The 65996-nt window shown below is 47.0% G+C and overlaps 1 protein-coding gene across 1 annotated transcript; it reads right to left on the bottom strand.

Annotated features, from left to right (window-relative positions):
• Positions 1 to 6823: 6823 nt before the first annotated feature.
• Positions 6824 to 55907, bottom strand: LOC144120139 (monocarboxylate transporter 11-like). The gene is made up of 6 exons (XM_077652577.1): positions 55761 to 55907; positions 46128 to 46373; positions 21347 to 21490; positions 20751 to 20976; positions 11535 to 12112; positions 6824 to 6846 (listed from the first exon to the last, which is right to left on the bottom strand). The coding sequence occupies exons 2-6, from the start codon at positions 46369 to 46371 to the stop codon at positions 6824 to 6826; spliced, it is 1215 nt and encodes a 404-aa protein (XP_077508703.1). The 5' UTR covers positions 46372 to 46373; positions 55761 to 55907.
• Between the last annotated feature and the right edge of the window lie 10089 nt (positions 55908 to 65996).

Below are 65996 nucleotides of genomic sequence, written 5' to 3'. Positions count from 1 at the left end.
AGTACGCCAGCTCCGATTATGAGGTCGTGCTTAGGGAGTTTTTTTTTTAAGAAACTAAGCAAGTGTACGTGCCTGTAATTAAGATGCTGCGAAGAGGACAGACTTCGATAAATCGTAGTGTGCCACAAAATATGTAGTGCTGAAACACAGGAGAAAATGAAGTCTTATTCCTCCATCTCTTGTTTTCCTTCCTCCCTAATACGAAAACATTTCCGTTCTTTTTTGCCATTTTTGAACTGAGCTTTCAACACATTGGCACTGCTGTTTTTGATATCTAGTGCCCTTTAGATTGCTTTTGTAAAGGTAAGGAGCGTAAATTGCTGGGCTAGTTGGTTCATAATGTTGTCAGGGTGGAACCAGCGGAACACAGACGCAGGACAAGAAAAGGAGGTACACACACCACACCGCTGGACTTGCAACTGATCTATTTCGAAGAAAACCACCACATTTAAAGGATTCCCTGCGCAAGCGCACACTCTGGATGAAGGGAACAACTGTATTAAGATAAAAGAAAGTTATATTCTTTATCCGTGATAAAAACCGAGGGATCGCTGACACACTTTTCCTTGTTTTTCCTGATTAGAAACGCTTCAAGAATTTCACGCTCTTGTCTTGTTCTCCCCCGACCGATAATGCTCGTGCGGTGAAGCAAAGGAGAACATCCCTCGCATACCTTAACATGCAAGGCTAAATTGCTGCCAGTGCCTGAATTGAACGTTGTTCGGTGCTGCCTCAGACGTTCATTGATGCGCCCTCCGGTTTGCCCGATGTAGGTTTTCCCACAGGACAATGGGATGCAATATACCACCCCTACTTCACACGAAGTGAACCTCGTCTGGTGCTTGGTTTTACAGGTTCCCTTTTTCTGCGGACCACCAGACATACGGGCGCACAAACCAGATAGTTTCCGGGGGGCAGAAAAAACCGCAGTGACACCGAATTTTTGTGCCACTTTTTTTAGACCATGCGATGTCTTGTGGCAGTAAGGAAGCACTTCAATCTTCTTCCTGTTCTCTTGCGATGGACTAGCAGACTTAGCCGACAGTTTCTTCATCTTATTCCCCAGTGATTCAGCCACTGCAAGCAAAACCGACGAGGGAAACCCAGAATCTGACAACCGCGCGACCTGCTCGGCCAGACTTTGCTGCATGACATGTGGGCAACTTTTCTTGAGAGGAAAAACAAGGAAAAGTGTGTCAGCGATCTCTCGGTTTTTATCACGGATAAAGAATATAACTTTCTTTTATCTTAATACAGTTGTTCCCTTCATCCAGAGTGTGCGCTTGCGCAGGGAATCCTTTAAATGTGGTGGTTTTCTTCGAAATAAATCAGTTGCAAGTCCAGCGGTGTGGTGTGTGTACCTCCTTTTCTTGTCCTGCGTCTGTGTTCCGCTGGTTCCACCCTGACAACATTGTAAAGGTAACAACCAGTGAACTTGGACATCATCCCCCCCCCTCCCTCTTTTATGAGAATTGACATTTCTTCGTTTAGTTTTCTATATCCTGTAAAGCTGAACTCCGTTTTCATGAATACATTGTTAATTTCGAAGGCCTGGTTAATCATTCGCATTTACCTCTGTATCAGGATGGCAACGTTGGCACCAGCAACTGTAACAGGCTGCACTAAAGCCCTTATAATTATTGCCATGCATGAGAAGCGATTTTCCAACGTTATGTCAATATACGTCTTGCGTTTCATTAAGACCTTGTTACGTACCTAGAAGTAAAGGAGGAGGGCAATATATCGAATTGCCTTTCGATAAGTTGCAACCGAAAATCTTCTGCGTAGCCTCGGAGTAACTCCGGTAAGCTCAGGTTATTTCGCAGTAGCGTCGTGCAACCTGCAGCCAATGGGAGGAGGACCGTGAGGGTGACCTTGGCACCTTCAAGGTCCCTTTCGCTCGCATCTTTCAAGCAAGGAGTGCTTTCCATTCCTTGTTTTCGCACGTATACTCGGTCTAACTACGCTAAAAGGTAAGGTAAGTGGTTTTTTATTAAAATAATAATAAAAAGGAAGAAAAAGATTTTTGCTGGCCCCGGCATCTGCCATCGATACTGAAGCACCTGAGCTGGGGCAGCGGAAATAAAAAAATAGCAGGTAGAATGAAGAAGTGAAATAAAAGAGGTGAGGCGACAGGAAGAGAGGATAAGGGGAGAAGTAATATACACAAACTATTTACACAATAAGGAATGTTTCCAGGCTGTGCGCGTGGTTAGTTCATCACGGAACCACGCTAAAACTGAAGCACTTTTTTTCAGCAGCATTAATCTGTAATAAGTTCATCAGTTGCACATCATTACATTAACTTCACGCACACAAGAGTACCATATATGTTGGATAAATGTTTTACAGACAGAACTTCGTTTACAGCGTTCAGGTTACAGCTTTATCTTTATTGTCGTCGTTTTAGCACCCAAATGGGGGAGGCTAATTATAAATGGGACAGGAACAGAATGGCACCGTGGAATACCACCTCCTGTAGGCCAACCATAAGATGTCAGGCGTGGTTGGCGACCAAGCGCCTTCTATGATTGCAATACAGCCCTGTCGTAAAAATTCCAGTCTCCAAACCCTGCCTTGAATTTGAGAAGATGGTCACCCCATGCACAGCCAATCAGCGGGTTCCGCCGCAGTGCCTGAGTGGTTATGGCTCCCGATTGCTGTCCCGGAGACGCGGGTTCGGTCCCGTCCGCGGCAGTCGAATTTTTTGGAGGTGAAATTCTAGAGGCCAGTGTACTGCGCGATGTCAGTACAAATTAAAGAACCCCAGGTAGTCGAATTTACCGGAGCCCTCTATTACGGCGTCCTGCATAAACTGAGTCGCTTTAGGAGGTTAAACCCCATTAACCACAAAACCATCAATGGGACACCTTTACCAGATACACTGGCTACTTACGTAGCATGCAGTATTTTATTTTCTCAGTCGAGATTTCGAGCCGACAAGGTGGCTCAGTGTTTACGGTGCTCGGCTGCTGACCATTAATACACGGGCTCAATCCAGGCCGCGGCGGTCGCATCTATACAAAAGAGACGAGGAGACAACGGAGAGGTGTCATTTCTCGCCTCCTTTTTGTAAGTGAATTCTTTTGCGCCAAGGTGTTTTTCCAAATCTCAAGATGCTTAACCAACTAGCCCGGCAACATGCTTTGTGGTCCCATCTCGTTGGAGGCAACATGCTAGAGGCCCTTGTACTCTGTAATGTCAGTGCTTGTTAAAGAACCCCTGGTGTCCGCAATTATCCGGAACGATCTACTACAGCGTTCCTTTCAGCCTGAGTCGTATTGGCACGTTAAGGGGCTCTGAAAATAAGTTCGAATTTTCGGTATGCATGGGATGATAAAGGGCAGAAAATCTTCAAGCGCCGACCAATCGTTAAAAAGATGACGTTTCGGCCCCGGCTTACGGCGGCCTTGTTCGCAATCTTTTGTGAACAAGGCCCCCATAAGCCGGGGCCCAAACGTCATCTTTTTAACGATTGGTCGCCGCTTGAAGATTTTCCGCCATGAACATACCCGACCCGACGGGTTTCCGTCGAACCCTGGATTTCACGGGATGGTAAAAGACGCCGCTTCATGAACATCCTCCAGCAAGAATTTTTAAACGCGCTTTCTTAAAGCTGAGTTATCTGTAGTCGACATCTGAAGTTCAGCGTCTTCATGCCTGTTCGATCCCCTCTCGTCACTTTGTGCAAGCTGAAAGGTCGGCTCTCCTGCGTCGGCCCACCACCGGGGGCGGAGCTCCCTGACGCGCCGGAGCTACGCAGCTTACTGACCGCGGCCATAGTATACCTGACTGACGTCTGAAAGAACCTAACCAATAGTCATCTCTGAACCGGTATACGCAGTAGCGTGCGACGGAGGTGGGTGCGAGCATGAAAATTTCACCGAAAAGGGCTCGCCAACTTTCGCGCGTGATTGTTTTTCCTCTGTTCCGTGGAGAGGTGTATTATTTGGCTTACGTGTTCATGACAACACAATGTAGTGATTGAGCAAGTTGGTGTGCTCTCCTTGGAAGTTGTTTCAGAGCCCCTTAAAGCCCCATAAAACAACTAAACTATTCAGGCGAGATTTCCGTCAGTATATTTTTTGCGCCTCTGCTGACGATCAACAGAGCTTGGACTAGCATAAGTTAGTTACAATCTGCAGAATACAGCGCGATCTGAACATGCCGGCATTGCCCACTGCATGCCAGATCCAATTCGCCAAAGCCATGTGTTCAACGTATCACAGCTCAAACTAATCCCCACTGAGCAAGTGATGTGTACGTGTAACGCCATGACATGATGTGGTCCAGATATATTTAATCAGGTAAGGATCTGACCCGCCGGAGCTACGCGGCTTACTGACCGCGGCCATGGCATACCTGCCTGACGTCTGAAAGAACCGAACCAATAGCCATCTCTGAACTGGTATACACAGCTGTGCTCACTGGGGCTCTAACACTTTATGACTGCTGACTGTTTCTATCGCACATTCTGTCTGTCATCGTTTCCATCGCTTTCATCGCTCAGAAGAGTGGCGGATCGGGCTAGCCTGTGCACGTTTGACATTTTTCGAAAGCGCTAAACAACACGAACAAAGAAGCTCCTCCCTATCTGCTCCTTCTTTGAGTGTTATTTTAGCGCTTTCGAAAAACGTCAAAATTTCATCGCTGTTTTGTTTTTTCTGTCTTTGTTTTCATTGTTTCCCTCTTTCACTGCTCTGTGCCCGCAAATGTAAAAAGGCCAATAAATATATGAAATGCTCGAATAATAAGTATGATAAAATTTCCTTTCAGCAAATTCTGTTTGTACAGTATGAAACACAAAGAAATCGCCAAGCAGGCCAGAGGTCAGAGCGCTGGTATGAAACAAAGGTGCACGACAAGCATAGTGCACCAGAGCTGATGGCACTTCACACTTGTCGTTCTCGTTGCGTCCACTTGTCTTCGTCGTAACCACAAAGTCGCGTGCAAAAACGAAGACACTTCCCATGCAATGGCCAGTGGAGTGAGACTGGAAGGCAAGTTCACACCATTTGCCAAGTTTTGCCTTTTAAAGCGGAATTTCTATGTCATGAGTCGTTTATTACTTAACAAAGAACTGCCTGCACTATATAGGGCTTGCACTTAAAAAAATACCAGTTGAAATGCTTAGAAGCCCGGTGTTTTATATCTTACGCCATTAGTGACGTCAGGTCGACAGAGCGGTAAGTTACCAGCGACGGAGCATCCCTGTCTTCTACGAGTTTGTCGCTTGCCGTCCACGTTTTCCTTTTGATACGTGCGAGTGTCACAATCACCGCAAGCCACAAAAGTGCGTTGAACAGAATGACACCACTCGTCGCATAGTAAAGTGTGCTGTAGCTGTCGTGCGCATCTTTGAAATAACCTGAAAAACAGAATAGTAGCAGAAATCAGTCGCTCAGAACGTAAGAAAGTTGTTGAGTGGGCTATATCAAATATATTGCGCAGTGTTACCAAAGTTTAACATCAAATCAAATTAAGATCAGATCATATTTTATTTTCCAGCAAGTATCTGGATGGTGACATGGGCTAAAAGCTGTACGAATAGCTTGGCGAAGGCCCAGGAAACCACTACATGGCAGCAGCAGACAAAACGAAATAACAATTTATGCACAATACAGAAGTCGTCATCAATAAATAAAAAGAAAAGCAATTCTACAGCGCATCCATCAGAGCGACACACTAGAAATAAGCGAAAAAATGTTTATCAATAGTGAACTAAATGCAAAAAAAAATTGAGTACAGCGATAGCACAGTTTTTTTTAACAACGGCATATGAGGAAATATGAATTACATTTGCACAAAGTATGTTTCCTAGTCGTTTTGGACTAAATCCAGCAGTATCTTTATATTTTCTGAGAAAAAAATGGCAGATTTTGAGCCTAGGATTGCAGCTTGTAAACAGTTCTAAACTGTGGTAAGGACCAAGTGTCAGTACAACGAGTGTTAACTGTTGGAGTACGATATTCAAGGGGGAAGCAAGTTGTGTCAAGAAATTGCTCATACCTGTGAAAGAGAAGTATGTTATTTGCAGCAAACGAAATTCATAGATATTACTACACGGATCATATTGAAGTATGCTATTCTGGGATTAAGACTCGATGTTGGTTCAATGTTTACGATGAGGCCAATAATTTTCCTCTTCATAACGAGAAGCTTCTTCATATTGCTTTTAGTTGTCCCACAAACCAGTGTACAGTAGTCAATGTGACAAATAAATAGAGCTCAATATATTTGTAGTTTAGCGCTTGCGGGATGAAATATGCGGCAGCTGAGACTACGGTGGTAACAGCCGATACAACTTTGTCCGTAAAGTTCCGAGACTGAGTCCTTTTAGAAAATGCGTTTAACATTGAAATCATTTGTGCAGCACCCCTTCCAAATAGTGTCTCTTGCAGTCTATACACAGCTTCCAACGCTTCTGGCGGTCTTAGAAAAAGAAAACGCTTCTTTTGACAGGGCTGTCAGCTCCTTTGTCGAGGCGTCTTGAATGGCCCCCACGCTCCCCATCCAGCGAACATTTAGGGCTTTCTTCACACGAAAAAAACAGGAAAAAATCGCATGGGGAGGGGTCAGGCGAGTATGGCGGATAGGAGTACAGTAATGCTGTACTTGACGAGAAATTTTGTCACGCTGAGAGCAGTGTGCGGCCTTGCGTTATCGTGTAGAAGGCTCCATTGTCCAGATGTCCATAAGACAGGACGATGGCGTCGCAGTGCATCACGCATGTGTTGGAGCAGGCGGATATACAATACAATACAATACAATATTTATTCTGCACAATCAAGAAATCAATACACGTAATAGGCCCGCCAAAGACTCAGAGGGCTTGACTGGCAGTGCCTGACAATCAGAAAACAAGAAAATGCAGAAAGTTGTTACTGAAGATAGCAGTGAAAGAGAAAAAGTGTAAAGATGACTGGAAAAATAAAATAAAACTTAAATGCTCCTTAACAGTCATTTTATCTCTTGCTTAGTTTTCGCTTTTAAAACAGGCGCTAGCAATTTGTTAAATATTGCGGGCACTTAATATTGTCGCGTTCGTTTACCATATTTTGTAGAAATCTTGGGGATTATGAAAGGATCCTTTGATCTTAGGCCACGGGTTGGTGTGTACAGTGTTTCAAAATAATTCTTCCAAAAGTGGTTAATTGTAACAGTTTCGCCCATAAGAGGCGTAAAGGAGGGCGTATTCAAAAGCTTAAACACATCTGTGTCTTTCTTAGGGCATAAATCATATACCATTGACAACAGCAAAGAACGTAAAATTTAATTAACGCTTCATCTCCATCTAATGGTGGAGTGACCATGCACAGGCAAACTATAACACATAATACTGTAACCTAGGTCATGAACAATTGTTTTTCGTACAGAAATTGGCATTGAGCATCGGATATTGTACAACATACAAGAAACCGCGCGCATTTTTTACAGAGGTGGGACAAAAGAGAATTCCATAAAAGATCACTGTCAAAAAACAACCCAAGATATTTAACCGAAGATGAATAATAAACAGGTTGACAAGCGCATATATTACAATCAGATGTGTATAAGAATAATGGTTTCATTGGTAGAATTTTTTTCATTGAACTATGGAAGCACACAAGTCCCGTTTTAGTAGGGTTAATGCTGATTAGGTTAGTCGCAAATTAGTCCATGGCTCTGGTTACATTATTGTGTAATGAGCTTAGTGCATCATAGTAATTAGTTGAACAAGATGCAAGTACCGTGTCATCGGCGTATTGATACGCATGTTCATCTATTACATCGGACAGATTGTTCGCATAAATGTTAAAGAGCATGGGGCTTAATATAGAGCCCTGGGGGACTCCAGAATAAATACAAGCAAAATAACTGAAACTGTTCCCCACTTTTACACACTGACGTCTACATGCAGAAAGTTAGATAGAAAACTCCTGATTCACTGTCTGCCCTTGTAGCACAAACTCGTGGTGAATGACACCTCAGGCATGAAAAAAAACTATCAGCATCGTCTTTGTTTTGGTCTTCTGTCGCCGCACCTTTCTCGACGCCTGAGATCTTGTGGACCGCCATTCGGCGTTCTGCCTATTTTTTTGAGGATCGTATTGAAAACACCATGTTTCGTCTTCAGCAATGATGCTGTCGACAAATGCAGCATACTTCTCTGCCTCGGAGAGCAATTCATCGCTCACTGATGCCCGCGTGTCCTGGTCCTGTGTGAGGGAGTGCGGCATAAGTCTGCAATTCAGCTTTTGTTTCCCTAAGTTCTCACACAAAATTAGGAGGCATGTTGTCTTACTAATGCCAAGAGCATCAGATAGCATGCGGACTGTAATGATGCGGTCTTGCTGCGCGATTTCTCTGATGCGAGCCGCGTTGTTTTCAGTTTGTAAGGTTAAAGGGCGCCCCTGCCTTGTGTCGTTTTCCACCGACGTTCTCCCCAAAACGAACCTCTCGTAGCACTCTAAAACTCGCGCCCGCGATAATGTCTCATTGCTTTAAGCATCCCAAAGGAGCTCATACGTCTGTGCGGTTGTGTTGCCAAGCTTCACACAGAATTTTGTTTACACGCTGTTCGAGGTGGACGCCCATCTCTCCACATTCGCTCACAGTAGAATGCGCAGACGACTAGTGACAACGTGGATGGATGGATGGATGGATGGATGGATGGATGGATGGATGGATGGATGGATGGATGGATGGATGGATGGATGGATGGATGGATGGATGGATGGATGGATGGATGGATGGATGAATGGATGGACGGACGGACGGACGGACGGACGGACGGAGGGACGGACGGACAGACGGACGGACGGAGGGACGGACGGATGGATGGATGGATGGATGGATGGATGGATGGATGGATGGATGGATGGATGGATGGATGGATGGATGGATGGATGGATGGATGGATGGATGGATGGATACGGCTGAACCCTTTAAATAGGGTGGTGGCTCAAGCCACCTAGCCATGACATGAAATTTTACTCTTCTCTTGATTTTAGCCACCAATCAGATAACCTTCGCTTGGTTACTTCTACCCGCTTAAAATCTACTTTCCCTTCACTGTCCTTAAACCCCAATGCCTTGGATAAATCAGCACCGCTGCTTTCCACTGTAGGGTGAAGCCCTTTACAGAAAAATATCAAGTGTTCAGCCGTTTCCTCCTCCTCTCCGCACGCAACGCACAACGTGTCTATCTCAGTGTACCTGACTCTATATGTCTTAGTCCGCAAAACTCCCGTCCTGGCCTCAAACAATAAAGAGCTTCCCCTAGAATTATCATTGATATTTTCTTTGGCAATTTCCTGCTTAAAAATCCTGTATGTTCCCAGTGCTGATTTGTTCAGCATCGCTGTTTTCCACAAAGCTCTCCGTTTCTTTTAACTTTTTCTTAACGTTGTTTTCTATTGTATGTTTGTATTACCTTGTCGCTTGTATTTTGATTAATTATGGCGTTTCTCCGTGATTTGTGTCATTCACACGTATACTTGTACGCGTACAAGAAATCATTGTTCATGCCCTGCTGCAAGGCTCTCGGCTGAGAGTGGCAGTATTATAAAATAAATAAATAAATAATAACTGCTGGTTTACCCCCTACTGCTGTCCAGATACTTGCTTGTCAAGTTTCTACTCCGCTTTCTTCATTTCGTGTCAACATTCCTTATATACAGGTATCTGAAAACTTTTCCAGCCGACTGATTTTCCCACATTTTCCTCAGTCGCTCCACAAATGTTATCTTTCTGCAAGCTTCTCTGCTCTCGAACGACGCCCATCCCATATCACCTTGTACCCCCTGATTTGGTGTATTGTCATGTGCCCCCAAGGCTAGCCTCCCTACGCCACGTTGTTTAATTTCTAACCTTGCTCGAATATCTGGTCGCATGCACAGGACCGCGTTACAGAAAGTCAGGCTAGGGACCGTCACTCCATTCCAGATCCCTCTTACCACTTCATACCTATTGTAATTCCACAGTGCCCTATTTTTCATGACGTAGTTTCTGCATGTATTGCCATCTAGCGGCTGCCACAGCAATTAACATAAATAGCTCCGGTTAGCCCGAAAAGTTGGCGCTACACATACACACCAACTTTTGTTTGGGGCAATTATTTGTAGAAAATATAAATCAGTCTCGAAACTTTATGGACAAAGGTTTAGTTTTCTAGATATGTATACTATATGAGCGTTCTATTTATGATGGGTAGAAAAATACACACCGAGAACGTTATGCTCGGTTACATCGTCGTTGTCATCAGCCTGACTACGTCTGCAGTAGGGAAAAGGCCTCTCTCATATCCGTCTAATTTGTCTCTGTCCAGTGTCACCTGCGACCTTGTTAGCCACGCAAATTTCCAAATTTCATCCGCCAACCTGACTCCATGACGTCCCCTGCTGCGCTTGTCTTTCCTCGGAATCTATCAGCAAGGCTGACAACTGGGCGAGTTGGCACTGAGCCAATTTAAACTAGCCAAAGGGTGCCACAAAAAGTACAAAAACAAACACATTCCAGAGTTGGGATCCATTCCGTTAGTTTAAGTGGCCATCGGTTATCTTGCCTCCGCAATACATGCTTCGCTCACTCCCAATTGTTGTTCTTCATTTCTGCTATGATATCGTTACTTTCCCTTTGTTCTCTGGACCGCTCTGCTGTCTTCCTTTCTCTCAACGTTACACTTACCATCTTCCTTCGCCCAGTTCGCTACGCTGTTCTCAATTTCAGCTCAACTCTTTTTCGTTAGTCTCCACGCTACTGCCCCATAGGTTAGTATCGGTAAAACATAGCGGTTATACACTTCCATCTTGAGGGATATTTGCAAACTGATATTCATTATCTAAGGGTGCCTGCCAAATGCACTCCATCCAATTCTCATTCTCCTAGATACTTCAATCCAGTGGCCACGATCTGTGGTCATCACCTTCCCAAAGTAGACACATTCGCTTACCACTTTTACTGCCTGTGATAAACTGTAGTTGGAGTCCGAGAAAGTCGAACATTACTTTCGATTTCTTCAGGTTAATTTTTAGACTCAGGAATATTTATCTGGCGTTTATTGCGAAAAGAACAGCGGATAGCCATGCTAGGAAACTCTGCGAAGGGTTTTCCTCTTCTGCGAAAATTACCCTGTCATGTCACGAGAAGGGCACCTTTACGAAACAAAACATTATTTGTGATTGCAAGATAAAATGGCTTATGGCGATTGTGATCATAAAAACAATTAAAAAAGAAAAAGAACAAGAATTGTTGAATGCGTCGCTAATAGTATGAAAGTTACTTCGAACTGGACGGGAGTGCGGCTACGAGTTTGAAAGCGATTTATAAGCATACTTGAATTATTACATGCTTTACCGCAAGGCTATGCAAAAAGTGATAAAAAACTAACGATTTAGATTTGGAACAGCTTTTTGCAAGCACCTATTGCTCATAAAATTTCGCATGCGTTGAGAAAGACATGCGTGTTTCTCTGCTCTTTTTCTTTGAAGAAAACACAGTCCTACGACTTGGTAAAAACAAACCAACATTAACAACGAAATTCACTACATTACCAATGACGAAAGGTTTCGTGAGAAATGCAAGCGACGCGATGCAGGTGACGAAGTTGTTGCTCTCCGCCAGCTTGCTCGAACCGACGGCGTCCGCCATCATGGAGCTGTGTACGGCGGTGGCGTGGCCATTGAACGCACCCATGCCGACGCCCGCCAGGAACATCCTGGGGTAATCCCGCACCAGGGAGAGGATGAGCAGTCCCATCGCGACCACTGCGTAGTCGACCACGATGAGCACGGGCTGGGTTACGTAGCCGGCGTCGCTCACCATCGGCAGAACTATCCGGCCTATGCAGTCGAACACGGAAGCGGCCGGGACGACAATCACAGCCAAGGTGATGGGAATGTTCTTCCGGAGGGCGGCATCAATGGCTACGGTTGCGATCAGGTTGAAGACATAGAAGAAGAATATATGTGTCAACGCAGTGATGTAGAACAGTGGTTTCCTCAGTATCGACTCCGTACTTCCGGACACCGAATGATTCACCAGCGAGCTATACTTTTCTTCAGCGCTGAAGGGTTCACGGCCACTCTTTCCACCGGAGTCGCCGCGACCGTCTTCACTGGTCTCAAACGGCCTGAAAGCAGTGTGTGAACAAATGCTTAAGTTTTTGTTCCAAGCCTGTTGATCGTGCTGGAAAGAAAGGGCTCGCAAAAGTCGTTGGAACAAACACTACTGAGCAAACCGAAACATAACGAGAATGAGTTTGGGTGCGCGATTTTGCCAAAGATCAGCATCAAACATATTGCATCTATACCAATAAAACATCGCTTATTTATTGTGCAATTCTCCATGTTTCGGAACTTCATTTCCCACTCTCGAATGCTTTATTTATCCCGTGCAAAAGAAATTGGCTTTCCTGAAGGTGCAAATTCAGTCGTCTGTATACATAGCATGCACTGACGTCACAGCAGCCGTAATGATGAAAAACTATCAGAAATGAAAGAAAATGCATGTATTAATAATCGCTTATCAGCACCTTCTCCAGTCGCACTGCCGGAGCTATTCGGGGCTCACTATCATGGAGCCTGTAACATTAAATGCAAAGCCGTCTATAATGTGTGGTTCAGTGAAATTGCGCGTGATGTTTGTCACATTAATCCAAACAGTAAGGTTTCATCTGAATTAGTTAATCGGGCTTAACGTCCTCAGTGAAGCCGGATAGCGAGGATAGCCTAAGTGTAAAGCTCCTCGTAAATCGTAGATCCTCGTAAATCGTGGAATATTGTAAATTCATTTGGTGGGAGGAAGAAGAAAAACAACATTGATGAGACTAAAATTACAAATTTTCCGGGTAAAGAGATACAGAATGTAAGAAAAGACTGTATCGACTCATTAGCTTCTTTTACCAATAATTTAAGAGAAGGTAGCGCTCTAGGAGCTGAGTTTATTTCTGAATCAACCCAGAATCTGCACTCGGCATATATAATAGACGCAGATGAAGATCTGAGGAGTTTCATTATGAGTTTTTCTTGTGTCAGGCCTCCTATTATGAACCCTATACTAATAATATTATTATTACTATTATTGGCTGTCAGCGGCGATTACATTTCCCAACGCTGACACTTTGTATTTCAACAGGTGGCGCCCTGGATGCGGTTCCCCTGACACCCCGGATGCCACTATCACCTTCGTCGAAGCTAACCGTCCTGCCGCTTCTAGCGGCAATCACCAACTTCATCTGAAAACCTGGTTTCATCGTAAAACTACTTAAGCCAACGGACATCGCGGGATCCTCTGCAGTCGGCGGCGATTACGTTGCCCAACGCTGACACTTTGTATTTCAACAGGTTGCGAGTCTTTTTCGTTGCCTGCATTCTTAATTTGAATTTCCTGCCGACTGCCCTCAGTGTATGCTCTATACAAGTTGCAATGCCTAATGATACTACTGAATGTATTGCTTGCCACGAAGTAGTTAACGATGATAGCAAGTTCATGACCTGTGCGAATTGTACGCTATCGTACCACTTAGGTCAGACATGTTCCGGAATTGCACCTAGTGCCTTTAATGCAATAGGCCCAGCAAAAAGGGACGTGTGGGTGTGTAAAACATGCAGGGCAGCAAAAAACGCGCTGGTGATTCCGCCTCTCAGGTAGATGCTTTCGAGGCTGATGAAGGTGCAGGCGAGGATTCAACTTTGCTTTTGCTTTTGCTTTGCTCGAGATAAAAAAGAGTTCGGAATGTCTACCTGAGCTTAACAAAAGGTTGATTCATTGCCCTTCTTAAACGCCGAAGTTGTCAGCTTAACCCGGTCAGTTCATGAGCTCGAGGACTCGGTGACTTTTATGGCAAAACAATATAATTCTATTCTTGATGAAATGAAGACCGCCAAGGAACAAGCAACATCTAGAGATGCGGAGATCACCGCGCCTCCGAGCAACAGTTCAGGCACAAGCCGAACAGCTAGAGCACCTGCAGGTTGACATGAATGAGAGCGAGCAATACAGCCGCAACGTGGACTTTGAAATCCATGGTCTCCCAGAAAAAGAGAATGAAATTCTGAAGGAAGTGCTTTGTGCTGAAAAATTACGCCTCCAGAATTTTTCCCTGTCGGAGGTTGAGGCGATTCATCGTCTGCCGGGAAAACGTGACTCTATTGCGAGGGTCTTTATGCGCTTCACTTCAACTGCTGCCAGAAACAATCTGTTCAATGCCTGAGGAAAGCTTCTACAACTCTGGGGAAGCTAGTTCTCTTGAAAAGATATTTTTGAACGAAAACTTGACAAGACTAAAACGTGACCTATTCTGGCGTGCTAGGACTAGAGCAAAGCAAATGGAGTACAAGGTTGCCTGGGTGAAGCGTGGCAAGAGTTTTGTGAAAAAGAGTAAAGGATCGTCTCTTCTTCGAATAATCAGACATGCAGACTTGGACAACATTGTGTAGCTATCATGGCTAACACGTGCTACCAGTTACCACACTTCCAGTCGTTCAAGGACACTTTTGGTGTGAGCGATAATAATGATTTCACTATTTTACATACAAATATCGGGAGCCTTCTCAAATACTGGGAAGAATTCAAGCTCGTCGCTACGTCAGGAATAGGATTCGTCGATGTATTCGTGCTGACAGAAATCAATACTTCAGATGCTTGCTTGCGTACATTTTCAGTGCCAGGATATCAAAGTCGTTTTGTGACAAGGCATCATCGTCAAGGTGGTGGAATCGCCATCTTTGTAAGTGATAAATTTGATGTTTCATCAATGGACGTGAACTTCGCGCATGCGGAATATTTAGCGTTGAAGATAACTTCAGGCGCCCGGTGTTAGGTTTGTTGGCTGTATATCGGCCGCCATGCGCTAGTATCACCCTATTTATGCTAGAACTCGAAGAAATATTGCACCTCTGGAATTCTGCGGAAGAAATATGTTTAGTGGGCAACTTAAACATAAATACATTGTGCCCTACAATGGGCACCATTTCCAATTACTTGTCTGTCCTGTCCTCATGTGGTTTAATAAATACAACCACAGTTCCTACTCGTGAACAAATGGTTAACGGTCATCAAACTAGTTCATGTATAGACCACATTGTCTTATGTGCTCCTAACTACTCGTTTGCCTCCTGTGTTATATTACAGCGCTTCGCGGATCACTATTTGGTTGCTTGTCGTTCGTCTCCATCGTTTACTTTATCAAATGCTTCACGAAACGCTGTTCCAAATAACCTCACCTATATTACAATAGCTGACCATAGAGTCTTAGATAGCTTAATAAGCAATTTTAACTGGTTAGCAATAACTGAGTTTAATTCACCGGAGAAGGTCTATAGTATCTTCTGCGACCAAATAAGGAAGTTTGAGAACAATTCTAAACGCGTCTTAATAAAAAAGCGCCGAAGAGAATATAACTGGTTGACCCCTGACGTAATGCTTGCCATTTCATACAGAGACATACTTTGGAGAGGGTGTAAACGGGTACCAAAAAATCAAGCCTTACGGCTGGAGTATAAAGCCGCAAGAAATAGGGTGGTCGCTCTGCTAAGGTCCACGAAGCGCCAGTACTTTTTTCAAGAATTTCGCCAGTCGTGAAGGAATGCCGCTAAAACGAGGTCACTGATAAACCACCTTCGGGGCATAAATTCTGCAAATACGTCCCCGCTTTCCTTCTTTCCGGGAGATTGCATCGAAGTCGCAGATAGTTTTAATCGATTTTTCGCACTTGCCTCAGAGAAAGCATCTTCCAGTCAGACATACCAATACACTTTGAAAGAATCAAACTCTGCGTCCGCTTTTCTAGCCAGCATTACAAAACAAGAACTGCGTGATATAATCTTTAGCTTCAAGCGAAATAAACCTCCTGGTATTGACGGCTTCTCAGCAAATTTGTTCCAAAGAAATTTCGAGGCATTGTCTGATGTTCAGATTTTCATGCTGAATGGTTTTTTGCGCACTGCACTTTTCCCGGTTGACCTTAAAACTGCTTTAGTTAAACCGCTATTTAAAGGAGGACAAAAAGACGACATGAAAAACTGTCGACCGATCTCGATCTTGCCTATACTTTCCCACATAACTGAGAAATTTCTTTTGAGATCCATGTCATCCATTGTTGAAAAATTTTCTAATCTGTCAACCCGCCAGTTTGGGTTTGTTCCCGGTCGTGGTACTGTAGCTCTTCTGGAAGAGTTCTCCGATGAACTTTTTTCAGCTTTCGATTCAAATATGTTTACTGTTGCTTTATTTTTAGACATTTATAAAGCTTTTGAAACAGTTCATCACGGTATTTTATTTGAAAAACTATACTCCATAGGCTTCAGAGGTCCATTTTACGATGTGCTCAAGAATTACCTTTCCGGTCGTTCACAAGTTGTTGTTTAGACGGGACGACAAATGTAAGTAGTCAACTTTCATTGAAGGCCGGGGTTACACAGGGCTGCTTATTATCACCTCTTCTGTTCAATTTGTTCGTTAATGACTTATCTCAGGTTATTTCTAAAGGTCTAGTATTTCAATACGCCGACGACACTGTTTTGCTCTCCAAGCACTTTTCTTACAACATGGTTATTACTAATCTCTAGAAAAATATACAAAAAACAATGACTTGGTTCACTAATAACTGCTTGAAGGTTAACCCGATTAAAGCAAAACTCGTTTGCTTCAGATCCCCGTTAAAACTAACAGCTATGGATGCGCCCGTTTTTCTACATGTTTACGGCTGTTTTCCCTGTCGGTGCGTGCCGGTCGTCTATGTTAATTCGGTAAAATACTTGGGACTCTTCTTCGACAGTGATATGTCTTGGCACAGCCAGCTATCACATATCTGTGATAAGCTTCGGAGCGAGGCCTGTTGTTTTTCCATATAAAATCCATTGTTCCTTTTCACATAAAAAAAATATTGCGCATGCTCTGGTGTACAGCATTCTCCGATATGGGATTACTGTTTTTGCTTTTTGCTCCACCAGATGGCAAAACAGAGTTGACACTTTATTATGAAACATACTAAGAAACATAGCCTATAACGCCCCCTTCTCTGTGTCTGATAATATTTTCACATCCCTTGATCTTCTATGCTTTCGAAAACTCTTTCTACAGACTGTAGTGGTACGACATTTCTGGGACAGCAATTTCAAAACACGAAATACAGCTTTCTGACGCCTGCGTAGTTCCATTCGTTTTAAGGTGCCGCGCTCCTCAACAAGGTATGGGGAAGCCAGGCGTTGTGTTTATGTTCCCCAAATTTTTTAATGTCTTGCCAGAGGAAGTGTTTTGAGCAACATCAAAAAAAGTGCAAAAAATCATGGTTCACTCATTGTAACACGGTTTCCATATGTCTGAAAAATGTTCATGATCAGTCACGAATTGTCAAACTACTGTTTTCTTAACTTACGTTTTTTGCAGTTTATTTTCATTATTTGTTCTGTCACTTTTCCTAACCTTTAGCACCTTGGTCACTATTCATTTCGTGTTAGTATAGTGTTGACATTATGTTCATATTTTATGTTTATATTGCACGTCCGTCTGCCGACTTTGCCGGGCCAATCCCTCAAGCCACTAGAGGCTTTGACAGGCCCGTTTCATTGCCCTGTACACGTTATGTGCAATAAAAGATTTATTATTATTATTATTATTATTATTATTATTATTATTATTATTATTATTATTATTATTATTATTATTATTATTATATTATTATTATTATTATTATTATTATTATTATTATTATTATTATTATTATTATTATTATTATTATTATTATTATTATTATTATTATTATTATTATTATTAATATTATTATTATGAACTTTATAAGCTTAAACCGGTGCTTTCTTATACACTATCAAATATAGTTAAGTCTGGAAAAATCCCTGCGAAAATGGAAGTGTCAGTGGCCAGACCAATATACAAAGGTGGAAATAAGCAGAAGTGCGAAAATTACAGACCCATTGCTATTTTGCCTTCAGTGGAATGTATCCTTGAGAAAAATGTTACTCAAACAAATTTCTTCCTTTTGCGAAAAGTAGTACCTCCTGAGTGATGTGCAGCATGGCTTTCGTAGTACCCACAGTACTATTACATTGCTAGAAAATTTCTCTGACTTTGTAAATAGGAGATTGATGCTAATTAGGTTGTTTTGGGCATTTTTCAAGATCTGAAAAAGGCGTTTGATACTATACATCACCAAATATTCTTTTACAAAATGTTGGCTATGGGTTGTCGTGGACCGTATCACTTGCTCTTATTAAGTTCACAAAAGGTGTAAGGTTGTCAGAAACAAAAAATGTGAATAGCCCTCCACTGCCGCTCTAGTTTGGGGTGCCCCAAGGGTCAATTTTGGGTCATTTCCTTTGTAATGTTTATATAAATTATTTGTCCTTACTGCCATTACATTCTAGGATTTTCCTTTATGCTGATGATACTGCGCTCCTTTTTTCTGGATCCAATTACAATGACAATCTTTCATTGATGCAAAATGATGAGTACCAAATTTTGGCGTTGTTTGACAGGAGATGTGCTTTCGTTAATATGCCTCAGACCCCGTTTATTTAATTTCGCAGCCACATAAGAAAGTTGAATTTTCAGGACAACTTTATATGCACAAAGATAACTGTGCCAATTGTGTTTGCAGTAGTTTTACATAACTAGGAATGCATATTGATGAGACATAGTCCGGGACTCACCACATTAAATATGTAGCGAAAAAGCTGAGAGCAGTGGGTGCAGTTTTATACAGGGTCAGATCGGTGTGCAATTTACAACTACGTTTGATGATTTTTAAAACGCTTGGTGAGGCAGTATTGCGGTATGGTGTAACAATGTACGGTTGGGCATCTAGATCTAGACTTAATGTCCTTAATAGGATACTGAAAAGAATTGCTCGGAAAGTGCCATATGATACTAGTGATCTAAGTAAAACTTAAACAGGAATAATGAAAAACCGGCGTTTTTACTTTACATATGTTTCTTGTATCGATTGTTTTAAATAAAAACTTCTCTAATTCTTTCAAAATTAAAAACGCTAAGCAACGCGACTTTTGTGTAATGAAAAGATTTTGTTTTGCCGAGACTGTCTTCATACTATGGGAAAAGAACCAGTGGATATTACATTCCATTCTATTTTAATCAAATACCTGTTGATGTTGCAACAGTGTCTGTATGTAAGGCAACGAGTCTAGTTCAGAAATGGGTTCAGAGCCTAATTATTTAAACCTGTGAGTGTGTTTTGACTGTGCGTCTTATTCTGAACTAATCAGCATTCTGTAGGTAGGAGATAAGGTGAAAAAAAAACTTGGCATTCTTATATGCCACCTGTCAAAATATTCATGATCTGTACTAAAGTTGACTGTGTGTTTTTCTTCTTCTTTGGTTGGTTGTTTTTTTTAGCAATTCTCGGATATGATAAGGGGAATATAGTTATGTGTTCATTTGAAATGTGTAGTATATCTTTTTTTGCCACTTTGCCGTGCTGCCCTGTTCAGCAAAAAAGCATCAATGCTTGGACGAACAGGTTTTTTTACCATGTAACTAATTTTTAATGAATAAACATCAACATCAACATAAAAATAACTTCGATCACCCGTGGTTCTTTAACGTGCACTGACACTGCACAGTACACATGCCTCTAGCATTTCGCCTCCATCGAAATGCGATTACCACGGCCTGGAGCGAACCCGCGTCTTTCGGGTCAGAGGCCGAACACTGAACCAACATAGCGGCTAAAAAAAATTCGAATATTCGCTATGCTTCCCAAAATGCACTCAAATGGGCTTATAAAAGGGCTCAGTACTTGTTGCTGGGCTCGATCGTTCCTACTAGCACTAGCGCTCGTTCTGTCTTCTGTCCGTCCGCTTCACATAAAGGAATGTACTACATCCTTTGTAAAAAGTTCAGAACCCAGCAGGCTTGCTCCTAACGACGTGCAGTTGGGTCTCGTAGCATTCGTGAAAGTCCTAAACAACGGAGGGGGCAGCCCCAAAAGTCCTACCTTCAGGATATTTTGCTCACTAAGGATGCATTACACAGGGGGGAAAACTTCGCACAGAAAAAAACAAGGACGGGAAGAAGGCGACAAAGACCCGCGCTGACTAACAAATGATCGCTTTTATTCGAGCGCTTTAAAATATATAGCAGGAAAGAAAGGAAGATGACTCGAAAGATACATGAGTGACACTACATCATACCTCGCAATCACCGCTGAAACTTTTATATTGATTATTATTATTATGGTAATTCGTCTACAGTAACACTAATGAGGTGGGAGGCACGTGATTTGATCACCAGCGCTGCTGGGTATATAACCCCGGTTTGCCACTGGGTACCAGCTTTCCTCTGGCTTAGTCTTTGGCCTGTATGGTCTGAAATCGATTGAGAACTTGAACCTTTGACTCATCTCCGGCCGACCAGACACATTTCTCATGGCGCTCTTCGGCCAAACCACCCTCGCGTTTGTATAATAATATCTCCAACAGCACTAGTTGTAACAACGAGAGTACTCCCCCTCCACGCTGAGGCAACAATCGCTGACATCGTGTAAACAGGATAATTCCTTGCATATTACTAAATCAGGCATGTCGTACAACGGCGCAATACTACGCTATTGCTCGAACGAGCCGGAATCTTGCATTTTTTTATTTAAGCGTGGAAGAAAATTCGTGCGTATACCTATACGAACTAAAGAAACCCCATGCATATCAAGGGCTGGTTTAAATGAGACTTCGGGAGTTTGAAATAAAACACTGGAAAGAACGTTCGCGAGTCCGCTGAGAAACAATGTCTCTTACCTCATAAAAATTGATAGGAGAGGAACGTTGAAGAGGAACCCTGCGCAAAAGAGAAGAACCTTGTCGCGACCAAATCTTCCAGCCACGTATAGCAGGAGTCCTGGAAAAACAACGCCAGCGCCGCAAAAGGCGGCAATGTTCAGATGCATAATAAGCCGACGTTTCGTTGTGAAGTGCCTCTCGATGAAAGAGCCAGCCAAGACAAACACCAAGCCGGACCCGATGCCTGCAAGTGTGGTAAAAGACAAGCGGGGAAAATGTTGCTAGGTAAAAGTTTTCATCAACGGGAGTATGTTTTAATAAAAAAATTATGCCGAGATACCCACGGCTTAGTTTTGCATTTTTTTCATCACGCGACACGTGCGTCGGTTGCACGGAGATAAATTTGTTTTCATATGTTTTATTAGCTTACGTTAACGTGTTTCACGCTAAATGATTTCAGATTTCAGCTAGGTTAGTAGTCGTTCACGTGCTCCAACAAGCGAAGAGTTTTGCGCTTGTTGCTGGTAGAAAATTATGTCAGGGGTATGCCTAATGTGACAAGAGCTTCAGTTCACGCAACCTGCGCGTCCTTTCACGCGCAGCGGCGCACTTACCGTGTGTAATGCCGAAGGCTGCCGCCAACATTGGAAAGGTCGGGGCATAGTGGGCTGCAAATATTCCAGCCAGCTGGCAGAAAGTGGCGAAGAGCAGCACGTGTCCGCGCGCACACCAGCGGAGCAATATCTGGCAAAGTATGCCTGCAACGTGAAGAGTGAGACCGTTCTCACTTTCAGCCACATATATCTTTTCCAGCTAGACGCCCAGCTTCCAGGCTCGGTTACGACTTTGGGGAATTAGAAGGACTGTCAAAAGGGTTGCTATTCCTTACAACCAGCCACCGTGGCGTTGGCTTAATTCAAAATAGCAAAAGTTCCCCTATTATGCTAAGGAACGCTGGTGCTGGTTTTCGGATAGGACGTTAAACCACGCATTAAGTACTTACAGGTGCCACCATTTAACCACACACAATTAAGATCCATGCGAAAAGTTTGAAGGCAGCCATCAGCCTATGTTCTTGAAATACCTCCGGCTTAAAATTATTTCTCAGACGTGCTTAAACTAAGGTAAGTATAGTGACTTGGAAGACGGAGTTAATGGACCAAGCGAGATAACGTTCCGGCACAACAGGGTCACTTCGGCGTATCTGCGCCATCCTGCATGCAACGGCCGTGCTGACCCCGGGGAGGTGCCTCGAAGACTCAGCTATGTATACCCATTCGGGGACCCGCGTCCCACGGACGGTAGTGCGTCGCGTGAAAATTGGTTTTAATAATAATAATAATAATAATAATAATAATAATAATAATAATAATTGGTTTTTGGGGGAAAGGAAATGGCGCAGTATCTGTCTCATATATCTTTGGACACCTGAACCGCGCCGTAAGGGATGGGAGGAAACTAGAGTTTCAGTAACTGCCTTACTTTCCAGAGGACACATAAACCGCGTCGTTACGAAAAGAAAGTAGGTTGGAGTCATAGGAGAGGGTTCCGGAATAATTGCGGCCGCGTGGGGATGTTTGGCCTGCACTGGCACCGCACAGCACACGGACGCCTTTTGCGTTTCGCTTCTATCGCATACATCGAAACCCAGCTACACGGAAGCTGCAGAACGGAGGCTGGAAAGCACACAACCGCACGGACTCAGCAGCAGCTCGTCCTGTGCATCAAATAGTTGATGTTGTTAGAAATAAAGCTTCAAATGTCCTTTCATAGTTTTTTTTGTATTTTTTTAGCGTTGAACTTTGTTGAACAACCTAGGAGAAGTTATTGGTCTAAAGCTACGGTTCGCTCGTTAGTTCTAGGCTAAAACGTTTTTAAAACAGGATTAACCTGATAGACTAACAACTGCGTAAATCTGGAAGGAGAAGAGAGTTGGAGAATCTGATGCCTTTTTTTTTTTGTTGCCATTCGATATTCACGTGTGGGTGGGAAGGCAACCGTCTGGTTGCCTTCTTCGAAAGCAAAGGTTTCATCCCGTTCTTCTACGTTTTTAAGTACACGTCCAAGGTCACGTAGGAGCCTTGACTTTGAAGTGGATCCTGAGTGATAGGAACCACTAACGTCACACTTTACATAACACTATGGAGTTGGACAACGCTTTAAAGGACTACAGACACCAAAATTTTGCTTGCGTGTTTCTTCTTTCAGACGACGTGCTAGAAATTATTTACACGGAGCACCCCGCGGTATTCGCCTAAGACCACTAAATAATTTAAAATTGAATTTCTTCTGGACGCTGTTTTCAATCCGGTTTCAACATCCGAACGATGGCTGTGACGAATAGTTGATGTTTATGTCACATGAGGCACAAAAAACAGCAATATAACCGCCGATACGTTTTTTTTTTGTAATTGTAACTACTGAAGCAGACTGGTTTAAGTGCTGTAGCGTTTTAAACTATGTAACAGCACTTTCAGTTGGCTTTTTTTGTCCCTCACGTGACCTAAACATCAACTACACGTCGCAGCCGTCGTTCGGTCGATGTAACCCAAACAGCATGAAAGTACAAATTAGGTGATATATTATTTAGTGGTCGTAGACGAACACCACGCACTGATCTATGTACTTTAATGCCTAAAGCATCATTTGAAAGATGAAAACACGCCTTCAAGTCATTTAAGGTTTGACATGCCGCGTCACCACAATTTAACAGTTCGGACACATTGTTTTGTCATATCGATGAAAGATCAAGAGAACTATGCTAAGTATATAACATCAGGCACAGTGCAATTTGCGTTAGGAAGGTATCGTCTGTTGAGGATATGAACTGCCTCAACACCTTCATTTAATTGTTTTTTACACCGTCGATTTCTTAAGAATTGTGGCGGGCAGTAGATTAGCAGGAACATATAAGAAATCAATTAAACTGCAACATTGTAGACAAATCGAACAGGTATCAGGAAAAAATAGCAGCGAAACAAAAATAGCTCATTTGATAACGGCATCCGTTTTGAAAGCAAACATCTGCTGTACAATACAGACAAGTACACCAGTTTAAAAGAACAGAATAGTGACCTGCTCACAACGGCAAGGTCGGTACGAATGCGCGCAGTATGTACGAATACGAATTCTGTCTACCCTTAATGCACGTGTGCCGAACAATGCGTGGGCACTAGCATAAGCTGGTGACAGCTGGTAGGTCGTTTATAAGCTAATGATAGAAAATTTCATTACAGAAACGATTAGATTTAGCGTCCCCAAGCTTTACGTTCAAGAAACACAGGCCATAATGCAGAGTTTCGGATTAATTTGCAGCGTTCTATGATTTCGGATTTGTGCAGGTATTCGGATTAGTACTGAAAGACACTACACCGAAGCCGCCGAGAAAAGTGAAAGTTTAGGAATTCCGCCTACATAGAAATATGTCACTACGACTGGGACGGGAGACCGCAACATTGAGAGAAGCACATAAACTATAGACATTGAAGTAGCTTTCTTTTAAAGAACAAACAGGGCTCAGATGCCTAGCTTTCGTGTTGGCAATGCTTACTGTCTGGCTGCAACTGGCAAGAATAGGGAGGAGAGCGTTATTAGGAAGAGGTATAACTTATCAGGAGGACATACTGCAGTTTTCTGTCCACTTTTCGACATCAGTATACGTGTTGCACATTCTGAAGACGTGCGCTATACTGTGGGTGCTTTACCGGCTTTTATTATTATTTTTGAATCATTACTTATTTTTCAAGCATTTTGCATAAATTGTAGCTGCAAGTTAGCGCTTCTGTACTGGTTATATTTACGATGGGCCTATTCTACGGTGTTTTCCAGGATCTAAGCAGAATTAAAATCCACATAAGCTCATACTATCAACGTGTCATTGATGTATTTCTGGAACAGTAAAACCTCGATAACCTGGCTTTGTTTTTTGCGCAAACTCGATCATTCGGACCCCTTCGAATATACGCACTATTGTATGTACGCTGTGAAACAATCGTCAATGTTGAGGAATCGGGCCGCGCTCCGGATAATTCGGACTGGTGGCGGAGCTCACGTGCACGTATATAGGGGGGGGGGGGGGGGGGGGGGGGAATGGGTTCGTGATGTGTGTTGGATGTCGACTGAGAAGTCTGGCCAATGTAGCTCCAGTGGCGCTGGCACCCAACCGAAATGTTAAGTCGCCGTACTCGTCACTATGATGGTCAGTCAAGAAGGTACAGTCACGAGTAAAAAAGATTAACACAGTGACGTCACCGGAGCAGTGAAAATCGTACCATGCGGCAAGCGTTGCGCCGTGCTTTGCGAACACAGCTGGCACTTTTGTTGTCGTTTTTTTAACCGCAGCGCCGAGCATTGTTATCTGCCGCTCCTTTGGCACGTCACTAGTGCCAATATTTTTTACTCGCGTCTGTACGACGGGACGCTTCTTTGTTTAGTGCTTCCCTCAGGCATTTTCTTTTTTGCTTCAATGCGTACGCGTCACAGACGTGCTATCAGTTTCTGTCGCGCTATCGTGATGCTGCAGTCGTTTGGCATTACGTTTTGTAAGTATACGCAAGGTGCTCTTTTTTTTTCGCGTGGGCGTGTTTTTGCGTATGAGCGTGTGTGTGCTCGTGCGTGCGTGCTGCGTGTGTGTTTGTGTGTGTGGAGAGAGGTTTGATTCCCTAGGACGGAGGACAAATGGATTGGTTCTTTCGACACCAGGATCACACTACGCCATTTCTCGTACGAAGCAACCAGCGTTACAGATTTCCGAAACAATAAAGCTCTCTTGATATGCGGCTCATTGTTCTGTTTTCCTTTTTTTCAGTCCTGTGAAGTTCTAATTTTCGTGGTTTGTAATGGCTGACACTGAACCCTCAGTAAATTTCTTATGCTATTTAAATGCGCACTACTGATACCAGGGCGAAGCATTCATAACATAAAGTAATAGAGGAAATATATCAAGCCGTAGGCCACAACGGAGTTAACATTTTATTCAATTGATCAGGGCCAAGTATCCTGAAATGCTCAGGCAATAGGGGAGTGTAGAAGCCGATGGTACTTTCCGTTTTCAATGTTCCGTGCCACTGTATGTAAGCTTTTACTAATGTTGAGACAATGTCGAAGTTCCTTAAGCGTGCGAAGGCCGCTATAGGCCCGCTTCTCCTTCGCCGTCACCGCTGTTCACCGCATACGCTGAGCCTGTGCAGCCACCGATATTCCGTCTTTAGCGAGATATTGCCATGGTCGCCGTCTGCGCTTGCGGGAATTATTCACTACGGATGACACACGCGGCGTTGATATTAGCTTCATTTAAAATGAAGTTAATAATTTTCACAAATTTAGAATATAATTTTCAAGCGGAATTTAGGCGCCGTATCTCATATGTCCTTTTTCAGTTTATAGTGTAAAAATTGTACAATTTTTTAATTATGAGACTGAAGAAAAATTGTAGACGATTTACTGCTACGTGCAGGAACGGGGAGTCCCAGATGATGACCGAGACGGGAGAACATTCACAGATGGAGATGATATTCGCAGAAAGCGCTTCCAGAATGAATGAATGAATGAATGAATGAATGTGGTTTATTATAAATAATTGGGCGAGAAGCCTTGTCAAGCGCTCAATATGACCTCCTTTTCTCGCTGTCCTAGAAAATAAACATTCCCACTAATTAGTTCCCCGACAGCGCTGGGAGATGACTGCTAGAACTCATGCTTTATCAAGTTTTATCGTGTAGCAACATCCGCGATCTTTGGCATCACTGTTTCCTTTTTCTCGTCTTGCATGCAATGCGTATAGATGATGCGTACAATGCGTCCGTGCATACAATGTGTGATTGGCTCAAATACTGGCAATCAGTGGCGTTTTATCTTTTCCCGCATAGAGCAGCCTTCCCACAACACCTGTGACCTCTTTCCACCGTCATAAAAAAAAAAGTAGGTCGGATTCCTTCATTTACACAAGAAGCGCGAGGCTACACACGGACGTTCTTATGTTCATGAGCACATTCGAATGAAAATAGCTTCAAATCAAACTCCTAAGGAAAATGGGCTATGCCCGTAAGCGCATCAATGTAACCGCTAGGATCGGAAGGCAGGAGAGTTCACTGTACATGGTACTCGAAGGACGAGCTCTTCGCAGTCGTGTCAAGGCTATGCACCCCACTGAGGCTTGATCATTTATGTTCAGCGGAATATGGTGCCCTTGACACGTTCTGATTTCTAAGCATCGTCAGGATAACAGGTGTAATGACATGTGCGATAATATTGTCCTATTTGTTATCGGTTGCACCAGGAATACCGTTTATGTGGACTTCGTATTTCATTGCACCTTATTCAAAACTTCCCCACCTTTGAGAAAAAGAGTTCCTTGGGCTTCTAAGAAGTCTGAAACGACTGAAGAGGTGGCGCGGCTCTTGAAATATAATTAAGCTTTGTTTTTTGCGAACGCGCCATAGTACAGCATTTTAGTCGTTTTAATCATTTTACTCTATCATACGGCTGGGGCAAGGACAATAAATAAGCTGTGACAGCGCCGAACCGTTTGTATGGGCTGTAGGTAAGGATGTAACTGGCCGAAACATAACGAACTTATCTGGGCATTTGTGATAAGTTAACGGGAGAGAGAGAAAAACTTTTTTTGATACTCATGTTCGAGCCTTAGTCGCCCTTTTAATCGGCACTATGCAGCCGCGGGGACGGAGTAAGACCAAAGATGTCTCTCATTGAGCGGATGGGAAGCAGCTGCAGGACTCCATTGTAGTAGAATAGGTGCACGCCATCGAGGAGTCTGGCGCCTCGTCGGGACCTTTTACTACCCATTAATTTGGCGTGGGTCATGGCATATTCATTCAGCGTGGTAGTGCACGAGGACTCAGCGCGGAGTCAATGCTGGCGCTCATCGCAGACGGCATTCATGAGTGCCACTGCTTTAGTATGAGGGTTCGATGGCTGCAGGCGGCTATGTTTCTCACAGGCGATCTTGCGAATGAAAGCCAGTAGGTCGTTATCGCGGCTATAGCCTTCGAATCCTCGTGACTTCCAGACAACACTTGCAATTAACTTTGTATTGGTGAGCTGAGGCGCTTAGGGTCTCAAGAATGGTAGATTCTGTTGTAATGTATTGGGCGACCATCGCTCTTACGATTGTTATCACGACTGTAGGAACCGGCTGTTTTGCGCCTTGCGCTATGAGATTGGCCTTCCCCTGGGCAAATTTGGTGAGCGTGGGAAACAAAAAAACCAGTTCATCATTTCTCCAACGACGTGCCGTCGTTTCGTTCAGATAGTGGACCTCTGACTGCCGTTATATGCCAATCTTAGTTGTGTGCGCATGATGCTCGCGTAGGTTTTTAGGAAGTGTCATTGTTCTGGTACCGTATTGTAGCCTGTGTGTGCACTTTATGAAATTCTTTGTCCTTTCGGGAGAAAAGACGACCGATAGTCTCTAGAGGCGAAGTTTGATCAGCGAGAAGATTAACTGCGGTACAATGTTTAGAGGTCAGTAGCAAAGTGGCACATGGAGGTACGAACGGCGTCACGTTTGCTCACTGTTCTTTTGCCCTGCTACTCTGTAAGTCACGAACTTTGATGGCATGTTTGCTGCGTATTATTTTGTGGCCTTTTGTAGTCGAAGTCTGCGAGGATACGCAACAAGTGAAAAAAAATAATCTTACAGGTTGTTCATAGACTCTAGCCCCGTCGTAGGCTGAGACTGCTGCTTCAAGGAGGACTAAGCGGCATCGCAGTGATTGACAACTGAAAATTCGGCGATAAAAGAGGGTGAGTTCATAGTGCACGTAGAGGGTGGAGACAATATCTTTTCGTTGCTTTAAGTACGTGGGTTTAAAATATCTGGCAGCGAAGGGAGGGTGAAGGTGACCAACGGCCAGTTGTAGTCGTGGCACCAAGAACTTGACAGCGCCCTGCACAGTATTGCCGTGAGCGGCCGAAAGATGAGAGCATAAACTCGCGGCGGCAGGGCGGAAAGAAGACCGCGTCAAAGAAGCGCGGGGAAGGCATCGAGAGAACATTTCCACGATTACGGGGGCGCCAGCTGCGTAACACCGTGTGTCAATACTCATAGCGCTCCATCACACGTTTAAGGCGAGAGCCTTTAATGGCTCATACTCGCGCGTCCGGTGTAACGCTGTCTTCCACGAATAACGAGGCAACTAATCAATGATAGCAGAAAACGAATGCTAGCATCAAATAGAGGGCAGAAAATGTAACACTCACGCCAGGTTTGATGATTGTAGAGTGAATAGGTAATTAATTATAGCCAATTATAGCGAAACAACAAAGAAAACAACCAAATGCGTCTATATAGCGCGGATGTCGATATTGCGACGGGAGAGGGTGACGTCACATTCGAGGTCATCATGGTAACGGCGCGCGTGCTGGTGGCGCCACCTGTGCGCCACCACCGGAGAAGCCAGAGAAGAAGAGTAGAAGAAGGCCAGATAAGTAGACCCCCCATGTGGGTATGTGCCATGTTTTAAGAGGAAGAAGAAGAAGAAGCAGACAGCTAGCGCCAACAACGTCGTCTACATCGAAAGTGTGGCAAGGTAGAAGCTGTTGTGAGTGCCACTGGTATAGGAACCTGCGAAGCTTGAATCGCAGTCGGCAAGGTCAAAGGCTTTCGCCTTGCCGCACTTTAGATTGGCAATGTGCTCCCTTATTTTTTTCGCGAAGAACGCCGTTTTAAGAACGTGATCTGTGTTAAGGCTGACCAAAGCCTGCTGCAGACGCGTATAGCAATAAAATAGCCACGCATTGCACGAATAATAGCGAAACGTTCGATAAGCCTCGACAGGGCTACATTTACGTGTTCCATGCTTCATATATAACCCAAGTATTAAAAAGGTTGATTCAGTTCTAGCGGTGGTGTATAGAAAACGGAATCATAAGAAAACGTCCCGATGCACAAACTTCCTGCATAAATACCGCGTTTTTATGGAGGAAAAACGCTTAGGCGCCCGAGTTCTGTGCGATGTCAGTGCACGTTAAAGAACCCCAGGTGGTTGAAATTTTTCCGGAGCCCTCCACTACGGTACCTATTCTTCCTTTCTTCTTTCACTCCCTTCTATATCCCTTCCCTTACGGCGCGGTTCAGGTGTCCAACGATATATGAGACAGATACTGTGCCATTTCCTTTCCCCAAAAAACCAATTATTATTATTATTGCATAAATACCTGTAAGCAGGGACGTTCAGCAGAACTAAGACAAGACGGCTAGGAAAGAATCAATTTCATAAAGTTAACTTGCAAAAATGCTCTAATAGTGAACTGCAGCGAAAAAAGAAGAGACAAGAAGCCACCTGTCTCCATAGAGGCGCGCCAATTAAGCCCCTCCTGCTTGCACAGACTTGCTTGAAAAGGTTATTCAGACTCGCTAGTATTGTGCTTCGAGCAAATATATCTTTGCAAGGTACACGTGCATTTGGTATACATGCCGTTTGCGGTGCCGCTGCATCGCTGTCTGTACTTTTACCGTAAGTGGCATGATGCATTGGCATGATGCAAACTGCACGCCAAAGCATTGCGAGCTAAAACGTGGCTGCACTTGAGAAATATGATTGTCCCTTCTCGGCCCAGTATGTCACCATGTTTCTCGATAGCTATAGCTCCGACTGCACGCTCTGCGGTCAAAGCTCCTTAAGAGCCCACTCCGAGCGAACCACAGAGGTTACCACGTCAAGGTCTTCCGATTAGCTACCATCCCCCTCAATTTCCATTTTTGATTTTTTAAATAAATTTTTCCTCCACCTCCTCCTCCTGTTCTTCTGTTAACTGTCTTCTGTGTGAAGCAGAAGAAATCATCAAGAACTTCTTTATCAACTGTGAAGATGCCACTTTATTTTGGGACTAGTTACAAAGGACACTAAGAGAATGCTTCGATTCAAATCCCCGTAGTCAAGATATATCACTGGCGCGCAACATCATCATGAGCAATAGAGTCACGATATTTTTCCCTCTCTCTCTTGTGCGATGTTGTTGCATCCAGATGTTGACGTGGAGTGGTAGAGGGCGGGTCTCGTGAGTGACCCGGGGGACGTACTTCGCGACTGGTGAGTTTGAGACAGTCGTGCAGGTCTCCTGACGTTGGCACTTGGAAAGGCTTTCCTCAAAAACTTATTTATTACAATATTTACAAAACTGATTTACATATGCCGAAAGGTTCCGGCCTCTCCGCTTTAACTAAAAAAGACAAAACTCCGAACACTCGCGACTCCGGACCACCGTCGGCCACCACACGGCCAACCCGCCCGGCCGCCGCTCAAGGAACTCGCTTCTCCAACTCCGCGACCCCGGGACCACCACCGCCCGCACACGACCGATCTGTCCGGCTGCCACCAACCAACCTCTGCGCTCTACATAGCGCGCACCCATCTCCTTGTCCTCCCGCCAAAACTACACCATCAGCCAATAGGTGACTTTACCGCCACATTTCGGACGCAACATATCACAGCACAAAAGAAAAGCACACAATATAAAACACACGCCTAGCAACACAAAAGAAAAGCACAAAATATCGAACACACGGCTCGCTGCAAGCTACCGTGGCTAACTATAAAAATGCCACAACGAGGGGAGAGAAACCATTTACGACACATGCGTCCTGTTAGCCGCTCTGGCCTAGGGTGCCCGGATGCCCGCTCGCCTCCGGCGCTTGCCCATCGAGCAAGCTGCTGTGGCTAAAGGCGCGCTCACACTAGCGGGAAGCTTCCTGCAGCGGCACAGCGTCAACGTCGACGCTGCCCCGCAGCTCCTCGGAATGACGCTCACACTGCGCGCGTTTTCTCGCTGCGGTTGTCTTGGAATGTAGAGAGACGAGGCGCTAAGGGAGGACCCAAACGAGCAGAAAGAGAAGGGGATAGTCACGTGACACCAGAGAAGACTGGAAAGCGCGCCCCTTTCTCGCGTCGTCGTCGTGATCGTCTGCTAGCTCTCCTCCCGTCGCCCTTTTTGTCTCGAGTATGACTGGTTCGAACGATGAGCTGTTAGCTACGGTAACCGTACTTGTTTGTTCGCTGCTTCTGCACCGTCGCTTCTGCACCGTCTCAAGTCGCATGTCCATGCTGGCAAAGCAGCCGCCGAGTGCCCGGCCGGCCGGCCGGCCGGACGCGCGCAGCCTCCGCCTCCGCCGACGGGGTCACTGAACAGAGACCGACGTCACGGTTCACGGTCAGCGCCCATTGGCTGTTCTCGTCAGCGGCACGGGAAAAATAGGTACCGGACCCATCACTCTGCGGGACGGCACAGGAGGATGTCTGCGGGAAAAAAACCGGCTCGTGCGGAAAGCGGCACGCGGAAAACGTCCTGCGTTGCGCGTTTTCCCGCTAATGTGAGCGCGCCTTAACTAGAAACATGCCACAACGAGCCGAGAGAAACCCTTTACGACACATGCGTCTGATCGGACCATTCCCCCTCGCTTAGGCCGAGGCTCCCGAAACTCGCGCGCGACGCCGCCCTGAGAGCCTCTCCCTTTTGTCGACGCGTTCCCCTGCTCCCCTTCAGCGGCCCTCCTCAAGCCTTAGCACGACGTACCCCAGCTGCGTCCGCGACACCTCCCCTCTTCTTCTCCATTCTTTCCCCCCTATTTTTTTTGCCAGTTCGAAAAAAAAAGCAGGCTTCCCCCTAGGCTGGCTCAGGAAGCCACACCTCTCTCCAGTGCCATAATGCACTAAATCTTCCCCTCGAGATTCACTCCGAAAAAGAATACAGGCATGCAAGTACTACATGAAAGCAAGATACACTGCTACACACCACACTGTATGCCACAGGACCGCATATTTAAACTGAAGGCAGAGTATACACGAAGCATGCATGAAAATAAACAGAAAAGCAACAACAGTCCACCGAGGCGAGCCTCGAACATCGCTGCTCTCATGCTTCGTGCTCAGGGGTTCCCCCCCTTTTTTTTCTCATGTTAGGCTTGAATGCGAGAGAGCGCGTCCGCAAGCACGTTGTGGTCCCCTTTTATATGCTGGACCGTGATGTTGTACTTTCGCAGCGACAACGCCCACCTCGTAAGCCGTGCACTGCTCGATGCGGCCGTTGCCACATACTGCAGAGGGTTATGATCCGTCCTGACATGCACCTCCACTCCAAGTACCCATGTGCTCACCTGATCCAATGCCCATACCACAGCGAACGCTTCTTTTTCAATCGTCGACCACTTCCCTTGAGATTCGCTCAACTTTTTGTTCAAGAAGGCAATTGGGTATTCTCTTCCGTCTTCATTCTGCGCTAGGCATGCTCCGATTGCCTCCTGGGACGCGTCGGTTGATAGAATGAAAGGCTTGGACAGATCTGGCGGGCATAAAACAGCCAGAGTTGCTAGTGCTATCTTGACCCCTTAGAATGCTTGCTCTTGTTCACTCTGCCAGCTTATTGGGCCGTTTCGGCGGCCTTTCGTTAAGTTTGTGAGGGTCAGCACGACACGCGAGTAATCTTTTACATAGTTTCGGTAATAGTTCATTACCCCTAGTACGCTTCTGAGTTCCGCCTTTGTTCGTGGTGGTTGCATTGCCTCTATTTCCCGGACCCTCTCAGGATCGGGACAGTGCATTCCTGAGCCGACTATGTGCCCCAGATATTTTACGCTTCCCTGCGCAAATTTACATTTTTCAGCATTTACCTTGAGCCCCACCGAATTGAGTGTCTCCAACACCGCATCGAGGTGTTGGACATGTTCGCTTATGTTCTCAGAGAAAACTGCGATGTCGTCTATGTAGACGCACGCATACGCTCTGTGCTCAAAAAGGATTTCATTCATGATTCTCCGGAATGTGGCTGCGGAATTTGTTAGTCCATACGGCATCACCGTCCAGGCGTACTGTCCACTGTAGGTTGCGAATGCGGTTAGTCTTTGGCTCTGCTCTTCTAGAAGAATCTGCCAATACCCGCGTGTCAAATCCAGAATTGTTATGCAGCATGATTTTGCCACAGTCGCCAGGAGGTCGTCTACCTTTTTCATCGGGAAGGCATCTACCTCCGTTATGGAGTTGAGGAATCTGTTATCAACGCAGAGCCTCACACTCCCGTCGCTTTTCGCCACACACACCACAGGGTGGGCATACGCGGATTCGGTGGGATAGATCATTCCGTCAGCCGCTAGCTCCTGTACTTGTCTCTCAACCTCGACTCTCATCATTAGCGGGACCCTGTACTGGTGACGAGGAGCAGGGAGTGCGTTGGGCATTATGCGGATCGTGTGCTTACCTGCCCTACTTTTCCCCGCCTTTCTCGAAAACACCTCATTGTGCCGACGGACAGCTTCCTGGATACGATGGTCTTTTACCTCTGCCTCGCTCATGCGAACTGATACTACCGGTACTACTTCTACCTTTCCAAACTCTTCGTCCTCAAATACAACTCCGACGGTCCTTACTCCCACCGTAAACAGTTTCAAATTATTTGCGTGTATCCACTTTCGGGACCCATCCTCCATCTGCACAACGTAGCTATCCTTTCGCTTCTTCTCCACTACTTTTACCGGCCCCCTCCAGGCGTATTGCCCTTTAGACATGTCCTCATTTCTGACTAGGACGAGATCGTCACAATTAAAACTCTTCGGCCTTGCTCTCAGATTGTACCGTTTCGCGTACGCTCTTTGGTTATCGGCAGCATTTTGCACCACCACATCTGACATGGCAGCCAGCCGCAGACGTAGCTCCAGTAGATATTTTTCTGCCGACTCATTAAGCGTGATCGGAAGGCTCCAGTTTCCAGTCCAAGATTTCTCCAATATTGCTAATGGCCCTGTAGGAGTGCGCCCATAAAGGAGTTCAAATGGTAACACTCCGGTTGTTTCATTAGGCACTTCGCGATATGTCCACAAAAGGCACGGAACTAATCGGTCCCAGCCCCGCCCGTGTTCCCCAATCACATGCCGCAGCATTCTTTTGAATGTCCCATTCCATCTTTCATCTATGCTATTGCTCTGCGGATGGCCCGGGGGTGAAAATCTAGGCGACGCCCCGAGACGGGCCAGCAGCTCCTGGGTCACCCTTGCGATAAAGTTTGTTCCCTGATCTGAGCAAACCATTTCCGGCACTCCAACTCTAGAGAATATTTCCACCAGAGCGTCGCACACTACTCGGGCCGTCAAAGATTTCAAACAGACTACCTCTGGCCAACGAGAGCACACGTACATCAAACAAAGAGCATACTTATGGCCTTTTTACGACGGGCATCTACCGGTCCTACACAGTCCATCACCACAACATGAAATGGTTTTGGTGGTCTAGTCAGGGGCGTTACTGGTACCCTGTCAGACTTCCTTTGGATGGAATTCTTTTGACACTGTGGACAAGCCTGGCAATACCTCAGAATCTCGGTTTTCATGTTCGGCCAAAAGAATGAATTCTTTATGCGCTGCTGGTTTTCTTTGCCGCGAGGTGCCCACCAACTTCTCTGTCATGTGCTACTTGCAGCACCGCTTGCCGCTTGCATTTCGGCAGAATGCGCTGTCTCACCATCCTCTCGTTTATCTTATCTGAATGATATAGCAGGCCATCGGTTACCTGCATACCATGGGTGCCCGCCTTCGCCTGTTGCCATGAGATTTTCAAGCCTTCATCCTCCAGCTGTAGTGCCCCAAAGGTCAAAGACGTTGCTTCCCCCAGCTGTTCGTTTTCATTTGGTTGTGCAACAATTGCCGCCACTGTAGCACGTGGGTTCCCCAAATTGCAATGGTCCTCTCTCTTTTCGTTTTCCTTTCGCTTGACCAGTTCATTGTAGTCACTAACTGTTAACAAGCAGTCAATGTCGATCGCCAACTCCTCTGTCACTGCGCACAAGATGGCTACATGTGCGCCCTTCCGATCCACTCTTAGTGGTACATACGCCAGCTCCGTTTCAATCTGATGCCCGAAGGCTCCGCTCAATGTTACTTTGCCTCGTGTGTCTACCAATTCCTGCGGCAACAGTGACTTCCTGACCGCTGTGATGTCCGCGCCCGAATCCAATCGCGCCAAGATGACTGATTCGCCCGAACACAGATGAACATCGGCTACATGTGTCCCCGCCAACTGAGTGCTCCCTTTTGGCTCCTGATCCTGGCACCGAATTTCAGCGCACTGAGGGGTTACTATGACCCTGGCGGTAATCTTCCTAGCCTGTCTCTAGGCATTCTCAGGCCATATGCCCTAAACGGCCACAGCGGTAGCAAAGCGGTGACGCAGCCTTCTTTCCTCTTTCGTGCTCCCATTGCCTGCCGGCAGAATGCCCTCCGTGGCATCGTTACGAACACTTAAACCTCTGTTTCCTATTTTTTCTTCAGTTTCTTGACACTCCCTAGCCATGTGACCTGGCCAGCCACAACTGGAACACTCGGGCATCGTCGTATGTGCTTTAAATGGCGCATTCTTCACCTCTATCTGTTCTTGCCCATGGAGTGGCGATGCCCGACCCATCTCTCTTCTCCGTCCTTCACAACTGGCCATACCCATGCGCGGAACGCTAGCTCCCGATGGTTTCCCCCGGCTGCTCTCCACAGCCTCGACTACTTCTGTAAGTCTGTCTATTTTCAGCCAGCTTTTGTTCTCCTGAAGTGCTATCTGTCGCAGCGCGTCATTGGGCAGTGCCTCTTTCAGTCTGTCCACCACTAAAAGTGTGTAATATGAGTAGTAACTGCGAAGCCGGTAGCCGAATTGGCGCCACGATTCCGGCGGTCCTTTCTTAGCCGTGTCAAACATTCTTTTATATTCTGCCAGGCTTAGTCTCAGTTCCCTCAAAATTACTTCCTTTAGCTGTTTGTATCCAAGTATTTCTTTGGTCCCCTTTTGCATCGCCATTGATCGCATGCAGTCAGTGAGGTAAGGAATCAGGGTGATGGATTGCACGCTCTCCGGTACACTGAAGGAGTGGAACAGCACCTCCACGGAATCAACCCACCCCGGAATAAGTGACTCCTCTTTCGGCATTCGGGGCAGTACACTGCTCAGCATTGTGGAGTATTTTTCTGCTTCTTTCCCTTCTGAAAGATCAGCTGTGCCTTGTCTGCGTAATCTCTCTGTCTCGAATTCAATTTTGGTCCTCTCTAGCCTCATCTTCTCAATTTCCATTTCGAATTGTATATTGGGTCCAGGTTCGCCCCTTTGCGTGTTTGCCTCGCTCACTCCCCCGGTAGTGCTATCATCCATCTCTCGCGACAGTAGCTTACTCTTTCCCCTCGTGAGCATAAAGCAACAAAAGCTGAGAGCAGCGCTGTTCGCTCACCGTTTTCTTTCTTCGTCTTGTCTTCAAAGATCGTCGATCAGGCCAAGTTCCTGAGTTCTCTCACAATGAATTTCGTTTCAACATGCCACCAGTCCTGGTACGAATCGCCGCCACACTGTCAAGTCCCGCTGCAATTGCGTCCGTCCTCCCTTGCTCTGTTCGGGTCCACGATTGTTCTCCATACCTACATCGGTGTTGATGCTGCGGTGGTCGGTGAAGATCCGTCTGCTGTCTCTTGTTCTTGTGCTGGCGTTCTTCTTTCTTGATGTCCGTTTTTCCACTCTTCTTCGCCACCCAAGGGCAAACGTTGCTGGTGAGCTGACTAGCTCGACGTCTTCTCAACTTGCGTTGCCTCTGTCTTCCTCGTTCCCGTCTCAAAGCAGCGGTCCCTTAATCCTGTTGACTGCGCCAGTCACGATATTTTTCCCTCTCTCTCTTGTGCGATGTTGTTGCATCCAGATGTTGACGTGGAGCGGTAGAGGGCGGGTCTCGTGAGTGACCCCGGGGGCGTACTTCGCGACTGGTGAGTTTGAGGCAGGCGTGCAGGTCTTCTGACTTTGGCACTTGGAAAGCCTTTCCTCAAAAAGTTATTTATTACAATATTTACAAAACTGATTTACATATGCCGAAAGGTTTCGGCCTCTCCGCTTTAACTAAAAAAGACAAAACTCCAAACTCTAGCGACTCCGGACACCGTCGGCCACCACACGGCCAACCCGCCCGGCCGCCGCTCAAGGAACTCGCTTCTCCAACTCCGCGACCCCGGGACCACCACCGGCCGCACACGACCGATCTATCTGGCTGCCACCAACCAACCTCTGCGCTCTCCTTAGCGCGCCCATCTCCTTGTCCTCCCGCCAAAACTACACCCTCAGCCAATAGGTGACTTTACCGCCACATTTCGGACGCAACATACCACAACACAAAAGAAAAGCTCACAATATAAAACACACGCCTTGCAACACAAAAGAAAAGCACAAAATATCCAACACACGGCTCGCTGCAAGCTGCCGTGGCTAACTAGAAAAATGCCACAACGAGGGGAGAGAAACCATTTACAACACATGCGTCCTGTTAGCCGCTCTGGCCTATGGTGCCCGCATGCCCGCTCGCCTCCGGCGCTGGCCCATCGAGCAAGCTGCCGTCGATAACTAGAAATATGCCTCAACGAGCAGAGAGAAACCCTTTACGACACATGTGTCTGATCGGGCCATTCCCCCTCGCTTAGGCCGAGGCTCCCGAAACTCGCGCGCGGCGGTGCCCTGAGAGCCTCTCCCTTTTGTCGGCGCGTTCCCCTGCTCCCCTTCAGCGGCCCTCCTCAAGCCTTACCACGACGTACGGCAGCTGCGTCGTGACAAATAGGATATGATAGTTTTGCTTGAACCGAACGGCTTGCGGAAAACGCATATGTTAGACCGTGATGCTGGTCCTGGTTATTTCCCTAAGACATATTTCATTCACATAAAGCACTTTTTAATGATAGATAGTCGCTTTCAACCTGATTGGTTTACAATAGAATCGTGTTGTCCTTCCTTGCTCTCGTTTTAGACATTAATCTGTAACCTCAGTACAGCATAGCCACTTGATGGCAGCATTGTGAAAAGTATCTGCGCACAGCCGCTTATTCATGAAGGCCTGTAGTAAATTCCACGTTTGAAAGAAAAACCTGAGTCCTTAAGAGTAAGACGCGATAGCGTAAACGGGTAACTTGAGGGGCTCGGGTATTATTTCCGTATCACTTCGCAGACTCGTCCATTCTCTATTTTACATTCATAGATGGCAGACAGTACTCATGCCACTTTTGGCGCAGTGATGCAGTGGTTAAGCGATGCGCTACTGTCCCAGCAGGTGGTTATTTCATACAACCCCTGTTGGGGCTTGTGAGACCAAGGTGTCACATTTAACTACCACCTCCCACTGCGGTCAGTTTACCTATAGTCCGGTGCGCAGGTTGTGATTACGTCACAAGGTCACGTGAGCTAAGTGGCAGGTGGTCCACCTGCTTTTTTCGTTCACATCGCCACGACGACCGCAGATTTTCTCCTGAATAGGAGCCTCAGCGCTATCGCGTTAAACAGAAATAGAGTTGTCGTCTTTTGAATATATGGAGCCCAGCTCCTGATCGATGAGACAGCGGTTCGATACCAACCACGGGAACGAAATTCTTCTTCTTTCAGCTGTTGCTCTTTTTAATTAATGGTGGCAACCCTACGGGGTAGTCGAAATGATTTCGGAACCCTCAACTACGGTAGCTATTTCTTTTCTTCTCTAACTCCCTCCTTTATCCCTCCCCTTAGGGCGCAGGTAGGGTATCCGCCCATATATGTGAGACAGTTACTGCGCCATTTCTTTTCCTCAAGAACCAATTTTTTACTACATCCGAATCAGTGCGAAAAAAGCGGATTTCTACTACGTAGAAGGCGACGAAGAGCGGGCTGTGCCGCGGGACGGAGCGCTCGCGCTAAGCGAACAGACAATGCGACAACGGACAATATTGTTCGGTCTTGGTACGCATCGGATGAGTGCTTACGCACTAATAACAAGCTCATATAGCTGAAGCCATTTTTTCAGGTCTCCGCTAGGACAGCATTTAATATTGGAAAGTACGTGCAGCTTCTGAATGTCTACGTAGGTTGCCATCACAAGCAGGGCCATCGCGTATGTCGACGTTTTAAACACCGCTAGCAGCAAGGCTGAATTCTGAAGGCAGCCGTTGCAGTGGATGGCTGATCCGATGGGTGTCCTCAAAATCTGAGATCTTCGAGACACCTGCGGCTTCACGCACTGGCTCACCGCGCGCACTATTGGGGCAGTTTGGAGGAGGAATATTTTGCGCACCCAAGTGCTGCGATAGCTTTCACGCTGCAGTGGCAGCAGCCAGAAAATATGTCATGCAGACGCATGCCAAGACGCAGCCAATAGTGGCCTCAAAGATACTGATACCGGCGACAACTGACGTGCAATCCACTGCCATTAGGATCGGAGCCGCACCCTAACTGCACACAGCCACCCGCACAAGTTCGAGCATCGCGAAGAATCTAGTAGCGCCTAACGCACATTCGCACATAACTCCATCTGTGTGCCAAACAAAAGGAACAAAATAAATACGGCGTACTGGTGCTCCATGAATCTACTGCTACCTTCTAACAAGATAGTCCGTCACCGTCGTTTGGGCCCACTTCATTCTCCTCTTTGTTCAACGCCTCGGACTCCGTGCCAGTTCTTATTGTAAAGTCTACTAAAAAAATAAACGTTCATAATTATCGTGCCCCGCCATCTACCCACCTCTACATTCTCTCCTTCTTTCGGTACAGTGCTCGCATAGCCATACCTCACTGCAGGGTTGGCTTTCTCTCTTAATCCATGCATACAGACGTCCGTCAACGTCCCGTCTGTCGGCTACACGTTGGCCTCAAGGCTCAACTGTTCCGACAACGCCCTGCACTTTTTGCATTTAACAAATCCCTCATCGGACGTGGCTTGAAATTGTAAAAAAATATTTAATTCCCTCTCCCCTTCTCAATGGGTGTCTTTTGTTTACCTTAGCGTACTCGCGGTTTCGTCATTTTGTTCGCAGCTTTCAAGCAGAGTTATCTGTCGCGTGTCCGTTTGCCGCGACCAGTTGCTCACAAAGGACGGAGGCCCGTGGGAGTAATTCTCTGAGAGCTAAACTCCGCTAACTAGGACATCCTGACCGTCATTAATAAATTGGTGGTTCCAAGGACACGTACAGCGAACAGTGCGTGTTGCTGGTTCCCACGCATTCTTGCATCATTTTGTGCTGTCGAGATCATAACAGTAACCATACGAAATAGTGCTTACTCAACGGTAAAATCCACCCCCGCCGCATGAAGTGAGCATCAGTTCCGAAAAAAATTTAATTACAGCCGCTCATCCAATAGGCACGAAAAATGGCCAGCGCTGGTTAGTTCGTGAAATGATTGCAGAATTGTTATGCGATGATGGCCAACCAGTGCCATTGAACTCGTTTTCCACTGGCACAGAACTGAGACTGATCAAGCGCAAATAGCCGTAGTACCCCATGTATATTTGGACAGATCTGTGGGTGAGGGAAAGTCCACACAGCACCCCGTACCAGGTCAGAGGATTGCTTGAATTCGGTTGCCCAAGTAGGCCTTCGCATGAGGGTGGATACCAGTGTAGAGTAACGCGCTCGTGTGAGCCGACAGCTTTGTATATATGTATGTACTTGTCTGTCATTTTTCTAGGGAATGGGAAAGTGGATGTACGACGCCAACGACACCTAAACCGGGAGGACTAAATAATACCGCTAGCCTGTACCATGTTGGTTTGGAAGTCTGATCCGGTCGCTTTGTCTGCGTCGCAGTCACCATGGCACGATATTGCCACGTAGGGGGGACTGCAATTCGGAGAGCCGAAGGACAGCGGAACAACTCTCTCGCGAGACATCTAAATAACTCTTTATTTTGGCTGACTTGCGCCCACAATAGGCTGTATCACTCGGCGACGGCGTAGCCACAAGCTTGCTCGGCGGTCGTAGAACAGAAAGCCCGCCGCTCCCGGCCGTGCTCAATAAGCTGATAGCGAACTTTAGAGATCAAGCGCGCAAAGTTACTAGAACATCCTGGAAAAAGGCTGAATAGGCTCCACCTGGATGAGATTAATCGAGATAAATCAGGTCGCGTCTTCCATCCACTAAGTGATAAAGCGGCGTGGCGGCAGCTTTAAGAGAGTGAACAAACAAATACTACAAAGATAAAAATATTACTCTCAAAGGAGCATCGACCCGATGCCCTAAACAAATAAGGCGACTAGAGACAAATAAAAGGGATCGTGCGAAAATAAACACCGAGCGTGGAAACACATGGACCACGTCTGGTAGTACGCGGCGTCGCTGGGATGCGATCATTGCGTCAAGGACTACTTCGTAATCCAGTTCTCCTAGCCGTCAAAAAACGTTGTACGGGCCGAAATAGTGGCGCAAAAGCTTTTCAGCTTTTCGCGCAATCCATTGTGGCGAATTGGCGTCGAAACCCAGACTCGGTCTCCTTCTCCTGGCTTGTATTCCACATTGCGTCTTCGTAGGAGTCTGGTGTCGGTCCGCTGCTGGTCTTTGATTCGTAATCGAGCAAGTCTTCTGGCTTCTGCGCGTTGAAAGTGGGTGGCAACGTCGACGTTCTCTTCTTCTGTAACGTTGGGCAGCATGGGGTCTAGCTTGGTCAGGGCCTCCCTGCTATGGACGAGCTTAAAAGGCGTCATCTGGTTGGTCTCCTGCACTGTGGTGTTGTAGGCGAAGACGACGTAAGGCAGGATGACGTCCCAGGTCTTCTGTCCGGCATCGACATACATGGCGAGCATATCGGCGATGGTTTTGTTCAGGCGATCGGTCAGTCCTTTGGTCCGCGGATGGTATGCAGTTGTACTCTCGTGGCTGGTTTGGCGGTAACGCAGGATGGCATGCATCAGTTCCACCGTGAATGCTGTACCTCTGTCCGTGATTAACACATCGGGGCACTGTGTCGCATAAAAATGCACTCCACAAAAAATATGGCGAATTCTGCTGCTGATCCATTCGTTAAGGCTTTTACTTCGGCGTAGCGGGTCAGGTAGTCGGTCGTTATGATTATCCACTTATTTGCAGACCTTGACTTCGGGAAAGGGCCATGCATGTCTGCCGATCTGCTGAAAGGTCCTTGAGGGGGGATCAGAAATACTGATGGCTGGGTAGGAGGTTTGTTTCGTCACTGACAATCCCGGTAGGTTTTCACATAATGTGCAACATCGGCAGACAGTCGGGCCAGTAACATTTGTCTTGAATGCATCGCAGGGTGCGAGAAAATCCGAGATGTCCTGCTGTCGGCTGGTCGTGTGAAACCTGTAGGACATCTTCCCGTTGACTTGCAGGTACAGAAGGAGATAGGCTGCTTTTTCGCTGCGAAGTACTTCTTCATGAAGGCATCTCATGAAAAACAAGGTGGGGGATGAGCAACAAGGCGGGGAATGAAGAAACCTTGCCTTTCAAAAACTCGATTAGGCGTTTTATGTCGGGGACCAAGCGTTGCTTCTATGCAAAAGAGCTGCAGCTGATCGGTCTCAGGAAGGCGTCCTAATTGTCGTCCGGTGGTGCTGCATATACAGGGGCACATGACAGGCAGTCGGCGTCAGAGTGCTTGCGTCCGGACTTGTAAAGGACGGTGACGTCAAACTCCTGGAGGCGCAGACTTCATCTCGCTAGACGGCCGGAGCAGTCTTTCAAACTGGCAAGCCAGCACAGTGCGTGGCGATCACTGACCACCTTGAACGGTCGTCCGTACAGGTAGGAGCGGAATTGTGACTTAGCCCCGATGATGGCAAGACACTCCTTCTCTGTTGTCGAGTAGTTAGCCTCGGCCTTGAATTGGAACGGCTAGAGTATGCGAAGACTTTCTCCAGTCCGTCGTTTTTCCGAACGACGACAGCCCATAGGCCCAAGCGACTTGCGTCGGTATCAACTTCAGTTTCGGCGTATTCATCAAGATGCGCGAGGATCGGTGGGGACTGTAAACGGCGCTGATGTTCTTTGAAGGCTTCTGCTTGCGGCGCTTCCAATTTAAATGGCACGTCTGCCTCTGTTAGTTGGGTGAGAGGCTTGGCAATGCGCAAAAAGGTTTTGCGATATAGTGGGTAATACATGCAATATCCGAGCAATCTGCACATAGATTTCTTATTGGCCGGCGTTTCGAACAGTGCGACAGCAACTGTTTTCTGCGACTCTGGGCGTACTCCCTACTTGCTAACGATGTGTTCTAAAACAGCAGCTCTTCATAGGCAAAGTGGCACTTCTCTGGTTTTAATGTTAGGCCAGAGGACTTGATTGCCTCTAGTGCTGTTCGAAGCATTTCTAGACGGTCTTCAAATTTTGAGGCGAAGACAACGACATCAACTAAACATAGTACACAAATTTACCACTTGAGGCCTGCCATAACTGTATCCATTACTCTCTGAAACGTCGCTGGTGCGGAACAGAGACCAAATGGCATCAACTTGAGCTCGAAGACGCCATCCGGATTGATGATTGCGGTCTTCTCGCGATCTTTTTCATCGTCCTCAGTTTGCCAGTAGCCGCTCTTGAGGTCCATCGATGATAAATACTTGGCGTCACAGAACCGGTCCAGTGTGTTGTCCATGCCGGGAAGGGGGTAGACTCCTTCGTTCTGTTGTTTAAGCGGCGGCAGTCGACACAGAACCGAAGTGCACAGTCTTTCTTATTCCCTACAACAGCCGGTGCTGCCCAGGGGCTCTTCTACAGCTGAATGACGTCGTCGGACGCATTTCTTCCACTTGGTCTCGGATTGCTTGTCTTTTTCGTGGCAACACACGGTAAGGGCTCTGGTGGGGAGGTCGGGCGTGCAGGCCGGTTATAATGCGATGCTTGGCAATTGGCGTTTGTCGGGCCTTCGGCGATGACGAGAAGCACTCGATATAGCTTCGAAGCAGAGTGCGCAATGGTCTTGTCTTGTGCGAGGCAGGGCTGGGTTTATGTCGAAAAGATGCTTGCGATCTCCCTTAGGTGAATCTTCTGGGACTCGATCGGAGCGAGCGAAGGCGTCGCGAGCGTCGGATAGTTGGTCGAAGAAAGCAATTGTCGTCTGTTTGTTAATGTTCTAGTATTACTTGCTGAAGTTTATCGGCAGCACTTCACCTTGTCCATCGCGAAAAGAACAATGCCTCTTATGATGACGATTGCTCTCTCTAGAAGTGACGTCGCGTTCCCCTCGATGAGGGCTTTCATATTCTTGGCATCCGGGGCAGCTACGGTGACCATAACGCTTTGTCAGGGGGGGACGCTCACTTGTTCATGGAGGGCACCAAGGTCAGCATTTTGCTCCATGGTCGTCATTGAAACAGTGGTTTCGTCCGTCGAAAGTGCGGTGAGCTTGGAACGCAGGTCCATCATCGCCTGATGCTCGTTAAGGAAATCAATGCCGAGTATCTCGTCACGGGAAGATTGATGTAGTACTACAAAGGTCGCAGGATAGGTATGCCCCTTGGTGGCCACTCGCGCTGTGCATCGCCCCGATGACGCAATGAGGTGGCCTCCGGCTGTGCGAATTCGTGGGCCGTCTAAGGCGGTCCTGACTTTCCTCAATTGCGCGGCGAATGTTCCCTTCATCACGGAATAATCGGCTCCCTTGTCGACTATAGCGCTAACTTTCCGCCCGTTGATAGTCACTTCAAGTCGAACGTACTGACTCTTGCGTTGCACGTCATGCTCGGCTTCAGGTCACGACTTCATCGCGTACATGAATCGTGGGTAGGGCGTGTCGTCGAAGCTTTTCTGTGTGGCGGCGTCGTTTTGAATGCACGTCGCGTCGTGCTCGAGGTTGTCATTTTCTGGGACGCCGGTGTAGCGGGCGCAGATAGCTGGCGCCATGACTTGAACGGGATATCTGCTACATGGATGGCACCCAGCAGCTCGACCAGATGTCACCCAGTGGTGACTACAATCCGCAGGGCAGAAATACAGCGGAAATGGTGTCTTAACAAGTTTTATCTGCGCTACATTTCGCCCACAGTGGACTGAATCACTAGGCGGTAAAGTAGCGACAAGCGCGCTCGGCGGTCGTCAAACAGAATGCCCGCCACTCTCGGCCGTGCTCAATTTAAAGGTGATCGCGAACTTTCGAGATAAAGCGTTCAAAGTTACTAGAATATTACAGAAGTAGGTAGAATCGGCTCCGACTTGATGCGATTAATCGAGATTAATTTGGTCGCGTCTTGCATGCACAAAAAAAGTGATAAAGCGGCGTGGCGGCAACTTTGAAGAAAGAGCAAACACTACAAAGATTCGTGGAAATATTCTGACCAATTCGGAAGAAACAGAAGACATAAACAGGCGATATACCGCGCACTGCCGATCAAGTTTAGCACCTCAGAGTTATGGAGCGGATGCCATTAAATGGAAAACGTAGCACGCGCGGCAATGGCGCATCAGTGCTTGCGTTTATGAAATTTGTTGGGGTACAATGGTCGTAAGCGGTGGAATCGCGGTAACCGCAGAACATTATGATTGGCATTATGACTGGTGCAGTAGGCAGCGCATTTCGACTCATAAGGAAGGATTGAAGTCCTCGACGAGCGCTAACACAACATAGTAGGAGCAGTGGCGAGTGCCAGAGGCAGTGCGCTCGCCGCTCTGCTATACCAAAGACAGATAAGGCTCACCTGAGAATGCAACGGCGGCGGAGCTGAGGCTCAGCGGCCAGGCGGCCTCTTCGCGGCTGAGCCCGAACTGCTCCCGTAAGAGGACAAAGAGGATTCCAGTGCTTCGTAGCGTACCGCCAGTGAGGAAAGTCACAGCGATGCAGGAGGCGGCCATGAGCCAGTTCTCGTCCGCCGGCGTGCACCGGCAACACAGATGCGAGAGCGCTGGAGTGGTCGAGGTCTTCTTGGGCTCCTTTTCTTCCATTTCTGGCGACAGCGCCGGTAAACGAGCAGTATATGGAAAAACAGCGTGACAGCATACTCGTTAGTTGCACTCGAACAAAAGCACACGCTGCAAAAGCACAACTTTATGCGGACTGACACTCTCCATCGCTCCTAGACATCGCCGGAAGCGGATACCTGCGCCGAGAGCCTGCATTTTATATCACAATGGCTACAGCTGGCATCAAGAAGCCAAGAGTGAAACTATGTATCCTGCACAAAGGAACGGTTCACTACTGGCTCACACATGTTACGCCACCATTACGCCACCATTGCGCATAACCCAGCTCACAATGGACTAAGAATCCTTGCCCTCATCCTGCGCGAAGGGCACACCGCAGGTGCTGCACGGCGCACTTCCGTTTCTCTCATTTCGTTCTCCGTGAAGAGCACCAGATGAAAACCATATTTTCACAACCACACGAGACGCATTATATAGAGCTTTCACTTTCGGGATCACTGAGATAGTATTCTGATTCTTCGGCATTTGAACGCCTAATTTACTTGCGTAAAGCTGTCCGTACAGCTAATGCTAAGCAAAACTGGAAGCCAATCACACGCCATTTTAATAAAAACAAAAATAATTGTCAAAATTGTGTCCTTAATTCGCGGGCTGCACTAAATTATGAGACAGAGCTCCGGTTCTCCTCAAGCTGGAAGCAGTTCACTGGTGTAATAACAGCTGTCGGACTTTTATGAATACGGTTAATTGAGTGGATGCCCAGGGCAGCTGCAAATGTTTTCGTTTCAGTCATGCAGTGCGATTAGACAAGGCATAATGAAAATGAAGCGGAAATAAGTGCAATAACGAACGGGCCCAAATAAATAAAGAATTTGTTGCAACATAATTACGTTCCAATGCAGGCATAATTAAAACCAGCTTCATTCTCCTATTTTAGCGCACGTGCCAACTGAGACAAGAAGCCTGTCTTGAAGGTTGGCCATAAATGTGATATAAATTCAAATAGCTAGCGATCTGATAATGTCCTGCGGCGTGTGCCCTTGTCGTAATGTTGCCTCTAACTAGCAGCATATAGGATTCAGGAGCATGTTTGATTCGACTTTGGTTTCAAGGAATAAAATCAATTGAAATCTCTTAGCCAGGGGTGTTGCAAAAGCATGCTTGTCACAAAAGAAAATTTTATGCCATAAATGCTCCTACTTCGCATGATTACTTCAAGGTAAGCTGAAAAGAAATACGGCACAGTTCAGATACAGACACTTCAGAATGGTTACAGATGCGCCTCGTCGGTAAGAGCAACGCGGCATATCTGGCGCTCACAAGAACGGTCACTCAGTAATAATGTCACCGAATTTCGAATTGGACTCGGGCTTTCGAGAGACACCTATCTCCGTCACGTGTTAACATCGGAAGGCGGTATATGGTCAGAAAGATTTAATGCAGGAATGTATTAACGCGATAGCGTTAACATTGCCGTTCAGCGGTAACCCTGGAATCGCGCGTAGAGAAAAGCAGGTGGCCCACTTGCTATCTTGGTCACGTGACCGTATGCCGTCATCACCTGCTATCACATATAGTAGGAAGTTTGAAATAGAAGTATGAACGAAAGAGGTTTGAAGAAGACGACGAGGATGACGATAAGGATGACGTTTATTAGCCGAAGAATAAAGGAGATGAAGAAGAAGTATTCGGTGAGGTTGGAAGGTGGGAAGATATAATTGGTGGAGAAGAGAAGAAGAAGAGGACGACAAGGATGACGTGTACCAATACCAAGGTTATAAAAGCGCGAGGGAGAGCGAGGCACGGGGGGAAGAACCGAGAAGCGGAGGTTCCGGCGGGTCAGGACTGCCTCGGATAGAAGAGAGCAACGCCGGCTGCTTCTTCGGTGATCTCGAGTTCTACGGCACCGCACCGTGGACTTCCTGCCGTTCCTGAGCCCGTTCCTAGCAGCCAACGGATGACGCAACCACCTGCTACTGCCACGGGTGCTTCCGGCGCTGTTGCCACCCTATCCGGGTGGTGCCCACAGCACCAACTTCACCGGCATCACTTCCACAGGAGCTTGGACCGGGAGCTTGTACGACGCCGGCAGCGACGCCAGCCTGAGCACTTTGAACACCACCTCGACGCCGGCTACTGGACCCATGCAATGCTCCATCAGCACCGAGCCGTGAGCACGAACGCCGACCGCTAATAGCGGAACGCTAATAGTAGACGCTAGTAGTAGTGTTCCCGTGTCGTGTGCATTGGTAGTTTGTGTTTTGTGTTGGTTTTGTTAGTTTCGTGTGCTATTCTTTGTGTCATGTAGGGTGTATAAAAGGTGCGTCTGTGTGGGTACACCTGTCGCCTAGTGCATTCTTTCGGTCCGAGTGTTCTCCAGGGATCCGTACACCGGCGCACCGTGGCTGTTGGCGGCCTGCCCACCTGATTAAGAATCATGTGCTCGCCGTGGCAGGCGGCAGTTAAATGAATGATTGCTTGCGAGAGTTTGCTCATGAATAGGCACCTGGATCTCGCAAGCCCCACTAGTGGCTGCGCTTGAAACAGCCACCTGCGGGGGCAGTGGCCCATCGCTCAAACGTTGCACCATAGCGCAAGGGATGATATGAGGACTCCCCGCGATCTGTGAATTCAAAGTAGAGAATGGCAAATTTCGAATATATGGGTATATAAGCACAACGTAGGCGACAGAGAAGGCGTACTTGAGCAGGAGGGATCTCTAATACTACCGCAATGTACTCTTATGGAAGGGTTAAGCTCTATTTGATGGTGAAAAAAGAACACTGTCTGTGTCCGCGAAGTGGTATGCAAAGATGACCCAAGGACGCATGAGCACTCATTAACGCTATTTCGTAATACCTTTAACGCTGAGCTGATGTACGTGTCCCCCTCAGGTTTTTATCGTAGGAACTAGCGGTTTTCGCTGGCGTGGTTTTTTGCCCGAGTCCAACTATAACCGGAAGCCATAGGTGGTCTACATTAAAGAGTATTAGCGACACTATCCCCGTCAGCAGTGCTGCGCCACCGGCGCTCGTGACATGCGCTCGCGCTGGCTACGTGGAGCCACGTGCGGAGTGGAATAACTCTGTCCCTCTACAGTTTGGTGCGCCCGAACGTGATGGACGTGGATAACTAAGCCACGTCTGCGGCGCCAATGCTCCAGGTATCGGCACGTACACCGGCTGCGGAGGACATCGCCGGCGTCCACGTTCAACTGCCGTCATTTAGGCCTCGAAATCCTGCCGTATGGTTCGCGCAAGCGGAGGCTGTGTTCGACCTTCGGCGCATCACTTCACAACGCGTGAAATATCTCGACGTCATGTCGACTCCTTCCCCAGAGGTAATGGACGAGTTTAACGAAGTTTTGAAGATTTGAAGACGCCCGGGACCTTCCTCCCCGTATGATCACTTCAAGGCTACGGTCCTGGCCCGGAAGACTATCTCGAAGCGCAGCCGCCTGCAGCAATTGCTCAGCACTGAGGACATTGGCGACCGTCGACCATCTCGGCTCCTCCATCGCATGCGACCGCTACTCTCCGACCTCCACAGGTAGTCAACAGCCCGCTACACCGCGAGCTCTTTCTTCAGATCCTCGTGGTCACCCTAGCTGCAGCAGGTGATATTAGCTAGGATAACCACGCGGAGTTGGCTGACCGCACATCGGACTACTCTAGCCTGCGTTCCTTGGCTGCAATTCCTTCGCCGCGTTTTCCACTCTTGTCGACCAGCAATCAAGCCTCGAGGAGAAAATCGACCACCTCACGAGCACCGTTGCCGCACTGCGAGCGTCGATTCCTCGTCGCTACCACCGTTACTCTCACCAACGGTTGCGCCATCTTTCCAGTTCTAGTCATCGATCAAGATCAGCCCGTGACGGGTTCTGTTGGTACCACCGCAAGTTCGGCGGCACTGCCTGCTAGTGCGGGCAGCCTTGCCTATGGTCGCGAAACGCGCCGGCGGGTCACTGATGGCGGCTTGTGACTCAGGCTCTATATCCAGCCTCGTACTATACGTCACCGACAGGATCTCGGGATGCCGCTTTCTCGTGGACACAGGTGCATAGATTAACGTCGTGCCTGCTTCCCGCCTCGATCGGCAACGCGCTGTGCAAGAAGCGCCTTTGCGGGCGGTCAACACCTCCCAGATCGCTACCTACGGACAGCGCTCAGTCACACTCAATTTGGGCTCACGCCGCACATTCCTATGGGTTTTCATTATAGCGGACTTGCGGTTTGCCATCATGGGACGCACTTGCTCGCCTTATTTTGGCCTGGCTGTCGACCTTCGATCTCGTCGACTGGTGGACCCCACGACTCACTTGTCAGTGAACGGCGTCCTCGCCCCGGTGGTCACCCCATCCTCCAAGCCACTCCGCAGCTGCCTTCCTCCGCCTTTGCTGCGGTTCTGGCCCGATTTCCTGCCATCACGCGGCCCAGCAACCTTGAGCTTCCCGTCCGTCACACCGTCACGCACCGCATAGTCACTAAGGGCCCACCAGTATTCTGCGACCCGCGCCGCCTTGCTGGCAACCGGCTCGTCATTGCACGCCGCGAATTCGACCCTATGCTACAAATGAACATCATTCAGCCGTCATCGAGCACTTGGTCTTCGGCGCTGCATATTGTGCCGGAACGTGACCCCGGCGGTTGGCGCCTCTGCGGCGACTATCGTGCCCTCAACGCCCGCACTGTCCCGGATCAATATCCTCTCCCTCATATTCACGTGTTTGCTGCCGACCTGCATGGCACGACCATAGTTTTCAAGACTGACCATGTGAAGGCCTACCATCAGATTCCGGCGGAGCCTGCAGACGTCCCTAATACCGTCATTGTAACAACGTTTCGGCTCTTCGAGTACATTCGTATGCTCTTTGGTCAGCGAAACGCTGCTCAGACATTCCAGCGCTTCATCAACGAGGTCACTCATGTCCTGCGTTTTGTGTTCGTGTATCTCAATGATCAGCTGGTTGCCAGTTCCTTGTCAGAAGAACACGCTGAACACCTGCACCTGCTCTTTTCACGCCTCGAAGAGCACGCGTCTTGTCATCAATCCGGCCAAGTGCGTTTTTTGGCTTCGACGCCATCGAGTTCCTTGGCCATCACGTCACAGTGCAGGGGATTCGCCCTATGGAGAGCAAGGAACGCGCTATCCGCGACTTTCCTCGCCCCAAGTCGCTTCGCAAGCTTCGCGACTTCCTCGGCCTCCTGAATCTCCACCGACGTTTCTTGCTCGGCACTGCCCCATTACCCTGCCCCTCACCGATCTCTTAAAGTCACCGCATGGTCCTCACACTCTTCTCGAGTGGACGTGCGCTGCCGAAGCCGCCTTGCAAGCCGCCAAGAGCACCCTTGCCGATGTTACTCTGCTCATGCACCCGCTGGCCGACGCACCTTTGCGTATTATTACCGACGCCCCTGGTGCAGCTGTAGGCGCCATTCTGCAACGGCTTCAGGACGACTGCTGGTGCCCGCTGGGTTTCTTCTCCCAAAAGCTCAAGCCTCCAGAAACGCGCTACACTACTTTCGGCCGTGAGTTTCTAGCTGGCTATCTCGCCATCGACGCTTCCGTCACATCTTGGAAGGATCCGTTTTTTATTTGCTCACGGACCACAAGCCCTTAACTTTTGCTTTTCGTGTGAATCAAAGCTCATACAATGCACGAGAGATACGGCACCTGAGTTTGAATTCTGAATTTACGTGGCATATCAGACGCATCGAAGGACTCGTGAACAGTGCTGCCGATGTGCTTTCCCGTTTCGCTGCTCTGGCATCAGGCGCGCTTGACTTCGCAGCGATAGCTGCCGCGCAGGCGTTAGACAGTGAGCTTCATGCCCTTCAGTCCAGCCCTGCCTGTCTGACCTCGTCGCCAGTGCCCCTGTCGTTCTGCTCGGACACCATCGTGTGTGACATTTCCAGTGGTTCTCCACGGCCTTTTGTACCCACCTCGTTCCGCCGTCAAGTCTTCGAACAGCTGGACAACGCAATCCATCCCGGCATTCGTGCTACACAGCGGCTCGTGACGTCTAGGTTCGTCTGGCCAAACGTCAACCGAGATGTGCATCGCTGGGTCGCGAATGCTTGCAATGTAAGCGTGCAAAATCAAAGCGCCACACGCGGTCGCCTCGTCACCCTTTACGGCCTCCCGAATGTCGTTTCGAACATGTCCACGTCGACAATGTTGGCCCCCATCCTCCATCACGAGGTTTCCAATACATACGTGCGTTGACCGCTGCACACGGTGGCCCCAAACCTTTGCGCTGCCCGATATCACGGCGTGTACAGTGGCGTCCACTTTTGTCAGGGGATGGATTTCCCGTTTTGGCTGCCCTACCGTAGTGACAACGGATCGCGGCCGCCTGTTTGAGTGCACCTTGTTTCGCTCCTTGACATCTCCGCTTGGCGTGCGCCATGTTCGGACCACCGCGTATCGTCCCTCCGCGAACGGCATGGTTGAATGCTTGCACCGACAGCTGAAGGCTGCCCTTGTTGCACGCGAAGCTCGCACCTCTTGGCCCGATTTTCTTCCTTTGGTGCTCCTCGGCCTTCGATTAGCACTTATAGAAGATCCTCAGTGCACGGCGGGTCTACGGGAATACCGTCTGTTTGCAAGGCGAGTTCTTCGTTTCGGCCCGCACCGAGGACATCTCTCCACCTGCCTACGTTGAACACCAACGCCTGATCTTCAAGCATCTGCAACCCGTCCCCACACGTCCATCGACTCCCAAAGTCTTCGTGAGCAGAGACCTCGTCACGTCTCCACTTGTCTTCGTGCGTCGAGTCGTCATCAAGCCTTCGCTCACCCCTTCCTATGATGGCCCTTATCCCGTCTTGCAGCGGGGTGAGAAAACTCTGAAGCTGTCCGTCGATGAACGAGAAGAAATCGTTGCCATTGACAGCGTGAAACCCGCCTACATCACGCACTTTTTCTTTCAACTCACCACCACGAAATCTCAGGCCCCACTTCTTCCACTGACTCGACCCGCGCCATCAGCAGGAATGTCTCATGGGTGCCGCGCTGTTGTCTGCCATTCTCTTTCCTCTCAGCAAGGGGGGAAGGGGGGAAGGCCTTTAGCATCACTGTCACCATCAACAGTGTTTCGCCGCCTCGGCTCGTGACATGCGTTCGCGGTGGCTACGTGGAGCCACGTGCGAAGTAAAATAAATACAGTTGATTCCTGGTTCACGGTCTGTTCGCTTCGCCCACGTTGCGCTGCCTTAATTTGTAGAGGACTAAGTCTCTGTCCCTCTACAGTACGCACCCAGATACGCTGAACACAACACAATGCTGGTAACGCTCTCTGTTTGCTCGCTACAAAGCTATCGCCACTCACATGTTTACCTTTGTTGATAAGTTGGCCAGTGCTTTCGTTCAGGTATGGCTTCCTTCAAATGAAACGCGATGCTCCGGAACCACGACCTATGCATATCTGGCGCTTTGTGATGTGTCCAGGGAGGATTTGCGTCAAAATACTGATTTAAAGTAGGAGTTGCAAGAATACTTGCGCTACTGGTTTTCTATATTTTTTGTGCTTCTGCCAACAGATGCACGCCTCACAACAGGATCAAAGGGACGCCACACGCTCATTAATTCAGCACTGCATACTTGACAGCAGTTATTTGAAGCAACAGTCTAAACCAACACTATCTGAAACATTCCATATTAGCCGCTCGTATCCAATTGTGGGGCTATGGAGTCCGTAAAGTATGGAAAATAATATGAAAATGGTTTGTAGGGGACTAAGTCTCTGTCCCTCTACAAGTACACATACCTTTATATACGTAGAGTTCACTCATGTCAACGCAAGTGGTGCGGTGAGTGATCCATTTTTTTACACATTGCCTTAGAAAAAGAATAGTCTGAACAAAAGTGGAGATATATGTAGAACAAAATAGCGTCGTCATGATACAGTGACATTCATATGAGCTCCTATAATAAGAGCATTGGATAAGCGGCGTTCCGTTACGTACGCAGGTTTCTGTCCTCGCATATTAGAAGAAGCTAGGAGACATTGTTATGCAAGTGAGTTCGAAGGAAAAGGCAAATATTCAGCGGGTGCGTAAAAACGCAGCCTTGATCGAACACATGGACAAAGCAGCAACAACATCGGGTTTTATGGTAGCCTACTAATGGCAACCACGAACTTGTGTGAACAGCAGAAATAATGGCGCCCAATAAATAGAAATTCCAGTGGTGGCTAAAAAGAAAGCGATGAAAGCGTTAGAAGCAGACCACAAAGCCAAATGGGTATTTGAGGATCTCATACCACATAAGTCGCAAGCAACGACGGAGAGAAGGTTGCCACCGCGTCAACAACATACCCGAATACCTAAAGCGAACGAAGAGCATGGGAGACCGCTAACACAATTTTTATACATTAGAACGCGGATGTCAAACACTCGAAAGTCGAATGATGATTAGCTCACAAATAATTTCTTATAAGGATTTTCACTTCATATTTACTGAAGTAATTCCTAATAATATCAGTGCAGCCTACGACCACAACCAACCAAGGTAACAGGGTGGTTTTCGAAAACCGTACCTACTCAGTGACAGACCATATTCGAAAGTTCAAGTGTGGAGGGCTGCTTTGTTCATAATCAGTCCTCTATAGTTTACGAAAAAACATTTAACTTAGTCGAAAGATGAGCAGTCATCCTAGTATTGCGTAGCCAAGCATTGGAACAAGCAGTGTAATGATGCTAGAAAACATCTCTACTGAGCGCAAGGAAACTACACCAGGAGAGAGATAGCATATCAGTTAAAAAGGCATTAGGAAGTCTGACGAAATATCCGGTCGTATGTACTGCACGTCTGTTTCAGGTATAATAGCGTGTGCTAGGCTTAATATACTAAAGCTTGACATGGGGGGTTCTTATATAGCTTGAACGTGGACGGAAATGACAGCACACAGGGGTTTTCCTATTTTACCGGTATTACAGTGCAGGACTGCAAAGCGCTTGGTACGCACGGTAGCAAGTTACAGCTTGCTGATGACACTGCCCGCCTGAGGAGGAGAAACGAACGAACGAACGAGTGTTTTTCATTAAAAAAAGCAGTAAAAAGGAAGCAGAAGATTTTTGCTAGCTCCGGCATCTCCCATCGATACGGAAGCACCTTAGCTGGGGCAGCGTAAATAAAGGATAGCAGGCAAAATAGAGAAATAAAATGAAATCGCAGCGATTATTTTAATGCCTAACATGGAATGCACACAGGAATTCCAAAAACTATTTGAAGAAAACTGATGCCACGCAGACGGCTAAAAGAGCAAAAGTTTACAATAGACAGCGAGGACTTGGGAGTCCTAAGGGGAATACATCTATTAATGGCGGGTAGTGATTGCACATCCTGACTGTTACAGGAGGAAAACGATAGTTCTGGCAGGAACGCATAGGTCATAAGTTGCAGCTTACCGGAATTCCGCAGGAGAAAGATACTTCAATGCTGTATATTGTCGGTACTCATGTATGAGGCGTAAAGTTGAACACTGCCGAAAAAGCTTGAAAGAGCTCGTAGGAACTGAGCGAGCTATGGGGCAGGAGCTGATAGGGTTAACGTTAAAAGAGAGACTGAAAACAGCATCTGTTGGAGAACAAATGAGAGTGAATGACGCCCTGGGGAAAATAAAAAAGTGGAAAGAGACATGGTGGCACATCTGTAATGTGGAGAGGAGGTAGCTGATGATGCGGAAGTGAAGAGGAGTTGATTCAGAGAGGAGCAAACCCCAACTGTCGGGAGCAGCAGTTGGCAGTGACAGTAGAAAATTGGCCACAGGTGACGCAGGACAGCTCTAATTGAATTTCAGCGGTATAAGAGGCCTTTGTACTCCACTGGACGTAACCGAGCCGACATTGCGTGAGGGTATTTCTAGTGGAGTAAACAGCGTCTGCGTCATAACATCCTCAAACGAAAACCTCCCAAACCCAACATCGCGGTTTATGGTACGAGGAACAGAGACCACTGGGCGGGCCAGCAATTGAATCGTTATTTGAATGCTCACACTGCTCTATATTTGCCAATCAGCGCGAAAAATAAAAAAGGCACGACAGAAATAAACAAATTCAGTAACGCAGAAATTTTTTTTTAGTTTCTTAGTCTGTAACTACCTTTCGCGTTGGCTGGTGGTAATAAAAGACAGTGTGCATACGAATAAAGATCAGTTGCAGGTATTCCCAGTGATGATGTCTGTCATTTCCTTTCATCTTCATTCCAAGCGTAGTTTCGTTATACTGTCTTGAAACCAGCTGGCGAAGAAGTTGCGTTTGTTGTTACTCTGATTCTGGCCTAGTTATCCCTATTTCTTCTTTACCCCGGAGGGCAGCAAAATTTAGGCAGCGCAACTGAAAAAAAGCCTTGTTATGCGGAGTAACTGAATAATAAAAACCAACTGTTTACACCTTTGCAATTTCCTTAGGAAAGCGCAAACATAAAAGAAGGTGTTTCTTCGAAAACAATGACAAAACTATCGGCAGCTACAGAAAAGGCCGCGTGAGGTTTTAAAAGTAGTAAGTCAACTATTGTTGCACGTAGCCCTATTAGTAGGTATGTGCGAAATATATAATGCAGCAAAACTCACCGTTATGTGCACTACCATAATTTCCGCAGGCTTCGCATATTTTCTTAGGTTATGAACGGGAAAAAATAAAGAACGCGCTGATGCGCTAACCGATTGGAGTGCTGCTCGAGTGAATTGTAGTGGTAAAAACTACCTCAGCTATTTTTACTACTGAGGAAACGCCGAACATTTAGGTTCCAAAGAGCATTGAACGATACACACGAGTTGCGTGGCGTACGAGCCTACAAGGTGGACATGAGGAGCTCTACACAGACATGGTGGGTCACGCAGTGCACACAGCCTTTTGGCCTGATGTGGGGAGTAACGTTACTGCAGCTGCTGCGAAGGTAATTGACGGCAACAGGCATCGCCAGCTGGGAAGAAGTCAATGACTGAACGAACGAGTAAACGGGGACAATAAACGAGAAAAGTTGTTTACTAGTGAAAAAGCAAGGAACGCCAGAAGCAACGAAGAAGCCGACAGACACGCTATTAAATAGAGACAGTGTGGAAAAGAGAAGCTTGCAAGGGTCATTAGAAGGTAGGCTACGCCGTGTCAGTATCACGAGCAAGGCTGACAAAGATAGGAAGAACAGAAGATAAGGAAGGCAAAGAAAGGAAAGAGAAGGATGACGAAGGAAGAAAGGAGAGGACAAAATTTGGGAACATTTGCGGCAAAAAAAACTGAAGTGGAATGAAGTAGGAGCTTTATGCAGTGGAAGAGAAAGAGAAAGTGAGGGGTGTAAAAAGAAAACAACAACGACGCGAAGTTATGTGGCCTAAGGACAGCAGGTCCCAGGTGTCAGGTGTTGCGCAAGGCAAGCCAATGAAAGGCTAGGAGCAGAGGTCGTCTGGCGCCTGGCGTTAGCTTTTTGAGGTGGTCCACTGCGGATCAGGGCGTCGGGGTAGCTAGCAGCAAAGTAGAAAGTGCAGCAATGGCGGCTGACCCCGACAAAATGGCCACTAGCAGGTCCAGCAAGAAAGCTACAAAAAAGATATTTAATGCCAGGTTCAAGTACAGAAACATGCAAAGCGGTAGAAAGAGAGCGAAATTGTTAGAAATTGAATAGAAGGACGAAGAAGTAGGTGTGTACGCGCTATGCGAGACACATTTCAGGGATCTAGAAGCAACACCATTTATTGATGGCTACGTCTAGGAAGGGAGCCGTAGAACAACAACGGAGAGGAAGGCAGGAGGAATAGGTACGCTGATACATCAAGGAACAAATTGGCAAGGAATAAAGTCAACTTACAAAGAACATGTCTAGGTATCAGGTACAATCGCCATTAATAGGACATGACTAGGAGAATTTTATTTAGGGACAGGGGACAAATGAAGGCAAGAAAACAAGGATATAGTTAAGTGTCTCAATGACGATATAAAGCACTTTGGAGAAGGCGCCGATAATATTCTGCTGGGTGTCATGAATGGCCACATCGAGGATATGGATGGATACACAGATTGTAACGGGAAGTTGATGCTAGACTTCTGTGAGCGACACAACCTAGTTATTGTAAATACAGAAACTGAATGTGAGGGGCAAATCACGTGGGAATCCTGTAACAGGGAAAAGACCATTGACTACTGCTTAATGTCACAGGGGATGTATAGCAAGCTCGCAATAACGGAAATAGACGAAGAGGTCAAGTACAGCCTCAGAAGTGATCACAAGCGTATTAGACTACAGTGGGAGCCCTGTTCAAAAGAGAAATGCAGGGAGGTCAAAAAGGTAGTTTCTTGACGAACTTTTTTCAGCGCCATAAAAACGAGGACAAGTCAAGAAACCATGCTTATAAACTAACCTCACAACGTGTTTTGTTAAGTCAAAAACACGCAAATTTAAATGACGAACATATAGCGCTGTAAGCGGCCGGCATACAGGAAGCGATAGAGAGACATCACGTGGAAACGTGGGACTAAAATTAGTTAGAACTACTCATTAGTACAAAAATAAAAGAAGTAAAAGAAATAAACCGTTGGAGGGGAAAGAGAAAGCCACGAAGTTGGTGGAATAAGGAAATTAAGGAGGCCATCGAACAACGACCGCTGGCATCCCGGGAACACAGAGAAGCAAAGAGGGTGCAGTCATCTGAAGAGGAAATACGCAAAAAGGAATCTTATAGACAAAAAAACAGCAAGTGCAGGTCCTCGTCCAGGCAAAAATATAGCAGTCCTGTGACCGCTGGCTGGCTGAAGTTAGCGATGCAACAAAGGGGGGGGGGGGGCGGGGGGGGGGGCAAGAAAATTCTGGAACCATATAAGCTGGCTGGGTAAAGCGAATCACAGAAAGCAAGAACAGATTCACGATGTTGACGGAAAAGGTTTAGAGGGAGATGACGCGGCGAACTACATTACATCCGTTACAGCTGAGTAATTTAGGAAAGACGATAGTGTAATCGCCCCAAATGAGAGAGAAACACAGGACAGCACAATAGAAAACAGCTTAGAACTGATCAATCTTAACGAGAAAAATGTGGAAGCAAATATAGCAAAATGCACGTTCGCAGGGATAGACGAAATCCCAATCAAGATAATTAATTAAATTGGCCCAAGAGGCAAGGAAACGCTGACAAAAAGCATTGCAGACAGTTATAACTAATACGCAAATTCCGCACAGCTGGAAACAGAGTAAAATGAATATGATTTATAAAGGGAAAGGCGACAAGACGAACATAAAATCCTTCCGACCAATTGCGATAACATCATTTATATACAGACTGGCGATGCAGGCGGTGAAATTAAAAATGCAGTCATAGGCAGAAAGTAATAAAATACTCGGAGAACTTCAGAACGAGTTCAGAAGTGGTAAGCGCTTAGATGATAGCCTGTTAGTGCTTACTCAGAGCCTAGAAATAGCTTAGGCGGAAAACAGACCTCTGCATTTAGCCTTCCTTGACATAAGCGGTGCATACGTTAACGTGAAGAGGGAACTCCTGTGTAACGCATTAAAATATGAAGGTATAGGTCATCAGGTAATTGATTTTCTTCAGGAAATATATCGAGAAAACTGATTTGAAATAACTTGCGGAGGAATTAAGAGCACGACAACTGTCGATGTGCACAAATGATTAAGGCAAGGGTGTCCTCTATCAGTGCTGCTGTTCATGCTTTATATAAGAATGTAAAGAATGATACAATGAAGCAATCTAGGTTGTAATCTGTCGTACAAATTAGGCGGAAAGATTTTTGAGCAACGACTAGCGGGTTTATTGTATGCGGACGATATTGTACTGTTAGCAGATAGCCAGGAATATGTGCAAACTCTGCTTAATTGCTGTGTAGACGAAGGAAACAGTCTGGGTTTCACTTTAAGCGCAACTAAGTCAGGTGCGATGATTTTCAACGATACAACTTATCAGGAGCTTACAATACAAGTCCATGAAATATCCCGAGTGGCCGAATACAAATATTTCGGGGTATGGGTAAACGGAGGGCAGATGTACACAGAGAAGCACGAACAGTCTCTCATAGCAAAAGGGCGAAGAGATGCTGGGGCATTATGGGGGTACAACAAACATGAAGTGCTGAGAGGAATCTGGAAAGGAATAATGGTGCCGGCGCCTACTTTATGGAATGCGGTTCTGTGCTTAAAGGCATAAATTCAGTCGATATTAGAAGTAAATCATAGAGATGTTGGAAAATTAGCACTAGATGCCCACGGGAAAACCACAAACGAGGCAGTACAGGGGGATATGGGCTGGGCATCGTTTGAAGCACGGCAAGCTCAGAATAAAATACTATACGAAGAACGCCTGATGAAATTGGACGATAACAGATGGGCAACTAAAGTATTTAAATACCTGTACAGAAAGAGCGTTGACTCACACTGGTGGAAAAGAACTAGGAAGCTAACCAGTAAGTGTGCCAGACACGAAAACGGAGAAAGAAAGAGCATTAAACGACTGGTTCAAAACGCGGAAGGTAACAATTGGATAGATTCAATGGAAAATAAGCATAGTGCAGAACTATATCGATACTGTGAAAGGCAGATCAGGAACGAAGCGTTTTTTGATAACTCAAGGGGCAGTGCCCTACTCTTTGAAGCTAGGTCAGGACGTCTTAGAACGCGCAGCTACAAAAAGAAATTGAACGAAGAAGATGACACATGTGCTAAATGACACGTGGTAAATCTGTAGAAACAATAGAACACCTCATACTAAAATGAGATGGTGTCCATCCCGATGTCGATGCAGGCAAAGTCACTTTTCCTGAGGCCCTTGGGTTTATAGAAAACAATAGTCATGTAAATAAATCTGCGGTGGAAATTAGCAAAAAACGATTGGAAGATTGGCGGGTCAAAGGCAGAGAGGTGACTTTCGGTTAAATGTGTAGGAAGACGTATTCAAAGAAATTGGCGAATTTTAAGAAGTTACAACACAGTTAAACAAAAATAAAGAGAAAGGGGGTCAGCGTGGTGGCAACTGCCATCACCCCGTTTCAAAAGGGACGCTCCTACCTTCTATCCATCAGTCTATCTAGGCTGAAGGCTTCGTCGAACCCCTAGGCCTACCGGCCGGGCATGAGCGCTGCCGAGTTCGTTCTAGTCTTGACGTTCACGGCGTATACCTTCGTGTACGGAACTCGGGCCCCAAACCCGTGCCTCTGGACGTCTACCTAGAGAGCTTCTGGCTGCCAACCTTTCGTATCCACTAGAAGAATTCGCGCAGTCGACGCTGCGTTCCTGGGGACGTGGCATAAACCCCTTGTCGCCCTCCGCAATCCTGTCTTCTGCCGCCGCTGATGAGACGTCGCTTGATGATAGACGTTCAGCTTCCCGCGTATGAGATTGTTTTAGGAGTTTCCAAGTATTAATTAGGACTTCAACGTTAGAGTTAGTGCTACGTTGTCGTTTGTTTTTTTTTTTATCGTTCTTGTATCTGTTGTAAATATGATTGATAGTGTTTTGTGCCACGCACAGCCGTGCAAGTTTCTTCTTTGGATTATAGTACAGCTCACACAAAATGCTTTCCATCTACATGAAAGTAAGGTTACTTTTACGATCATAACCGTCTTGATGCGGGCAGATGGCCAAACAATTTGATTAACACTTGATACTGCTCAACAAGGGTGCCACTACACAAGAGTTGCCAGCACAACCGACAGTAATGGGATCGCCTGTTTATGTGCATGTTTATGTGCTTCTGCGCAGAATCTCTCGCACATTCCAGCATACTAACGGAGGCTCGCCTCCCATAAGCAGCTTTTGTTCGTTTTTTTTTCTCTTCACATAAGTCTTTTTTCTAGCTATATGGACAGGTGTCATTTTGCTCCCGCCGTAGCGTGCCTGCTTCCTCTCTCATCTATTTTTCTTGTACTTTGCACACAATGTTTAGTTTTCATTGCTTCAAGCGAAGTTTGCTGAACCAGTGTACTACGGGACTATGGAATGCTGCGCAGATCATGCGCGCTTTTTTATAGGCAGGCTGCAGACGGTGCACATACCCACAAAAATGTTGTTTATTACGTTTTTCCGCTTATCCAGCCTGGCGTAGGCACTGGGCACTATGAGGCAGTGCAGCCACTAAAGATGAGTACAATCAGCGGTGACAGCGGCAGTCACCGGCCGCTCTACAGCAACATAGAGCTGCCGTCCCCCGATCTTTGATCGTGTTACCTGAATTAAAAATGCATACCATCTGTTTATTCCGGCTTCTCCTGTGCCATTCAAAAGAGTGGCTGAGCGGAATGGGTGTCTTAATTCTCAACATTTCGTTCCAGATTTATTCTAGGCCTTATGAACGCACTTCAAAAATTTGCAGCCTCTCCAGCATGAAATTTATTGTGTGAAAGGCGCAGCACGATATAGGACTTCTCATTGATGGTGGTAGACTGCTTCATTTTGTGACCCGGACAGTGAGCATGGCTCTTCTGGCTATCCATTTTGAAACAGCGCAACAAAGACGGGACGTGGAAACTGAGGTGTAAAGACAAACATGCGCTGACTAACAACTGGGTTTATTGAAAAAAACGCACAAAATATATACAGAGTTAGGAAATATTAATCGCCACCATAGTCAACTCATGCCACATGTGACGCCAGATATCCAATCTCCCCTTCGGCAAGGGCAACCGATGGGCAACTAATGCACGTTGCGCCTTTCTCACGTATAAGAAAAGCTTCAAAAACTTCTCGCGTCATCTTATCACAATGGCGAAACACGATATTGGTGTTCTTATAGTCGGGGGTACATTTGCATTTTGTAATGACCCCCATAATGCGCAGGTCCACACGGGACGGAGAGGCAAAGAGACACCGTATGGCTCAGTTTAAACAAACAGGTATATTCAATAATTACACATGATTAAGATTATACGTCAGAGGCTGGGGCGTCCGAGCTTACGTGCCGACGACTTCATGGGGGCGATGGAGTGGCTCCGGAGTTGGGCTCGAGCGGTTGCTGGCAGAAGCTGCACGCCGTCGGGCTTCGGCGCTGAAGGCCCTCTTCGCGAACGATGTCGTCCTGAGCGTGTATGCAGTAGAATTTCAATAGTCGTCCGTTTCTTCGAGGATGGTTCACAAACCCTTCCTCTAGTGTCGTTCGGCTTGGAAGATGAACAGGAGGCGAGCTTGTAGATGATGACAGCAGAGCATAATTTTACAACATACATATACAGAGAGTTAAACTGGAAAAAGCAAAACTGAATTTACAAAAGAACAAACTTTGCACTACTTTACTCATCGACCGGGCAGGTTAGTGCCTAAGTAGCATCACATTACATGCTAAGCATGGAGCCCCAGCTCAGACTGGACTGCATCCGTTTACATGCGCTTTTAAGCACTTGATTAACAAAGGACTAAGGGCGGTCATTTTCAGTGGCCCGCCCAAAGCATCAATTCTCCAATCAAAAATAACATGCGAGATGGGGACAACCCCTTGGGTTGGGCTTAGCCTCGAACCCAGAGTCTTGTTAACAACACAAACTAAATAAACAAAAACGCCACAACTCTCTCTCAAGTGAGAGTATCCACAGGCTCTCCCTTCGGAGCTAATCCTTGCCCCATGCATGCATACCGCCACCCACCATCGGTCCGCGTCGCCCGTCAGCAACAGAGGAGGGGGCGAAAGGGCCCACGATGCTGCCGGGCTACCGACGGCGGGACACAGCTAATAAGCATGAAGGGGTTCGTCTGTCGCTCCGGGAAACCAGATTAAGGGTCGCCCCTGTCTTCCCACATTCTTGGCGAGTCTTGCCTGTCCGCCATGACAGGTGTCCGTCACGGCCCTCCTGGGAATGCGCTTTTGTTCACGACGCACGGCGGGAAGCTGTGGGTGCCTTCCCGGCGATAGCCCACGTCGAAAGGGGGGGGGGGGGGAGGGGTCCGTGCGTCAAGCGACAATTTTCGTTCCCCGTATGTACTCGGGGGCTCTCGGTTTCCGCGTGTGCCGGCGTCCTGCTTTCTGCAAAGGTATGCAGCTGGAAAAGAGGGGCGGCCTTAAGCCCCAACTCGATGCACACACAAGGAATGTACCTCGTAGCACACAAGGAATGTCACACTCGCTCACCCTCCAGAAGAATGTTCTCCGAACATTTGAGTCCCTGCAGCTCCCCTTGTCTTTCTGAATCGCCTCGCACAGTGCGTCCGACAAAACACTTTTCGCTGCACTCAACACCACTGCACAACACCATATGCCTCCGCTGTCATAACTGGCGTCTCCAGGGGCAGCACTGATCTTCTTTTACAGATAAACATGAAACTCAGCACCCAAGCCTCTCCTTTCTAGTCCAACTGGACGAAATAAATTTACCACAGTTATAAAGGAGCTCCCACTTCTAGCACGATCATGGCACAGACAGAAATATAGATAACGAAAGGAAGTAGGGCAGGTTCTGCATGCGCTCCGCATGCTCTCCTGTGAAGGTGTTACTTAATGACAGAAAGGTTTAACTACTAACTCCGATAACTTAACACATACGCATATAGCAATGTTATGAGCTGCGGCATTACACAACTCTGACCAGTTCACAACTCCGCTCTGTTTACACCATTAGTCCGACTTAGCTTTCCGATTTCGCAGCGGATATCGGCCTTCATGAGTCATACTAAGTAAGTCTGTGACCCTTTGTCTGCTTTGGGACTCGCGAGGGCTCGTGGCAGGAGCCTCTCCTGGCGTTATCTGCGCGGCAACCTCGCGCGCTTCTTCTTCTAGCAATGCATGAAGTAAATCCGGTGGCATTCCAGCCGTCACCTCTGGCGCCTGCCGAACAAATGCAGGAGAGGGCGTTTCTTGCGAACTATCTGCGCGCTCCGCTTCACTTCTGTCCCCATCAAAATCCGCGCTTTCCCTTTCCTCATTTCGTGAATACTGAACCGGTGCCGACTTGAGGCGATTTGCGTGTATCCTTATCAAGCGCCGGTTCACGTCTCGGACTCTGAAGTTTACCGGAGAAAGCTTCTCGACAACCTCGCACGGTCCTCTCCACTTCATCTGGAACTTACGAGCTAGCCCAATCTGCCTTTGGCAGTTTTCAATGTACACGCTGTCCCCCACATTAAACGGCGCGTCTCTAGCACTGCGATCGTGCACCTCCTTCCTGCGCTTCGCCGCTTTCTTTAAGGCCTCCTTTGCGATGTCCCTCGCCACTTGCAAGCGCGACTCTAGCTCCACCTTATAGTCGTCCAGTGAAGCGTATGGGACACGACGGGGGCCCTCTGGCACTTCACTAGGCTGGTCCGGGTCTCGGCCGTAGAGAAGAAAGAATGGCGATTCGCCCGTGCTCTCGTGTGCTGCGGAATTGTAGGCAAACATTGCATACGGGAGCCACAAGTCCCAGTCCCGCAGGTCGCGCGAAACAAAATGTGACAGGAACCCGGCCACGGTTTGGTTCAGTCGCTCCACCGCGCCGTTGCAAGCCGGATGGTACGGTGTTGTCTGCTTCTTAGCGATCTTAAGCAGCTCGCAAACTCTCCTCATTAGCTGCGACACGAAGTTCGTTCCCCGATCTGTCAAGAGTTGCCTCGGGGGTCCATGTCGGAGCACGATCTGTTCGACAAATGCTCTTGCAACCGTGTCTGCCTTCTGATCTGGGAGTGCTACCGCTTCCGCGTATTTTGAAAAGTGATCGACAAATACTAAAATGTACTTGTTTCCG

This window comes from Amblyomma americanum, chromosome 2 (genome assembly GCF_052857255.1).
Source record: "Amblyomma americanum isolate KBUSLIRL-KWMA chromosome 2, ASM5285725v1, whole genome shotgun sequence".
Classification (NCBI taxonomy): domain Eukaryota; kingdom Metazoa; phylum Arthropoda; class Arachnida; order Ixodida; family Ixodidae; genus Amblyomma; species Amblyomma americanum.
This window is presented reverse-complemented; position numbering and strand designations above follow the sequence as displayed.

What these genes read in the sequence shown, in the direction of transcription:
- LOC144120139 (XM_077652577.1), bottom strand. Translation starts at nt 46,371, where the DNA reads ATGGAAGAAAAGGAGCCCAAGAAGACCTCGACCACTCCAGCGCTCTCG. An exon ending in CGCCGCCGTTGCATTCTCAG is followed by an intron (nt 21,491 to 46,127) that starts GTGAGCCTTATC and finishes TTCACGTTGCAG; the next exon opens with GCATACTTTGCCAGATATTG. An exon ending in CACGAAACCTTTCGTCATTG is followed by an intron (nt 6,847 to 11,534) that starts GTAATGTAGTGA and finishes TCTGATTGTCAG; the next exon opens with GCACTGCCAGTCAAGCCCTC.